Source organism: Lagopus muta, chromosome 4 (assembly GCF_023343835.1).
Source record: "Lagopus muta isolate bLagMut1 chromosome 4, bLagMut1 primary, whole genome shotgun sequence".
NCBI lineage: Eukaryota > Metazoa > Chordata > Aves > Galliformes > Phasianidae > Lagopus > Lagopus muta.
Genome location: NC_064436.1, coordinates 43694449 through 43766537, shown reverse-complemented (window position 1 = coordinate 43766537; position 72089 = coordinate 43694449). Strand labels below are relative to the sequence as shown.

Genomic DNA, 72089 nt, shown 5'->3' with positions numbered 1-72089 from the left:
CCTGGACCTGTACTTTTACACACCTTCTATTAAGCTGCAACTCCATCCTAAGTAAAAAAATTAGCGTTCTCCATTGATATCATATGAAATCAAAACTTAATAGGAGGAAGACAGAAGCATCAAAATTCTATCCCCTTTTTCAGTCACACATTTAGCACAAAGTTCTACTTTTCACTTTGGATTGTTTCCCAAGCAGTCTTCCTTTCTTCCACAATACATACAGAGCAATAATTCTTCAGAAAGTAGAACGGCGTTAGCCTGCAACCATAACAGCTCACAGAGCAACTCTATTAGCAGCACAGCATACACTGTAAATTGTAATTAAACAACAAACTGCATACAACCATGTTATTCCTCCCTATGAAAAATGAAAACAGACTCTAGCGTGGATTCTAAAAAATAAATGGAGGTTAGTGTATAGTCTGCAAAATTAAAAATAAGTAGCAAATAAAATGTATAGTTTAAAAAGTAATAAAAATAGAACTACATCAGTGTTTGAGAACTGCATCAGTGTTTGAGAACTACATCAGTGTTTGCTTTACTTTAAATTAAATTTGTGCATTTTTAGTTAAAAAGCACATGGAATAGTCTAATTAATAATGTAAAGTTAAGATGAACATTTGCAGATAGCATTGGAAGTGCATGAGACTTTCACCTCTCTTTTCACCAGAGAAAATAACAGAATAGTAAACTTTTAAAGGGGTTAAAAGGAGGTGCACATCAGCATCAAGAAATAATATACACTATCTGTTTTTATCATATAGAGCTTTAAAGGGAAAAGAACAATCTCCTGGCACAGAAATCTATAATAGGTAAATGCAAACAAAAAGATTCTCCAGTTTTCAAGTAGCAGTACTCACACAAACATCTTGGCCCCTCGCTCCAAAAAGCCAAAATCAGTGTATATTCATATACACTCAGTTGAAGAGCCTACCATTTCAATAAGAACACTGTCTATTATGTCAATTATTAACTTGGGCCAGTGGAAATAGATCAAATAGCAGCAATTTCAAGTTCCTCATCAAAAGCTAAATCATAACACAAGCAGTAGCAATACAGCACTGGACAATATCTGGATTACACCCACTAAATGAGACATTGGTCCAGTTAGATAGTGAAAGAAATATATGTGTCATGAGAAACACTGGAAATATAAACCACTCTGTAACCCATTCAGTACACTGTTCATAAAGTGTTACCTGAAGTCAGCGATTATGATTTCAGCTCTACTTTCCCTTGCTGTATTGTTGAGATGGCTCTGCTAACGCCAACAGATTTTTTTTGTACTGATGTGGATATACTTCATAATGAGTGACGTACAGTCTTAGCATGACAAGAGCTGGCACTTAAATGCTGAAAACACCTCAAAGTTGTATAATAAATACATATATAATGAACATTTTATACCTCACTGAATGTTCTATATCTTGCCTGCCGATTTGCATTACTAGTTTTTAACAGTAGTTTTTTTTTTAATTATCTTCTAAGGACTTGCTTTACTTGTAACATACGCTTGAAAAGCATAGAAACTGATTTCTCAGAGAATACTGAATAGGCATGAGAAACATTTTCCTTTTCCAAGATGATTAACTAAACAAAAAATCAGAGGAAAATTGTTGCTTTCGCTGCACTAGCATTCAAATGAGCAATTACCTTTTTTTATTTTTAATTTGTATAGCAATATCTGCTTCTGAGGTTGACTGACATGAAGATGTATCTAGAGCTCAGTAGCTAAAAGAAAACAGTATTATACATCTAGCTCCCCTCTGTTTTACTGACAGAAGTACGTTTAAATGAACAATTAATTGTTCAGGATTTCAGTGCAGCCGGTAAAATCAGTGCAGATCATTCACTTCTGAACATATTGTAAGAAAGGTCAATAAATTTTATTCCTGCTCTATTATCAGACTAACAAGTTGAAACATGAGAACAAAATATCAAGATTAGAAATAGGTTTATCTATTTTCATTTTCAGATTGGAATTCCATAGACAAACATATTTCAGAATATGTCAATCCAACAAAACCCCTTCAGTCTACATATCATGGGCTGGTGAAAAATACTCCCATTCTTTGTCTGTAATTATAATATTTATCTAACTTCACAGAATATTATGCTTTCAATAATTGTTGGGGTTTTTTTTAATTATTTGTATACATCTCTATTGCAATCAGACATTATGTCACTTTTACTTTTTCTTAGACTATCAATTAAGTGGCAAAAATTCCTTCATACATTCCAATCACCTCCAGTGAAAAGTCAAATATTTACCGAAAAGCTGTCCTCATTTCTCTTGAACCCACATTCTATCAATCATACTGCAGACTACAGAGAATCCCTAAATATCAAGCAACAAGAAATTTCAGGTGTTCAATTAACCACCAGATGGAGCCCACATAGTCACAAAATGCAGTAAGAGCATATGGCCATTAACCGCGAAAAATGAGTACAAATTGTGTACAACAGTTACAGAATACATATATAGCCAAGGCTGTAAATCAAGCCAGACTCCACGTGTAAGCAGACTTTCTGAGGATTTAAATTACGGTCACCATATGCTTTTAAGGACAAGATTTTTTCAAAAAACAATAGCAAATAACTGGCTTCATCTGTATGATTCTCTTTGCAGTGTAGGATTTTGTAAGACACAGAAATAATCAAAATGCCAGCCACCAATTCTGGAACAGACTATTCTTTCTGCGTTTAATTGCAGTGATCAACACTTTATGTATTTGGTAGGCATCTTTTAAAAAGGAAAACTATTTAAATGCTTAGATGAGGTTTAAGTTCCAGTGTTTATCCATAAAGAATACAAAATACTTTGTAATCATGCTATTCTGGGAAGGACAGGCTGAAACTAAGAGGAGGAGGAGAAAATTCAGGTGTTACGAAGCTGGGCTTGCTGCTGCTGCAACCACCCAAGAGAGAGGTGAAGGACGGGGAATGACAGCAGCCCGCAAATGGGAATAAAATCTCCCTAAGGGGTCCTTTAGCCAGTAAGTTTGAAAACAAACATTAGGCAGTAAATCAGTTAATAGTTGGTGATAGCTCCTTTAAAAACCTGAGATAAGAGTGAACACAGCAATGCTTCCATAAAGGTAGGAAGAATACATTGAAAAACTTCTGCACAGTAGATTGAATCCCAGTTCATTTACTGATAATTCAGTTTCCAGTGGAAAAATCTGGCAACAGCACACCCTAGACACACAGTAGATCAAGTTTCAGCACATCACTTCATTCACTTCCCAAAATGCTCAGTAACTGGATATTAGATTAGTGAGAGAAAAAAGAAAATCAGAAAGAAAGAAAAGGTATGGCCAGGTTCTGCCTTTTGTTCCTCTATAGTCCTCTGAGAATGAAAGAGGTTATATAGAAAGGGCAGAGTTGAATTAATTCTGAGTTTGAGTTTTTTTTCCTTCTCATACAAGCTTCAAATATTCTGCTTCTACCAACCTCTCTACAATATACTTTTTCATATCTATGAATGCAAAAAATGCTACTGTGTCGGGCTTCTGTAGTCACACTGCCAAACAGTTTAAATCTCAACACAAAATTGGGGGGGGGGGGGAGGAAGGTGATTATTTTTCATATTTTTATCACAAATGCAATATAATTTCATTTCATTTTTCTCCTTGGCCCCTAACACCACTGAGAGAGTGAATACTGCTGTGTAATCTACAAGGCTAAACTGAGACCCCACCCTGCAAAAAGCTAAATTTAACTTTTTCCTTGAATTTTCTTTGATATACAGTTTATGGCTTCACTTATCATGAATTGGAGAACAGCCACAGTTCCTAGGGTTCTGGGGGGCTTTTTTTTTTTTTTTTTTTTTTTTTGGAGGGGAGGCATGCTAGGTATATTTTAAAAGCTCATTATGTTACTTTTACTAAAATATTAATAGTTTTATTTTTATGCCCTGTAAGGAATGCTGCTAGGACTCAAAGAAGTTGGAAATGGAAATATATGCTTTAATGGCATTTGGTAATAAGTATGGGAAAGAAGAAAAATGCAAACAATCTTACAAAAAGTAAAAATCTCCACAGTTATCTGTTACAGCTAAGAGAACTCTAAACTTTTAGGCAATTATTTAGAAGTGCATATCATAACTATCATTGCTGGGAATTACACAAAGTTCCAACTCCTCCTCTGGTCATATAGTTATAAACATTATATAAATTTGGACTACAGAAAACATTTGTGTGAGAATTTATTTTATGCTGTCATTTCTTCCTGATCTTTTTTTCTATGACAATATAGCTGAGTAAAACTACTCGCAGATCTTTTCCTCTTAATTCATAACTCTCTCCATATACTGTTAACAAGATTGTGACTTTGGACAGATTTTACAGCCAAATAACATTAAAGTGTGGCAAATAGTGTCTTTCAATACACACTGTCTGATTTGTAAAATTGGATTTTAAGTAATAAGCCATCTGTTGTTCTCCATTCTAATTGTGGCACTAATTATGTATTTTTAATTGTGATCCTAATTTAGATCACAATATTACCAAGAAATTAAGGACACTATTTGTTTTCATCATTTCACTGAGATATTTTGAATTTTTTATCTGTTCTAGTGCAGAAACAAAGCTCAGATTCTGCTTTTTTATGTAATAAGGACACATGGCAGAGGAAAAGCAAAACAGTGGCTATAAACTTGAGTCATCCTTGGCCTCCATTTCTAGAAAGTGACTTTCCAGTGTTTGTCCTGGTTTGCAAGCCCTTGTGCTTATAAAGTCTCAAACAGCTACTTGTCCACAAAACACAGCCAAAGTTATTTATAGATATTCCAGACTCCTTGCCATGCCAGCATAGATGCTAAGCTATGAAATGTCCAGTGATGTCTTCATATCCTCACAAGTTAAGAAAACTTATGTAATGGAAAGGAGGGAGTCATTCTGTCCCATCTTTCTTTCATGGTAGTCAGAGCAAATCAAACAATACAGTTGGCCACAAATGGAAAGTTTCTTTACAGAAACAATCTGCAATCCCTTCTGCTTAGAAAACATCACAGTTGTCCCCATTCAGTGTAAATCCTCACGTCAGGAGCACAACCCAGACTGATCTAAAGCTAAACAGGTAGAAGCCCACAGCCTGCTCTTACCAGACCACCATAACCTCTGTACAGTTGTACATTATGCTAAGGCCAGAGTCAGAATATCTAAAAATAAAAATTAAAAAGTGGGCAGATTTAAGGGCAGAGTATTGCTGCACGCTCTGTCCTAGCAGTCGTGAAAGTTACCTCATCCCAAAAAGAGGATGTTCTAGCTAGGATATATCCACTTACTAAAACTCTTCTTTTAGCCTTCTTTGCTATACCATTGCTCCTATAACACCATTACAAAAATTGAAGGCATTAGAGCATAACACCTTATAAAACAAAAATATCTAGCAATTTAAAACTGTTCTAATTGCATGACAGTATCAAGGATGTGTACTCTGTGCTTAGACAATTTGAATAAGGCCCTCAATAACATGCCTTCACTTTGTAGGTCACATTCAACTGAAGTACTCTATTCTGATCTAATATTTCGACAATGAAATCAAGATAAATTTTAGCAAAAGGAAAACTTGTTTGACCTTTTATTTAGGCCATTCCAAAAAAGAAAAGAAAAAAATCAGGAAAAGAAATGAGAATGACAGCATAGAGCTTACTGCAATCGAAAGCTGCTCCCAACTGAAGTCAGAGCAGAGAAATACAAAAGCATAAGATTTGCAGATTAATATTCTTAACCTCTTCCTCCATAAGCACACTATTCTGCATTCTTTAATCAATTCTGAGAGCAAGAATTTCAATTTTCAGAAAAACAAACATTTTATTTGAATATCAGCAGATTAAGAAAATACTTATATCTATTAAGAAATTAAACATTCCCATGAGAACTGCAGATAATAAAAGGAGATCATGTTCAAACAGATTCAAATAAATAGAGAGCTGTTCTTTTTTCCCAGCTGGATAAGATAGCTCAGCTAAATTACATATCATGGCTCTGCAAAACTCTCTGAAAATTATTTCTACTGAGAAAGATTATTCTATTTGATCATGTGAAATAGCCTGAGCCAATCAGACAACACAAAAAAATTACGAAGCAACTTTCACATAAAATGCCAGTTTCACCTTTCAGGCTGAACTCTAGTTTAACCATTAAAGTTATAATTTCCTCATCCTGAGAGGTATTTGAGATAAGCCTAGGAAAACTCAGAAGGTATCTGAGATACCACTCTGGAGTAACCACTGGTAAATGTAAAATTTGAATGGCAGCTCTGCTGGCTTGAGCTTAAAATAGAGCCTGAACAGCAGTGTAAGAGATGATGGACAGTGGGGAGAGAGGAAATCAGGCTCCATGAGATGGACTGAGGAAATTTTCCCTCCACTCAGTTCTTTTTAAACAAAGCTAAATTTGGTTAAAATTCAAACACAAAGCTCTGATTATATGAACATTTGGAACAATTAAAATAATTATTAACTTTCTTGCCTTTTTATATATTTACAGACAAAATAACAAATAAAGGTTTTTTGTTTCTATTTTTAACTTCTTCCCTTGTAGGGCTGAAGAAGAAAAAAGTGACAACTATTTTTAGCTCCTTGTTTGTTAAGTTCCTGTTACAGAATTTGGAAAATTACAGAGGTACAATGTATATGTTGAAGTAAGGAACACAAAATTCTACCGATAGCATACTGCAATTTTAAGAAATAAATAGCAGTGGGAAACAACAATAGAACTGATCCCAGCAAAAGAATAAAACAAATATTAAATCTGCACTATTGACTACATCTCTAAAACCTTTTTCACACAGACTAGCTCACAGAGTGATGCAGCCAGTCTTTATACTTCCTAGGAGATCTAGAGAAAGGAAAGCAGGGTATGGTGACTTCAAATTTCACATTTGATTTGACCAAATCACAGTTATGGGACATCAATACTCCTACAAGTGCTGAAAATACAAAGATTTAAGCTACTCTGTATAGATCCTTGAGAAATAGTCTGATGATGGAGGCCATGGAAGTCACTAGACAGAAAGCAGTTTTGCAGTGGTTTGTTAAAAACCAGTGTAGAGTCTCATCTCCTTACAGTATAACTTTTCATTAATTAAGGACAAAATGCTTTGTGCTTTGTCTACATTACTCAAACTACTGGGTAAACATCTCTTTCTCATTACAGACCCTACATACCATTTTAGCTGTCCACCTCTGCAAAGAAACATGCAGTAGTACTTTTGGCAAGCCAACAAGAACAAAAGTAGTGACACAAAGCTGAAAATATTGATGCAATTTCTATCTCACTTCCAACATTCCAATTCCACTGGATTAAGGGATAAAGACAGCTACACATCTGTCCCCAGCATATCCCAAAGTGCCACTTGCCTGCTGAAAGTATCACTGAGAGGTAGTTCCTTCCAGTTCTCAGCATCAGACAAGACAGCATTCCCAACTTGCACCCCAAAGAGAGCCTGCAAGCTGGGTTTGCACTGAAGTCTCCACAGGGCTTCTGACAAAAGTAAACATGCAAGGCAGTGATTTCACCACCAACAAATCCAGAACATGGTCTCCAGGGGTCGGGGGGAGGTCTCCATGGAGTCATTTAGAGTTGCTGCCCAAAGCTGTGACCATTCTGGCCATTTCTGCTGCATGCAAACATTACAGCCATTAATTCCTGTCCCCTTTAGCATTTAAGCTAATATCCTGTGACATGAAATACTCAGTTCCGAGACAGTATGAGTCCTTCAGATAAACACTGAGTTTTCTAACAGTCCTCAAAGCAAATCCTTCTCTCTTGAGGAGAATATTATACTGTTTGAAGTACTGGAAAAAGTCAGGAATGTATCTGTTAACTTTGTTAGCTTTGTTAACTGATGAAACGTGAAAAATACTGCAGTGCTGGGTAATGTCACAAACAATACAGTTTATATCTTGAGGATGCACACTGCTGAATTTCAAATCACAGAGTTTTTCTTTCACTATGCACTTTGTATCTGTCTACATTTTTTATGCAGTTGGGTGACAATATATATATATATATTTATTCAGTGATTAAGTGGCTGTTGTGTTTATTAAATATATTATATTTAATGTAATGCATTTATCTCAGTTCTGGAAGCGGAAGCATTTCCTAATACTGAAGAAGCAAATTGTGTTCATAATTGCATGCTAAGATTTCTAAATTATAAATTAACATAAACTACAAATGGTCAGCTAATACAAAGCCACTGAATAAAATCACTGTAGTTGACAAATATTGTCCAAAGAGATCATAAAAGGTATCATTTTTGCATCCCTTTTTCAGAATGAATTTTTGATACAGTTTCACACGTATGAATGGAGCTTTTCAAAACTCAGAATTATTGTTCAGCATAGATTTGGAAAATAAGAAGCACTCTACTAGTATTTGGCATGCACTGATGAGTTAGTGCTTATTACTGAATGATTATCTGGGGAACATCAATACCTCAAAGTTTTTAAATAACTAGGCATAAATGGATCCAGTCAGATAATTGAAAATGCAAGAGTTCATCCTTCTCAGTGAGTCTGCTCTTATTTCCTTTTCTCTCTTTCTGTTTTTCTGTATGTAGAAACAACAGGCACTGTTTTCTGTCAGAGATACTTTTCTGCTCCACTGCAGCCAGGCAAGCATCAGTGGACTCTTGCACTGAAGGGGCAAATGCCAAGATACCATACCCTCTGGTGAGGCCACCAGCATCTCCAGCTGCTGGAATGATGCTTCGTCAGGAATCCTGCACCACACTACCAGAGGCTGCAGTAGGCTGATCACAGACTGGAAAAGAAGTATAAAGCTCTGAATAAAGCTTGGTTTCTATTGTAAGAAAACAAGTGTCACAAGCTATTACATAAAGTCAGCTACAAAACATAGGAGACAAAAAGCGTAGCAGGAAAAATATTTCAAAAACACATCAGCAGCAAGCAGGAAATTAAATGAGAAGGGAATGTAATTGATAGACAGCACCAAGAATGTGAAAGCTTCATTTACTAATCAGTATCAACCTCAACCAAATATCTGTTAAAAACTGGATTTACTAACAAACAGTATCAGTGGTGGGCAAGAATCAGGTTATAATAGGGACAGAATTAGCTAGCAATTCTCCACTAGCATCACCACAAATTGCTGATGAAATCCAACTTATAAGTCAGTCTCAGTTTTACTTTTGAGAACAAGTAGAAGGTAATACAGGTCCAGAAGACTGGAAATGTACTTGGGCTATCCTTAAAAAGCAGCCAAGATGGGTAAGAGCAAGAATCTTCTGGCTCAGTTAAATATCATTGGATATATTGGAAAAACATTGTTAAAAAAACACTAACAATAATTTGAAAGCACACAGGAGGAATAGACTGATGGGCAACAGCAAAGATAGAAGCTATTCAACTGATCTAATTTCTTTCTGCGGGAGAACTAGAGGATTTGATAAAGGGGTAGACACAGCAGGAAGGAAGTATTTTGGCTTCATACAGGTTTTTGGCATTTTTTAATGTAACTTTCCCAGAGAACAAGAGTATAACAGTTGGAATGAAAGCATTCTCCAGAAAGTTACCACTCTTTCTCTATCCAATTGAAAGAGCAGACAAAGATTTTGCAAGAGTCTGTCTTGCTTCTAGTGCTGTTTCACATGTATGTTACTGACTTGGCCGGAAGAATATCTGCATTAAATTTGCAGGCTGAAAGAAACATCAGGTATATCAGATAGCATTATTAGGATTCAAACCAGTCAATACACATGGAGAAGGTACTTTGGAAATGCAATTTACTAAGAACAAAGGCAAAATTCCACACCACACTCCATGCAAGCAAGTACAGCGAATCACAATGTGATCACAAATCATGAACACTTGGCTGTTGTAAAAATACACACATTCAGAAGCATAATTTTAAAGTGTGAATTAACTCTTCTGCTATCTAGCTGAAGGCTTACAAGCATAGACTAGCATAGCTTCCAGTCTGGACACAGGAAATATGAATCAAGTTGAAGTAGAACAAACAAGCAGAAGGAATTATCAGCAGCACAGAATACATAATCTGTAGGAGCAGAATGAAAGAATTTGGAAACGTTAGAGAAGATTATGGTCTCTTAGAAACAAAATCTAGGTAGTTATTTTCAAATATGTAGAATTCAGAAAAAGTGCAGCAATTCTGCCATTAAGCTGTAGGAAGAATGGTTTAGTTGGATATCTAAAGATCTTTAATAGTACAAAACAGCCTTTGAGCAGTAAGAATGTCAGAAGAGGTTATACTGCATCACTGTGCAGTTTTCTTGTTTAGAGGAAGTTGGACATCTATCTGACGTAAGTACAGTCCATCCTGAATTTTTGGTAAGGTCTCTATGTTTTTCAACCTGTTTTTTGTAAAACACCTGCATGATTTCTTTCACAACATCAGGAAATCAAAAGATTTTAAGGAATCTTGCCTGGGAAAAAATTCAGTATGCAAAATCAGTTCACTTACAGTGGCATATTTGACTAAGCGCTTTTCCCTGTCAACAGGATTTTGAAAAAGAGCTTGCTCTTCCTGAGAAGGTGGAAGCAGCAAAAACACACACCTAAGTTGTCTACATGCTGAACTCTAAATAAGCACTTTCTAGTTACAAGAAACTAAGAACAAAAGCAAACAAACGTTTTAAAAACATGACTTCACAAAGATGTCTATTAAAATGATTTAAAATATCATAAACATAAAACATTTCTGTCATTATAATTTAAGTTTCTGGAAGCCAGTGAACTCTCAGTTCTGTGACCAGTACTGTATATACTGTACTGAACCCCTTATCAATGCGATTGACACCATTAACTAATACTTGTAAGGCTCAACTGCTCACACATGCTTGCAATACCAGGTAACAGTTTGGACTCAAGACAGTAGCCTTTGTGGTGGCTCATTGATTCTTCTAGTAACACTATGTCATTGTTTTTCTTCAAATGAAGCAGACTTTTTCTCTCTTGATGCATCGGAAATCACAGATAAGGCACTTTTTCAACAATAAGCTAAAACAACAACAGCTCCTTCCCAAGATAGAGATAATTTGCTTCTTAAGTGCTATTTTATTGACAAAATTATGAAGAAAAAAGATAGACACGGAAGAAGCCTTCTTAAAATGACTGCTTGCAAAATACCAGATAAAAGATGCTTCTAGTTCATTTTGCAACTCTTGGTATCCCCAAATCATCACAACTGTTTTTGAAGCTGATAATTTTCCACTATGGATATTGCTTATGGAGTTAGAAAATTTGCTTTGAAACTATCTTGGCTGAGACGCTGATATATTGTTTGCTTGTCAAAAAGCTTGAAGAGTTAGACAATACCATTAGACATGGTATTGAAATGATGGATGGATGATCCTTACCTGCTGAGTGTTGTTCACTATAGGCATTTTAGTAATGCTTCCTGTTCCTTTCAGGTCTAACAAATTGCCTCCACAGTCTGCACTCACCTAAAATAAACAAATAAATCTTCCCCCAAAAAACAGGGAAAAAACAACAAAAAACTGAACACCACAGTAGAAAATTCACGTACAAAGGTATATTACATATGGCTTTGCTAGTAGATATTTCTATTTTACTTTAGTTCAGATTCACCTCTAGAATATGAGGCACATTCGTTTTTAAGGACTTGATAAACCTTTAAATACTTCGACACTTTATGCCTGATCATTGCTAATTTTAGCCTTACCATTTTGTCTGTTTATATGTTCCTGTTCATTTCTTTTTCTTGACATGAGCAATATACACTTTATAGTTTTAATTCAGTCTTGGAGTATGACATATTTTATTGTCCTAATTTCTTAACCTTTGATATTGTTTTCTCTCTCTTAAAAACTGTATTTCAGTGTCTGCATGTCTTTATGTGTGGAAATTGAATTTCTATGGCATTTCATCTTTTTTTCAGTACTGTTTCTTATATTTGGAAGAGCAGGGAATAAAAACTAACACTCAAATTTAAAAAGATATCTATCACTAAAGAAAAACGTTGCACTATTATCTTTAACTGGGACATAACGAATCTTCAGCTACATCTACAGCTATGAAGGACTAAATAACAAAATCAATAGAAGCAAGATACACTAACTCAGTGTATTCACTCCTTTTCAGGTTCATTGTTTGAACATTTGGAAAGATGGGCAGAAGAGTCAAGGCTTGTGCAAGAAATAAGTCTCATCATGCCCATTTCTCCTGTTAGTTCTTCTTTCTCTTTAAAGCAGATTTCAATATACTGAGAGACAATAATCTGAGACAAAATTTTGGAGAGAGTCTAGAATACTGTACCAAATTTTGAAGGGAAATCCTGAACTGGACACTATTCTGAAGCTAAAAGATTCTGAAGCTAAAAGAAAGGTAAATTTTAACATTCCTACCAGAAATCATGCATCTGGTTTGACAGAAGCCATGAGACAATCCCTCTTTTCTCTAATTCACTCATCTCTTCCATTACCATCGTAATGTTTCTTTTGGTAAGGAATGAGTGGTCAACTGAGTTACAGCCAGCTAATCAAATTACTCACATCTACTTCATTAACTCACAAGCCTATAACAGCTATTTTACAAGTGTTATATGTATAATGAAACTCTGCCTCCTAAGTAACACTACACCCTTATTTAAACCAGCTAGTTGCCTCTGTGTAATAGTACTATTTCTCAATCTAATAAATAATTTTCTCTGTTATTCATCAGTTACCTAAGGGCTGCAATGTACATTACAATATTGCAGGCAGAAAATATTGAGTAAAAAAGTAAAAAAGTTACAAGTACAATAAAAGAGAAGAAAAATACTAATTCACTCTGCTGAAATAATAGCCCATTCAAATTATTCTGCCTTTAGCACAGAAATAAAGACTAAGACCCCTCCTTCACATAGCAGAAGTTCACTGCAAGTTCATTGGCAACATTCGAGATTGTCAAAAGTCTTGTCTGAGGCTGTTTTGCCTTGTATTGACCTAAAGACTTGACTTTCTCTACAGGAACGAGAATTTGTAGTGCAAAATAGTTTCACTTAGAGGTGTGCCTAGAACACTGTAATATTTCTTCTATTACTGTGCAAGTTGCAGCATACTTGTTCTTATGTAATTGAAAATATATGTTGACTTTGTGCAAATAATCAGAAAATATTTAGAGAAAAATGCTCCTTGTACTAATCCTAAGCATTCTCTTTGGCAGTTACCATAGAAAAAAGAAACCTAAAGGACAAAAGTGTTTATATCCTACCGATCTTATTACATCTCACCAAGCTGATAGTTACCACCAGCATGTATCAAGCTCATCAAAGATAGCTCCTTCACTTCCTTGTGTTACCCTCCCTTCCTACATGTTTCTGTGCAATCTAAAATTAAGACAGCAGGCATTTCAAAGCCAATGTTGTATTGTTTGTTTGCTTAATTGCATTAGTACATATTTTAATGCACATGATGGTAACAGCTCACACATGACTCTTCCACATTTCATGCTGGCTACATTTACACAGAGTGGAAGTAAGCAACAGAAAACTCAGACCTCTGTCTTGATTTCATTCTGAGATCATGGGACCTCAGAAAACCAGAAAAGCTATAATCACTTTATTCTATATTACTCCTTTTTCATTTTATCCTCTTTGGATCGAGGCTGAACTCCAATTTTTAATAAGGAAATTAGGAGAAAATATATTTTTAAAGGTTCTATTAAATATTTAATTGGACTATGCACACCTGTTCCCTGCTCTAGAAGGTATGAACTCCACAGAGAGAGCTGAGGGCATCAGGAACAAGATCAATGTTAATTAGAGCAAGATATAAAATCTTCTTTGAAAGTATAAGACACACACAATAAGGAATTCAATGCACAATTTTAAGAGACTGGCGTAGATAACTTGAGTCAGTGGAATTGAGACCACTATTGTTAGTATTTCCATGAGTAACAGACACATCTATTCTGAGGTACAGCACCATCAGATACTAACTAGTGTGCAAGATTAAGAAACTCTTCTATTTGTAGCATACTGCTATAAGAAACCGAGTAGTTGTGCACTTACCATTGGTGATTATTTTAAGAACCTATTTATTATAAGTATGTATAATTATACGATAATTATTGTGGTATTCCAGGACAGCAGCTATTTCTTTGAAAAAGTTTGGAGTAAAGTAGTGAAAATAACTGGGAGTTTGTACAGTTATGAGAATTTACACTTGGTAGATGAGGAGTGATGCTGGGATGTGGGGCCATTTCTTTTGACATCTATTTTCTATACTTCGTTAGCTAAATACAGTTTTTCTTTGCTGTATTAGGGTCAGTATGCTAAGCCAACATAAGATTGCACAGAGCCACCCAGTGACAACTGCAACATTTTGACTTTGAATAATTGTTCCACTGATTTGAATAATTGTTCCACTGATTGGGCACCAAGGAACTACAGAAGAATTGCGATAGTAGATCTGTCATACCTTGTAAGTCTATCTACTAACAGGCTTCAGACAGTAGGACTCTTCAGAGAACTGTGTCTAAATCAACATTGAAGCACTTTTGTAGGTAGCAAAAAGCAAATTATATTGAGAAGCATATGATGGAAGGAACATTATTGAAGCTGATCTTTGAAATCTTCTGCCCGGATTCACCATCATTCAGCAGCACAAACAATTACCATCTGAGTTTACATATTCTCTGAGGGTTTGAGTTTCTTGGTTTGGGGTATTTTATGACCTATCCAAGCATTAGTTCAGTTAAAAGGAGATAAGCATTTTCATTCAGAGTTTGAAAAATGATGGCAGAGAGGGGGTGATTAGTGGGGTTCTAATTTATCCTGAATGAAGTCATAATTTCAAGTACAAATTCAACCATTTAAGCTGCAACCCCATCAGTGTGATATACTGTTAGTAGAGCTGATAACAGGATTTATAAGAGTGCTGCAGATCACCTCTGTGGTATAAATAAAAAGAGATTCAAAAAGGATACGTAGTTCTCATGCTTGATATTTTAAATACTATAGTATGCTCCAGACTATGTTGCTGCTTTAGGGCATTCAGATTACTTATCAACGTCTCTTGCGGAAAAGATGGTTAAGTTTTATCCATTACTTAAGTGTCCAGAGCACTTAAGCACCAATTACCAAAAGAATGCATTTTTATTCATTGTTAAATCATCATCATATTGTGTACAACACTATTGACTAAAAAAAAAAAACAAACTGAAATTTTAAATTAACATTCTAATTCCATAATGTGATTTGCTACAAATTTTACAGTTAAATTATTATAATTATCTATTACAGAATATATCTTGTATTTTTAATACGCAAATGAAAAATGCTAAGGTTATTCTGATAATATTTTTAATGAATAAATCTTTATATCTTTATCCTCCATGAGAAGCATCAGTTCATAGGCTTTCATTCTGCCTGTAATCTAATATCTAATAGTTTGTGTTTATCATTACAAGAACTGGCAAGTCAAAATGACTTCACCTAAAAGACTTGTTGTAAGCTTTCTGATGGCAACTTGAGGGAGAGAAGGCCAAAGATTCAGAGTGAAAAATTACATTAGAGTTTAAATATTGTGAACAGAGTCTTCATTACCCGGCAGCTACAAACCAATTCAAACCAGACTGCCTAGAGATAGCCAGTGGACTTCTTAATTAAAATCTTATTGATGTACTAAATCTACAGAAATAGTCAAACATAACTCAAATTTGGAAAGAGAAATATGTTTTTATATGCAAAAGAAAAATTTAGAAAAATTATTTGGTGGCTATAACTTGATGCAAATATTTTTGTCAATTGGTTTCTATTATCTGCATCAAAAAGCAAAGAGATGCAGTGCCTGTACATTCTTGCTGTTGTTTTGAATTGATCAAGCAAAAAATACAGAAATGCAAAATAAATATGTTTCTCTGAACAAATTAATTCAAGGAGTGTAAGTTCAGTTGGATTCAGTTAGATTATCTATCTGTCTAGATAACTGATATCTTAGTGCTGGATCCATATTTATCAGTAAAAAATGTTTCCCTATAATTGTCTTAGGCAATCAACAAATTACATTACTCAAAAAAGCTATGCAAACCTACCACTGTTGAAATAAAATAAGACTGACAAATGAGCAACTCACCATTTACAAACATTGACCATTATCAATATTTGTACCAATACTTTAGATTTTGTTTTCACTACTAACCAGGAAAATAGAAGAACAAGGTATGAAATTTGTCCATCTTTCAATAGTTATTTTAAAAAACTTGTCCCAAAATAGTACAATAATAGGAAACACTGAAAACACAAGCAGCCCACATAGAGTTCACAAAATTATTTTTTTTAACTGATGACAGAGATACTTCAAATACTCTGTCCGAGTAGCAGAGCACCAATAAAAAGTCCCTATTACAAAGCCTACAGAAATTGTAATCCAGCAGACTAGAAGAAAAGAACAATCTTCTACTTAAAATAGGTAGGGATGCAGTGGATGCTACATCAACCAGTCTTTGAAGGATTCACAATAATACTCAGCAATGCTTCATTGCTGCATAAAATGTATTTGGACATAACCTTACAGTGAATTGTACTGCACTGTTTCAAAAACAGTTAAGGAGAAGTCAAGTATATTTCTTCTTTCATATTAGGGTTCATGAAGCCTTCACAGATTATTACTTTCAACAATTTAACAGTTATGCCCTTTTAAAAAAGAAAAAAGAAAAAAAAAGAAAAAAAAAACAGAACTAATGTGTTGCTTCAAAGATATTCACTCATTTAAATTTGTAGCTGCTATATTCACTGCCAAATAATTTTCAAATTTTTTAAAGAAATCTTTCAGAGTTCACTAATGAGACTAGAAAAATAATTTTCTTAGAAATTTTTCTGCTCAGTAGTGTATTCTGAAAGTTCATGATATCCAAAATGATGAAGCATACAATATGATAGGCGAGATGTGTAATCAGAGGTTGACTTTGACCTGCAGATTTTGTCTTAATGACATTCAATCATCACAAACACAGTAGCACTATATTATCCAAATACTCTAAGAGCAAACTAATTACTATCAATTTCCTACATCATCTCATGATAAGAATGATAAAACAGTTACATGAAATCCATACACATTTGTTAGAGCAGTGGCTGACATTCAGAAAAAGATATTAGCAAACATAAGGGGAGACATTATTGCTCTCTATAACTACCTGAAGGGTGGTTGTAGCGAGCTGGAGGTCGTCCTCTTCTCTCATTTAACTAATGAAAGAACTAGAGGGAATGGCTTCAAGCTGCACCAGCGGAGATTTAGGCTCGACGTTAGCAAATACTACTTTTCTGACAGAGTAACCAGCCACTGGAATGGGCTGCCCAGGGAGGTGATGGAGTCACCAATCTGGAGGTGTTCAGGAAACCTTTGGATTTTGTGTTGAGGATTTAGTGAGTACTATTGGTGATAGGTAGATGGTTGGACAGGATGATCTTGTAGGTCTTTTCCAACCTTGGTGATTCTGTGATTTTTAAATAAACAGACACCTCATTAGCCCAGTATATATTTAAGATTTCAGTATAAACTGGGAAATCATCAACAGAAGCAATTAAGGCCAGCTGCTCTTTCCAATACTTCTCCAATTGTTACAATGATCACATAGACAGAAATAAGTGCGAAAAAAAAACAAACAATGGAATATTCTACCTCAGTTCCACAACAAGTTTTTTATTTTTCTATCACGTACAATGACGTAAAAAGGTGATACTGACATTGATAGGACAATGATTTTTCTAAATTAAAAAAAAAAAAATTCTTGATAAATATATGTATATTTGAGGACCTCCAAGTGGGTTATAGAGATGAGTAAAACACAAGCACAGACTATTACAAGGAAAGGAAATTTTGAGAGATCAGACTCAGGAAAGTATATGAGGAAAAAAACACTGCATCACAAGAACATAAAAGAAAGTAGATAAGATTGACATAACAATAGTATAGAAAACCAGACTGACAAATTTGTTTGTGTAAATCATTACTGGAGAGAAATATCAAATAATATCACTTAAAATTTCCTGAGCATGAAAGGCTAGAGAAGGGCTGGAAGAAATCATAGGTGGTCGCATCAACATTTTCACGACTGCTTAAAAACAGAGAAAACAATCATTTAAAAAGCTGTAGAAAGGACATATGATAAACAATAAGAACAAAAATGATGATAACTGCTTTATACTTAGTGTATATTTAAAAACAAAAAAAAAAGAACAAAGAAAAAAAAGCAGATAAAACTCATCCCAGAGAGTGCTTGACCCTGAACTGATTAAATTGATGATAAAAATTGCAAATTTCTCATGCTTGGTTCTTCAGGAGGAAAAAAAAAAAAAAAAAGTACTACTCTTCCCAACGTTTGAAGATTTATTAAGATTCAGCTAAGGTTTTAGGTTGAACATACATAACTGAGATCCCAAGAAGTTGGAGCATTACCTGAAAGTAGGTATAGCTTAATGAGGAAAAGTCATTTTTAACCTTACTATGCATACTTGGTTTGGAAAGTGATATGTTTTGTATTCGTTAAGAATTTCAAAGCAAAGTTGTTGTACCAAAAGCAGAGTGATGCTTTAAATTCTGTTTCTTTGTGATTACTAATCCAATGCAAAAACTCCAGAAACTGACTCAAAAAAAAACCCAACATTAATGCTTGAATCATGAGAACAACTTTTCTATATTTTGAGAACAGCCTTTCACATAACTTGAGCAGATATAAGCTGAGGGATGGAGGCTAGCATAATTGTAAGCCCAAGAATAGAATGTGGAGGAAGCCAGTGCTTGTTGTCGGATGCAGATAAGAAAGTAGAATAGATGTCCTACTGCTGAAAGTAAGATGGCAAAACAGCTCATAACATCAGTGGGAATCAGCTTAGGCTACCTTCCCTTAGAACATTGGAAATTTACAGCAAGAATGACTTTATCCTTCATCCCACATCCCCCAGAGATGCTAATTATCTCTGGGAATTCCTGCCCATGTCCTCGGAATGTAATGAATATGCATACACTATACCTTTAAATGCTTGACATTGCTCACTGACACGTCAAGTTACTTCACCAGTTTTCTTAGCTTCATCCTGACGAAAAGCTGATGATCAGAATCACAAAAAAAAAAAAAAAAAAAAAAAAAAAAAATTTCCAGCAGAGTGGACAGAGAGGTCAGAAACTGTTCTGAAACAGATTAAGAAATTTAGGAAAATTGTTTTGAAAAAATCAGAAATAGACAGTTTGTCCAAAGAGTTTTGAGATAAATTGTGGTAGGAATTAGTTCAGCACATTTTGCTCTGCTGTTGTAATTTATGTGCCTTCTTCACTATGTATTCGGTATAGTACATGTCTTAAAATGTATGGGATCCACGAAAATCTTCCTATTAGTCCCATGAATAACATTTAGTAAAAGTTTTTTTAATTTATGTATATAAAATTCTCAATTTATTTTTCTCACACTGATGTAGCAATTTCTAACTGACGAGTTTATTTAAATGATGCTCAAATGAGTGTTCCAGTTTCATTGTTTTCTATGAATCAAAGAAAAAAATAAAAATCTAAAGTTTTTCTCCACATCTTAATAGAAGGAATTAAAATAGTTTGAGAAACAGGACAAATCTGAAGTTTGACTATACTCAAAAATTAAATGGATCTCTTATCTCTTTGATTTCTTTATTTCCCACACAACAAAAGTTATAACATGGATGAGTATACAAGCTATACAAGATTCATTTTTTAAGACAATGGAAGTAGCATTGCATAAAAATACAGACAGATTGTCTCATGCATTGTCTCGCTCCAATTTATAGGAGGGAGAGGAGATTGTTTTAACATCTATATACCCAGTGTAAGATCATGAAACAACAGTTCAAATGTTGGTCTGACCAGTTTATTACAAATCTTAATTAGGGAGATGGGGAAGGGGAAGACGGACACTATAATGAACTAGGGTAATGGGGAAGAGAAGGACGGTGATAGAAAAGATAGGAAAGAAGAAGCAAGGAGTCTTTGTTGGAAGCGAGAGAGAGATAGCCACCACCACGGATCCAGCGTGGTTCATAGTTCAGCCATTGATCTTCAGTAGTGGTGGCATTGTTGTTCTGTTGACGAGGCCAACAGCAACAGTGACCATGGCGATGATGGCCCCTTTTCAATGCTTTCAAAGTGGTTGAGTCAGCTGTCTTTGGAGTGACAGCTCAAATCCAAAGTGGTTGAGTCAGCTCTCCTTGGAGTGGCAGCTTCTGGCTCTGGGATCTCAGCAGAAACTCCTTTGTTCCTGTCTTCCAGGCCTTGCCAGCAGATAAGAGGGAGCAGAGATGCCAATCTGTATCTTGTTTTTCACAGGGCACGAATGTATCATTCCCCAGTTTTCCCATACCAAGCTGGAGCTGTTTTGTCACAGGCCAGACCTTCCACCAGTAAACACTCCTGAGCACTCTCTCCCGAAGGCAAGCAGCTCTGGAGGAAGGTGCTTTCAAATGTTCACAAAGTGATGTTGATTGCCACACGGTAGCACCCATCACTTGCCTCCTCAACAAATCAGTCACAGTCTTATCACACGAAATACCTCAGGAAGCAAGCTTTGAGCCAAGTAACAAAGAAGGATTCTCACATACGTCATTTTACAAAGATACTTCAACTTAGAAAGATCATAATGGGAGACAAATAGAAAGAAAGGTTGGGTATTTTTCATATCTTTCATCTTAAGCAGCTGCATTCTTTCTGCTTTCCCTAATTTTATAAAAGAACCAAAGATGAAATATTCCTACAAGTCCCTGTGAATGATTTGCCTTCCTCTCACAGCCAGCCTGCTAGTCCTATCACAGACTGCTAGTAATTTGTGTGCAAAACAGAGATGTACATTTCTGTAAATGATTTCCTTAACAGTCCTTTGCTGCCTGATTTGCCTAATACTTCTGCTTTCATCCCCATGTCTCTGCAGTCTTTTCTGTACAACCTGACATACGTCAAAATAGAGGCTCCAGCTTTCTATGCATTTCAGTGGTGCATGCCCTGGGAATTGATAGATGGAGGTAGTATTTGTTTTGTGAAATTACTTTCAGAAAGACTAGACTCAGTAAAGCAAGTTCTTCCAACACACACAGATGATGTGGAAATCTGTTCTCAAGAAAGGCTTACCTACTGAGCATTCAGTTTGTTCTACTGTTGAAAATCCTTCCAAAAAAGAGAAAATCCCTAGAAAGTACTAAATTTTTCAGTGTGTGCTGAGACTTCCTAGATTTATTTTTTAATTTGCACAGCACAGATTTGTAAAAAGTAGTTTTTAAGAGTCAAAATGGGAGGAAGATCATAATAGCAGCTTTTTAAAATTATTCATATTATATTCTGTAAAGACAGTAGGACAGACAAATAATAAAATGAAAAAAAAAAAACAAACAGATAATTGACTAATACTTTCAGGCTTTTTTTAAATAAAAGGCATTCAGATAATCAGGTTTTTTATCCTCAGTAGCTCACTTTAAGTCAACTTAATATACTTATCTAGTATGCAGTTTCATTCATGTTACCAAGTGAAGTATTGTTCATCTCATTGATGTTCTATACTGAACCATATATTTTTGGAAAATATTTATTCTGTAAATCAGGGTAAAAGTTTTCCTAAGGTATTATAGAAAAATCTGCATATCTACAGCCTGTATTTGTTTTTCCCATTTTAGTAGTTTTTAATTCTGTCTTCTTGGAATGTCATAGAAGATGAAAAAAGAGACATAAAGAATGGAAATCAAGTCAGCAGAGTGCTATACACTGTAGTATGCAGTTTAAATTTTTGTAATCTGCAGTGCCTCTGCAGAAAACCCACATCTCCAGGAGTAGCAAAGCCTCCGTCCTTAGGTTTTAATGAAACACAAGACTTCAAAGGGGGTATCTGGATGACTTGTCTGTGATCTATAGAAAGATACAGTAGATTATCTTTTTCATCTCCAATACTGCTTTCTTATTAAAACTGTGCATATGCTAGAAGCTGGCAGAAATAGTTTATGTCCTTTGAGACCAATAAAACCTGGCTGAGATATTCAGCCTGGCAGCGACAACAGACAGAAAAGGAACTGAATATATAATAACTAAATAAAGTCAAGATAGTTTCAGGTTCCTAAAGCTTAATAAGATTCACTTCTGAATCCTGAGGTTATTGCCTTCAACAAACTTAAAGTTAAGACTCTAAAGAGGATTTGAAAGGTTTTGTTAGCCCACAGAAAGACAGTTATGGGGGAGGGGGAGGGAATGGGTCAGAACAACAAAGTATTGTGTAAGCAGTTCAAATAAATTATCAGTAGTTAAGTAACCTCTCTCCTGGTTGAAGAGCTATACCCAAACAGGATTCCAAATCTCCTTTCTAATATATTCGTGAATAATATTCCTTAATAGTGCAGGTAGTTGCAGTGAGTTTATATAACAAAATATGGGAATTGGTATTGAAATCTAAGGGAGAATATTTTTTTTTTTTTTAAACACCAGCTACTAACATGATCGGGAGTTGGCTCAGATCATCTGTTGATACTACCCCTTCTTAGACTTTCACATCTCTCCCCACAGTCACGCTTTGATTTTACATAATGAATTTTGTTATCAGACTTTGTTTCTTCTGCGTTTTATAGGGACTTCATCTTTCATAGACCAATATTCCCTTTGAAAGTGGCTGGTATAATGTTGATGCTGATTCAAGCTAAACATTGTACATACAAACTAAGTATTTGGATGTGTACTGAAAATACCATATAAGGTAAAATAAATAAAAATCATTTCAGCTATTTCAGTGAGTTGTGAAAGATGGTTTTCTGAATCTTTTTTTTTTCCTTCTTTTTCCATTGGCTCAAAGCTCACTTTGTGATGCCTTTTTGGTGATAAGACTGACAACTGTGAATTATATGGGGGGGGTGAGTGGTGGGTGTCAACATGCCACAGTACTTCTGCTTATGATTGTAAAGATGAGCAGAAGCAGGACAAGCAGTCTTTTTCAGAGGCGAAGCTTGAAGAAGCTGACCACTGCAAAAGGTTGTCAATGCTTGCACATGGCAATGAACACACCACTCCCTGCTGGTTATCTGATGGGCCAGGTTTGTCATGCTAACAGAGACAAAAGGAGGGAAAAAAGAAACTGAGAAGCAGGATAGAGGGGAGATTAGGATTGAGCTCCACAGTTATGAAATAGTGTCTGAATAATAAAAAAATAAAATAACATAAAAACCACTTGTTCTCAGACCTACTGCTCTTGTTTGAAAAGAAAATTAGTTCTGTTCAGTTTCAACATTTCCTTTCCTTTGCAACATTTTATGCACTTGCTTGATAATAAATTCCCACAAGATCCAATCACAAATTCATTGTAGTAACTCCAATAAATTCTGAATTCACAATGAACTTAAGCACATATAATCCAAACTAATCATAACTCACAAATACGAGAAATATTAAATATATATAATGTAAATAATCTCATTCAAAGAATCATAGTGTCAGAAGGGACCTCTGGAGATCATCTAGTCCAACTCCTTGCTAAAGCAGGCTCCCTACAGTAGGTTACACAGGAAAGTATCTAGGCAGGTTTTGAATAGCTCCAGTAAATAGTTTTAACTTTTATAACATTTCTAGGTATCCTGTTCCAGTGCACTGTCACCTTCAAGGAAAGGAATATTTTCCTTGTTTTTGTACAGAACTGCCTGTGTTCCAGTTTGTGCCCATTGCTCCTAGCACGGTTCTGTCACTGAGCACCATTTAAAAGAGCCTGGCCCCACTTCCTTAGACTAACCCCAACTCCCATCCATTAGATATTTATAAGTATCAACAAAATTCTCCCTCAGTCTTGGTGAGTCCATGCTAACTACTCCTGATAACCTTTTCTTCCACTTTTTTTGAGATGATAGCCAGAATAAACTTCATCACTTTCCCAGGGCTGTCTGGCCTGTAGTTTCATAGCTCCTCCTTTTCAAAGACTGCAGTGACAGTGGCTTTCCCTTCAGCTCTCAGGCACCTCTCCCATTTTCCATTACCTTTCAAAGAGATTAGAGAATAGGCATGGTAGTCACTTCTGCCAGCTCCCTCAGTGTTTGTGGGTGCACCCCATCAGAGCCCACAGATCTGTGACTAGGCAAACTTGATGCACAATATCTGGACAGATGCTCCATGACTGGGGGGAAGTTTTCCTTTCCTCGGACTCTCTCTCAAGTTGTATAAGCCTGGAATCCCTCTCAAAATTACAGATTTGACAGAGTACCTTTTATCAATTCCTTAGAAAAGACAATATAAAGTAAAACAAATCTTCGAATTAGAAGGTCTGAGCAACTAATGAAGGGCATCATAAGTTATTGCTAATTCCTAGAGGTGCATTATTTCATATTCATTTATGAGTCATTTTACGTAAGTGAATGTGAGTGAAATATCTCCAGTGCGGGGAAAAAAAAAGGTAAATTTCTGCTAGTGAAGAATAGAGCATCTTTTAAATTACATCATTGTCTGCTCAAGGACATGTGGGAACCAGCACAGGGACAGACAGAAATATAATACTGCTTATACTTAGTGAACTTTAAAGAACCCAATTCCATTTTTTATTGTAATTTTTTCAGTCACCCACATAAACCAAGAATATACTGAGTTGAATTAACTACAATGATTATTGTAATTTTTTACATACAGAACTAAAATGAAAGAAAGTTGTGAAGTATTGTGACAACAGCCATGCTGATTTTAGGGAAGAAAAAAATAAATGTAAGTGGACTGAGAAATGACTTCCAGGACATAAAGTAATAACAGGCTGAGTAGTATCCTTTTCATTCATTCCCTCTTCTTGTTTGTTTTTATTAAAATGCTGCTATACAACTGCTATATCCTATTCTGTGTGCAAAGATTTACTGAACTGTGTATGATTTTTGTGCATACACGGACACAAACATATGCTTCCATTTAAAACAGACTATTGCAGAAAACAGGTTGATTCTTTATCTCTTGTAGTATAGATGCAATAAATTGATTGTTTATAGCTCATCATTCATCTACTTTGAAAAGCGGGAAAAGATTTTTTTGGTGATGTTTTCTGGTGATGGTATTAGACCCAAAAATCTAACAATGCATATCATTTCTCTACCTGTTCTGAAACAGAAGTCCTTCTTCCCCACTCTGGATCAATGACAGTATTTTAAATCAAATTTTCAATTGCTTCAGAAAGCGCTATTTGAAGAAAATTTGCTAAACAAAGACTTTTCTTAATCAAGTGCTTTTGCAAATTAATCTATACTGCCTTTTTCCCCAAATAGTTGCAAAGTGGGCTTTCATCACTAATTTTCCATCATTTGAAATCTACTAAGTTAGTGAATTCAGGCTAAAGAAAGGTCAGACAATGACTCACTGCTTTTGATCTGAAAATGTTCCTTTTTGACATATTCTGTAACAGTTAACAGCTTTTTGACATAAGTGATCATGGTATGAAGAATTGATGTCAATGTTTCTAGAGGCTTAGGATTCATTTGTCAGTAGTCTGCAGTTTCAATGAATATATTATCCAGTGATTACTGTATTCAGTTCACAGTTCTGCAAAACAATGTTGCAACATTGCATTGCTTTGTTTCATTGCCTCTTTTATGTACTGTGCAATCCTTGCTTATTTTATTTGTTTTTTTTTTTAAATGAGGTGTAAGAGACTATAAACAACCCCTGTACAGAGCTCCCAGTTCTGAGTAGCTCTAAGATCAGCTCTGATACCAAATAATCTGCAGAAAATCCATAAATGACAAGGAAGTACACAGAAGATGCATTCTATGATTCTATGAAGGACAACATAGCTGTGGGGTTAAAGTCCCCCATCTTCACTGCTCGCTTTAAAAAGTAGATAAAGTCTGCAAAGGCACAAAATGGTGCCTATATTTGTCACTGCATAATCAATGAGTATACAGATTTATAATTCACAAGCACATAGAAAAGTTAAGCTTGTCTTTAGAGAGTATAGCTAGAAAGATTATCACGTTGGAAAGGGAGAATTGGAAATGAATAAAAAAGCTTACCTGTGACCTGAGCTCACATAAAAAGACTCCAGGAAGAGCAACCTGCAGAGAAATCCTTCCTCACTGGCAGTCAGCCCTTAAATGGAGCCTAGGAGAGGTGCAGCCAGGCTCCACCCCTTCTGGTCACACTGCTGAATTGCCTTCACCTGTGCTCCTGCGGCTGATTCATTGCTTGCCTCAGGTGATCAATCAGAGGCTCAGTCCATGACTCAGTAGTTCCCATACAGTCACCTTTTATTATGAAGCTTCAGCTCTCAAGTCAATTTTTCTGTACATATTGGAACAGCCAATGACAAATTTGGCCTATTTTCAGATCCAGCATCACACTTCTACAAAGCAACCTGCAGGTACCACCTGCCTTTCAACTTAAGACTCCCAGCAGAAGTGAGTTAGTAGAATGATGTCTGTGTGTATTGTAAGTTAGCCTCCCTTTATCTACACTTACTCAATAGCCCTGAAATAGAGGTACTGAAGTAAAAGAAAGATAACCCTGACTTTTAAGGCCTTACCTCAACATCATTGCCAATTTCGCAGATGAGTGTGCTTTGAAAAACAATAAATCAAAAACTACTTTCATGCCCATCTGTAGTACTTGCAATATAAAAATTGCCATGGTAAAATACCTCCCACCATAATAATATCAGAGAAAAACACCAGAAAACAGATCAGTTACCCTATCTTAAGAGCTGAACTTGGCAGACCAGTGTGATATTAATCTCTAATGCCATTTTTAAAGTTCTAAAACATCCTAATGTGAATTGTTGCTGGAAGAAAACCCTTAAATAATAGGGAGGCTTACACCTGTAAAAGCAAACAGTCCCCTCTGACAGCATACAAATTCCTTCCAGAGGGGAAGGACTTTACTTTTGAAATGCGCTTAATCCCAGTTATGAAGGATCGTTATCTTTCAGAGAACTATCAGTTCAAAGAAAGAAAAGGGTATGAAGAAAAAAAGAAAACCAGGCACAGGTCTATTACTTCTTTAAGATGGAAAAACAGTTATTTCATTAAATTTGTGGGTGCTTATGGGTTGTGATACTGCAGGAAAAAAAAGCTAGGAAGAAGCAAATTTATTACTTCTACCACATAGAGAAAAATATCTATTATCAGTTATTATTATCTATTATCAGTTCCTGTGCTCTATTCAGTAATACAGTACTTAATTTGTATGCTTTCTGCTTTAGCACTTAAAAAACTCACATCAGTCTATTGCATTTTTCTTTTTTCTCATGAGAAGTTTCAACAACAGAACTTTCTCCGTTTTCTTGGTCTGAGTTCAATGCTAACAATTCAATCATCTGTTGGTATTGTGAAAGAACATTTGATGTAAGAAGTGTTGCAGTTCCTTTTACATATTATTTTATACATCCTCTACTTTAAACTTTTTTCAAAAAAGGCAAAGAGAACCTTTCAGAGATTATACAAACTGTAAAGACATTAAAACTCAGGAGGTGTACATTTAATTCCTAAGTCACCGTGGGAGCTTTTGTTGTGATTATGACCTACTGAACCTTCGGGCTTTTTCTTCTTTCTTTACAACCATACTCCTCGCAATTTACCTCCAAATTTCTAATTTCTAACCACACTCTACAAGCTTCTGCTCAGATTCTCATCTATTTTTTCCTTAAAACTTCCCCTGACTGTTGCCTGAACATTATGTCTTTATCGCTCATTCTTATCCTTTCTCTTTCTTTCGTGCACAATCACATGTTTATTTTTCTGCCTTAATGTTTTCCTTCTCACACACCCAAGTCATTCCTTTTGAGTCAGTCTCTTTTCTCTTGCCATCTGCAGCAAGCCCCTTTGGCATGTCTTGGGTATCAACACACTTCAGAGAAACAAAAAAAATCATAAAGTAGTCTGCATTTTGAAGGATATTTGCAATATTATATAACTGGTATTTTTAGTAAATTGACACAAAATTAAAAACAATCATAAGCTGCATTTTATAAACTTTGCAGAACAAAGATACTGACACATATTTTAAGACTAAGAATTAGTGGCCAGACTTACTTCTAAATTTTAGAGGTTAGGCTTAAAGAAAATGAAGATCTAATTACACACCTAGGTAATAACCTCAAAAGAAACATAATTCAATGCAAGACGAACAATGTTTCAGGAAAATTCTTTCCTATCTCATCATTAATATAAAGTCATATTATTGCAAGTATAAGTAGATATACATAATTTTTCACTTGATTTTTAGACAGACCAGATCTATTCTTTAGCTTGAGGGTCTATCATATTCTTTGTATGTATATCAGACATTAAGCTTTATTTTTTTCCTCTCATGATCTATTCTAGCTAAGAGGAAAATTTTATTTTCTCTGCCATCTCCTACCCATTCCTATTTCCATTTGATTTCCCATCAGCACTACTCTTGATCTTGCATATACTCCAAGTCCTATAATATCAAGATTTATCTTACAAAGTCTTTCCAATGGGGAAAAAAAAAACAAAAACAAACAAACAAACAAACATATACACATCAAATACATAGAGAAAAATATAGAAACCCGTAAAACAACAGGATAAAATCTCAACCTGCACAAGCCTACATGAGCATATACCCCACTGATTTTGTCAAGAGGATATATTTAATGAAAATCCTATTAGGATATAAGAGGTAAGACTGCACACAAGGCAGAATGCAAATGAAATATTTAGAAAACGTCCCTTCCAACCTCTCAGACCTTACCTCATCAGGTGCACCTGGCACCACCATCACCCCTAAACCTTAATCCAGCACTGATAGAATTTTGTTCAAAACAGCAAACAACATACATAGCACAAGCACAATGCACTGTTCAAAAACTAGTGATGGCAGCTGAAAACTGGTTTTGTTTTCCTCAGATCCATTCTGAGATGTTCTTATGTATAAGGCTCCACAGCACAGCGGGTTTGGGATTTGGATTTTTTGTTGAGGGACACGGTTTAGTGAGTACTATTGGTAATAGGTGGATGGTTGGACTGGATGATCTTAAAGGTCTTTTCCAACCTTGGTGATTCTCTGACTCTGTGATTCAGCTAAGACTTCACTTAAAAAAAACAAAAACAAACAAACGAAAAAAAAACCAACGTGAAAGACAGGATGTGCCATATGAACAACAGCAGAAATTCTTTACTGTGCAGATGACAGAGCACTGGCAAAGATTTCCTAGACAGACTGTGGAGTGTCTTCTTTGGAGATCTCCCAAAGCCACCCGCACATGGGTCTGATCAACCTGCTCTGTGTAATCTAAGTTAGTAGATGACTTCCAGAGATCTCTTCAACTTCAGCCTTTTTGTGACTGATACTCTCTGCAACACTTAAATATATTTCTGATCCTTTTTGATATAAAATGAAAAAGTATATTTTAATTATAATTTTAATTAATTGCAACTCTAATGCCTTTCATCGAGATTTTTATCCAAAAAACTTTAAAAATAGAGTGCATTTTCTTCCTCCGATCCCAAGCTGCATGCCAAAATAACCCATAAAAACAATCTCTGAAAATAAACAAATCATTCAGAAGCAGATTTAACAGTATTAACAACTCCATAACTTAGTCGAAAAGTAGCACTGCAAAAGACTAGATCCAAATACTTTGAGCAAATGATTTTCCAAATAGAAAACCGCTTTATATAAACAGATAATTTGCCAAGGAGTTAAATCAATAACAAACAAGAAATACCAATAAACCACATTTGAACATACAGAAAAGATATATTACATTGTCTCAAGTATGTGATACAAAACTACTAATACATAATTTCTCTCACTGTCCTTGTAGAAGGAGGACAGCTCTGAAATTTTCTTGTATTGGTATTTATATGTACCCACAAATTATAGTAAGAGATTAGAGATCAGCTGTGTAAGCTAATAATCCTTATAGTTGTGCGTAAAATTCATGAAGAAATAAAAAGATTTACATAGGAAAATTAACACTAAAGGACACAGAAAAAGTAAAAGAAAACTAACTCTATCTAGCTGTTCAATGCTGCAGTTCTTAAGGAAATAATTCAAAGTTCAAAAGACAAAATCATACAGATATTAAATATATGTTAGGCTAGGAAAACAACTTTGAGTATAAACAGAGGAAATATAATAGTGTTCTAACTCCCTCTGCTGGACTAGATGCATTGTGTTTATTAATAATACCAATGGTAAAGCATTTCATTTTACAGGATTATTGGTCAGATTGGGCAATTTCTTTCAATGAATTATTAGTTTTTCTGTAAAAGTATTCATGGAAATCTTTTTCTCATGGAATTCTTAAGTCAAACAAACAACAAAAAAACAAAAAGCATCTGTTCAAAGCTTATAGCAAAAAAGCAACGTGAAATTTTCTCCAGAATAGTTCAAGAATTGGTAACACCAGTCCCTGACTGCTGTTTGTACTCTTTCCCATCGAACATATGGGGGTTTTTTGCAACTTGCATTTGCTAATCTGGCAATCAAACTGTGCAAGGACAGACAGTGAAGATGCAAATTACCTTCAGAGGAGATAACAATCTGAAAGGAGTTCTATGATACTTTGTCAACTCTGCTCTTCACTTTAATCCAGACTCACTTTCCTGTGGGTACTTCAAGAATACAGGAAGAGCACAGGTGGAGAAATACCAAAAAAAAAAAAAAAATTAAATAGAGATTTGAAATAATAGTCCAAATCTTAAATCTCTAAGTGTCAAAGAAGCCTTAACTTTCAGTAACAGAGAGCTGGTTACTATTAAACCTCTACTGCCTAAGCAAGAAATCACACACAACCGCATCTAAGCAGAGCAAACTTCAGGAAAAAAAAAACATTTTTGGCAAGTATAACATGGTGTCTTGAATGTTTATTCTCTTCTAGTTTTTATTAAGTTTAAATTCTAAACTAAATTAAAAAAAAATTGAAGGGAAAAATAAGTAAATAATTTAACTGATGCACGGGCCAGAGAACAGACTGGTATGCTAGTGTCATGGCTTTATGATTTTTGGTTTTCAGTATTCCACATCATAACATCATGTAGTGCACTTGGAGTTAAGGTGTTAATGCTCCAATTTCAGGTACCTATCCCTCTAGGTTACTGAAGTCATGGGATTCCCTTCCCTTCCCCTGACTCGGTCTCAGGAACTCTCTCTCTATCTTATTTATTAGTCTCAATTTCAATTTGATTTTATTATATTGTGTAATCTTGCATTCTGATATCATAGTTAGTAAAATAAGTTTTCCTCCATAGACCATTGCCGCTGTTTTTTTTCCTTTCTTCCTATTTTGCGGGATCAGGGGGAGATGCGGGGGTTGGAGCAGGGCAGGGCCCTACTGCCCCCGTCACAGGCGTGGATTGATCTAGTTAACTCCATGACAGCTAGCCAGCAAAAAAGAAAAAGAAAATTTAAAAAAACAAACAAACAATTTTTTTGTCAACTTACAATCTTTCGTAAGGTGAAATCAGATATCTACCAGAAACCAGCAGTGTTACAAAAAGAGTTGAATCATAATTACATTTACATCAGGACTCTGGAACAGATAGCACATTGCCCCTTTTATCACAAGCACAGCCATACATGAAAAGATACAACATTCCTGTCATTCAGGTGTTATTAAGAACATTAATTGTTCAGATGATGTCTTAGAGGGATAGATCTGTATGTATGACAGTGTAATTATGAAATTAAGCCTAAAGGATGTAGATGCTGTCGAAAAGGAAATTATGAGTTCAAGTATATTGAGAGTTTTCTGTCATCTTTGTAAAATTCAGATTAAAGAGGAAAAGAGAAAATAGTAGACAGGTTTAAATAGCAGAAATAAATCACAACAAATAAGAAAGTTACTTTAATTGTACGAAAATCTGCCCACTGACCAGCCTAATATATTTTTCAAAAAATAAAATCATCTGAATTTTAATAAATATGGTCCAGTGATGTTTTAAATATGGGTTTAATTGCTTCACATACATACACTGACTTCAGTTTCACAGCTTCCTCAGAACAACAGAATGCTGACTGTCTGGGCATCATGCTCACAGTAGCCAAAAGCTGGCCACTGCCTAGTGAAAAATCTACCAAGCTAACCGCTGATATTTTTTCCTGAAATGTTTCATCTGGGCAATACTGTCAGGTAGAAATGGAATTTGCACAAGTATTTTCTTGTTGATTTTCTTCACCTCTCCCCACCCACCCCTTGCCCCCCACATTTATGAAATGGTGTGGAACATCAAGAAGAAAGCTGAGGATACAGAATTAACCATAGCAAATTAGTTGCATTAAAGCAGAATTATAGATTTCTTGTTCATTTTTACATTCCAGATTTTTCCTAGAGCTGTGCAGCGCCCAGAAATACTTCCTGCCACAGAAATCTTTCCAGATGTCCTCTCACATTTTGTCCTAATGCATTTTAACCGTTTAGAAAGTAGTAAACTGAATCAAAAGGCTGTTACATCAGAACATTTTACTGACAACAAAAAGGAAATCATTTCATCATCTCTCTATACTCATAAAAGGGCTGAAATTGTCATAATCCATCTTCATCAAAGGAATATTTCTTTCCTTTTCATTCTTCTTTACTCATACTTTTTGTGGTGACATTCCCATCAGCTCTAAGCAGTGAAGAAAAAAAATCTTATCTGTTTCATAAGTAACAATCTACTCTCTGTGGAAGGATACTTGACCATGAAAGTCTTATCCGTAAAAGAGTAAAACAATTAAGAATATGGTAAACTATTAGGAAATGAACTTCTGCCAGAAGCTGAAGCCTGACATTTACAGACAGAGCTTCACTGTGCAACGAAATCTTGTTCAGGCCTCAGAAATTTGATGTCCAAATCTCTTTGGTTTCTTCACATGATTTATTGCTGTGTTGCAAAGTACAACTGGCTGGATGCAAACAACACCAAAGACCTAATTAAAATGCTCCTGCAGACCCAAGAGAATGAGCAACTGATCTCCTTTTGGTAATACAGCTACAGAAAACAGCATGCAAGTCCAAAGCTACACAAGGCATGGTGGGTCCAAGCTGAACAACATCACTAAAGACTCTTTATTAGCATCACAGAGTTATCTAGATCAATCTGTACCCGTGAAATGGGGCAGGAGGCCGGTAGGACCCCCGGCCCAAAAATGGGAAGGAAAAAGGGGAAGGGTAGAGAGATACAAGATGGCCCAAAAACAGAGCAGCAGCAACAATCTAAGGAGGAAACTAAATTTAAATATGATATTGGAATGCAAAATAACAGTACAGTACAATATAATTGGAATTGAGGCAAATAAATCAAGTACAATGAGAGAGAGCATCCGAAACTGAAAGCCTTACTTTGAAATGAGGGCATAACAGCTGGGGAGAACACTCACACAGGCAGCGAGAAAGAGATCTGTGAGTTCTTCCTGTGACTTATCTTCCTCTCTGAACATGAAGTTTGTTGGGATATGTAGTTCTTTTTTGTCTTCTGAGGACCAGGTATCCGGAAGGTTGCCATTCCATGGAATTGGAGTATTAACTCTTTAATTCCCCATGCTTTACACGATGTTATGATGTGGAATACTGATAACAAAATTATAAAACCAGGACAATTCGCTTCACATATATTTTTTTTCTCTTCATTATTATTTCCTCTTCCTTTTCTGTCTTAATAAAATGTCTTAATCTCAGTCACTGAATTTCACCTTTTTTTCAGATTCTACTTGTTATCCCTCTGAGGAGTGAGTCAACAACTGCATGGTGCTTCACTGCCTGCTGAGTTAAACCACAATGATCAACTTTCATAAGCATGACTATAATAACACGTAAAATACAGTAATAATTCCATAAAAGCTATGCAAGTGTCAGAACTGTACAAGGTTAAAAACTATTTGTCTTAAATATGAATGGTTGCCTTAATACAGTCCATTTTATTATTTTCCATCTTAGCATTAGTAAAGAGCCAGAATAAGATATAAGCAAACTCATGCCAGTAGCTATTTTCATTACAAAAGCTGTTCCTATGAACCTCCTAAAATTTGGGCTATTTGCTGCAGTAGTATGAAAAATATAGCTGTGTGACCCATTGAAGCATCTGATGTTGGTTTATTCTTCGGCCAGTGAACAGAGCCACCAAACATTTGTCACTGTCACTGCTATATTTTATTTAAGACTAAGAGAGCAAAGGAACAGACTATGAAGGTTGTCTCTGAACTTTCTATGCCAAACACAAGCAGCATAAACTAGCCATACAAAGCAGAAGAGCAAACAAATCTTTGACTGTGCAGCATAGACTAGAAGACAAGGGAAGTGAAAACTATTGAGGGGTACAGTTATTTGAAATTCCAGATTAAATCCTAATACTACTGGCTAGCTCCAAAAGTAAGACTTTCTACAACATCCTTCTCTCCAAATTGGAAAGATAATAATTCAATGGTGGATTGCTTGACGTACAAAGAACTGGCTGCCGGATCAAATCCAGAGAATGGTGGTCAATGATTCAATGTTTGGATGGAGAACAGTGACAGGTGGTGTCCCCCGGGGTCAGTGCCAGGACTGATATACTAAAATCTTCATCAATTACACTGGCAGTGGAGTAAAGAGCACCCAGGCAAGTTTGTGAATGACACCAAGCTGTAGCTGTGGGGTGCAGATGACACAACCGAAGGATAGGATGCTAACAAGAGGGACCTAGACAGGCTTGAACAGTGGGTCCAGGAGAACTTCATGAGGTTTCAACAAACCCAAGAGCGGGGCATTACAGCAACCCCCACTACCTATACAAGCTGGGAGACAAAAGGATTTGGCACAGCCCTGCCAAAAAGGACTTGGGAGTGCTGGTGGATGGCCAGACATGTGCCAGCAATGTGTTCTTGCACCAACTGTATCATTGGCTGCATTAAAAGTAGCATGACCAGCAGGTCAAGGGAGGTGAACCTGCCCCTCTACTCTGCACTCCTGAGGCCTCACCTGGAGTACTGTATTCAGATGTGAAGTTTTCAGTACAATAGAGAAATGGACTTATTGGAGTGCATCCAGAGGAGGGCCACATTGAATCAAAGGAATAAAAATGAAGATGTCCTTCTCAAAAACTGTGAAAGAAGGCGTAACAGACCAGAGAGAAACAATATAGGCCTATCAGTGGCAAGAAATAGCACAAAAATCTGAATTCTATCGCTCAGAACAGATGGAGCATGCAGCCATCCACAAAACAGAACATAATCCTACTCAAATATAGTAAGCAAATCTTCCAACTCCAGTCATGGATCAATGGAAAACTAAATGGAATTCAGAAGGTCAAAAAGTTAGTGAGTTTGTAACATTTGGAAAGAAAATGATTTCCTGGCACCAGCTGAAAGAATTATAAACTCTAGGAAAAAAAACCAAGTTTGTTAGCATGCACCCAGAACATTGCCTAGAACACACTGATTTTAGTCAGGATTTAGTTAGATTAGTTGGATTTTCTTTTACATATAAACATTGAAATATTAAGAGATTATTTGAAGAAATTAAGAAAAAAAATAAGAGAAAAACAAACCCTGAACAAAGTAGATTAGGCTACCGAACTGTGTGCTAGCATATTGATCAACATCTACAGCTCTCTGTGCAAGACTGTTACATTTTGTATCACTGGGTATGTTTGATTTGGCTTTTGGGGGTTTTTGTTTTGTTTTGTTGGGTTACTTTTTTTTTTAATCACAATATTAAAGAGGATGACAGAAACATGACTCATGGTAAGAGTCTTTGGATCAAATGAATTTTTTTTATATACCTTAGGAAGATATGCCAAACTTCCTGTCTCTGTTGGTTTTGATCTCCACTGAATCTAGCAAGTTCCACTGTTGCATTCAAAGATTTTTCAAATGCTCTTGTATATTAGATGCATATTTCAATGCTTCCAACAGCAAGAGAAAAATTCTTCACATCTTCTTTCTGCAGAAATACCACAATTACTGTAGGAAAGAGAGCTTTGTTGTAATCATGGATGTTATTTTGGCTGTTATTATCTGACCTTACTGTCAAACAGTAAATAAAGCAACTGCTCTTTTTGTAGAAAGATGTGGTAATTATTGCAAAGCCCTTTCCAGTAATGCTAACATGAATAATGGCAAAGGTAGTAAAAACCTAACTGAAAGCAATTACAACAAATAGAACTTTTTGTTAATTTATTGATGTCTCTGTAAGACAACAGCACTATGACTTATATAATTACAAAATAGCACTCATTTCTGGAAATATTCTTAAATGTAAGTCTTACAAGCTAAAAGTACAACAAACACTTTCCAACTCATTATCATTCACTTACTGTTATTCAAATAGTACTTGCTTCCTATAGACAAGGATGACGTAGTGGCAAAGACCATTATTTCCAGTCATATCTCCAAAGACAGACGTTTACTATTTTTATTTTGACTTATCTGCAAGAGCATAAGTGTCTTTAAGTATTAAGGAAATAGTTGATCTTGTTGAGCGAAGACAACAGGTATTCAGTAAAGATAAAAGACTTAAGTTTTGAAGGAAGGTTTTGGGCAGAGAAGCCAGTGGTAGAAGACCTTTTTCTCTAAAGCGCCAGAATTGCTTGAGGTTATTCATCACTTCTGCTTGATCCATGAATTGTCAAAGATCCTGTTCATTCCCATCTCAGAGAACTACAAAATATCTTTTGTCCTACCCTTGTTAATCAAACACTGTGCAGCAGTTTATTTACTAAAATTTCAGATGGCAGACAAACTACTCACATAAACTATTCAGTCAGTACATTTACAGACAGACATCTGCTAAGCGTAATAACAGTAATTATTATCAACGTAAATTCTATCAGCTATCTACAAACACAAATGCCTAAAATTTAAGGCTACCTCATTAACAAAATGAATAGCTGTCTAAAAGGTCTTTAAATACTTTACTACAGCCAGTGGTTACAATTTAGTACATAACAGGTTTTTCACCTTTCACACAAATGTTGTCATCTTGCATTTCAGAATGCCAATATAAACCTTCTATTACTACTAGAGACAGTTATAAATCAGAACTCTTTTTTCTGGGGTTTAAAGGCAAGCTTTATGTGTCTTTCTCAATTTACACCATCTAAATGACTTGCTTAAATGTTTAGAGGGAAAAAAACTCTAAATCAGGTTTCACTTCTTTATTATGATTCATTTCATTACACACACAAATCCTTCACATGACCTAACAAATGATTCACAATAAACATTCAATTATTCAAAATTTTAGTACTATTTTCTTCATCTACAAAACATACTGTTTACTTCCTGAAAATATATTTCATGTTTAGAACAGAATATTCTGCTTACCCACTTAATACTTCACATATCTTTAACATTCATTGCTTTGGTAAAGCTGGGAGTTCTCAAAAACCTAAAACTACTCAATCGGGGAGTACAGGAGCTGATCTCTTCACTCTGGTGACAGTAACACGACCTGAGGGAGTAGCATGGAACTGCACTGGGGAGGGTCTTACTGGATGTTAGGAAAAGGTTTGGAACAGAGGACAGTGGGGCCCTGGAGTAGGCTCCCCAGGGAAGTAAGTAGTCACTGTACTGAGCTTGCCAGAGTTCAAGAAGCATTAGACAACACTGAGTCATATGATCTGATTTTCAGGTGGTTCTGTGTGTAGCCAGGAGTTGGACTCAATGATCCTTATGAGTTCCTGTCAACTTGGGATATTCTATGACTGGAAATGAAAAACATCCTACAATACTTTTGTCTTCATTACTTCAGCTGCATCACAAAGCAAGATCTACTTCACAGTAAGCATGAAGACCATTATACAAAATGGCAAGTAAAACAGCTTAGACATCCTTTGGCTGCACAATGAAGCTAAAAATTCCCATAGCAATCACAAGACTTATAATGGTTGTAGTTGCTATAAACACTCAGTGATTTAGGAGAGCTGCCTAAAAATATTGTCTAACTTACAGAGGGGATTTGAATGCCTGCCTTCACCCCAAGCAAACATCCAGACCACTGAACTGTTTGAAGTGGGAATGAAAAAAAGATCATCATTATCATCTCCAAGTTTGTCTTTTAAAGTGCATTAAGAGCATTCAAACCTAAAAAAGAGCTCTGTAAATTAAAGCAGCTAAGATTCCTAGGATTAAAAACAAAAATCCTTGTCTATTTCAAAAGATCAAAAAAAAATTTAAATATGGCTTTTCAATAAATTCCTCAATAAATTATCAGCTACAAAACATTACTTTTCAGCACACAGTACTTACCTATACATTTACACAAGTGACATACAAGAGCCTGAATATAATACTCATAAAGATCTGCAAAAACAGAGGAGAGCCACTGTCGCTGGAATGCACCACCTCACTGTGCTCACATCACTGTTTGGTCTCCTTAAGTGTACAACAAGCATCAGTGAATGTCAATAGGTGCAATTTTTTTCTGCATAGAAAAATTCAGTTACATATCTTTGCTTCATTTGCACTTCCATGTCAGACACCGTTTTGTCAGGCTGCCCCTCAGCTGCCATCTGTCAGACAGCAATGTAATGGAATGCAATACTGGTAAGGAAAGGTCAGCCTCTACTGCCATACCACCAACATCCACCTTTGACACCACAGGCCATGATAATGAAATAGGAGGCATTACTTTTGGAGCAACCGTAGTACATTTCAGAAACAAGAAAAACAGGCAAGCATCAAATAAAGACTAAGGCTACTCAAAGTGGAAAAAGGAACAGAAATAAATGGATTTTTTTAATAAGGCCAAAGATGAATTTTGAGCTTTATTCTTGAGTAACTGATACTGGAAAATATTATACTGTATTTGGACTCCAATATACAAGGTGCATCAGACCCTTAATTAGCATGGTCTGTTAGTGGCAAAAACAAAAGTCCACTGTTTTATTACACAGAGCAGACATTTGCTGCAGCACTGTGCGTGGCTGCAACATGCTCTCACACAGTTTGCTTTTTCATATTCAGATACTATTTATCTGTCCTTCGAAGATTATTTAATTCATCATCCCACATTCACAGTTTTACCAACACTTCAGCAAAGCATGTTCTCTCAGTTGATCTATGTGTTGTTGCTGTATCAGTGCATTTTTTACGCATAATCCATTTCTTAGGGACAAGAGAATGTTGTACTTTTTTTTTTGTATTAATCTCCAAGACCATTGTAAGCCTATCCAACTGCATCCTAAGCAGTTTTTACATACCTCGAAGACAACTATAAATTTGTCATGGTGTTAATACCACTGCATTTCTTTAACTGACTTGTTCCAGAAAGTGAGAAGAATGTTGCAACACTAGTGAATAGCTCCAGAACTTACAATTACTTTATGCATATCTGTGGTCTAGCTATTATTTAGAATTCAGTTCTTCTTTTTGATGCCCAAGCTTAACTCTAATTAAGCATTAAACTGAGGCTTAAGATGATCACTTTCTTAGGTTACCCAACAAGTGACAAGTATGTGAGTGTCACAGTTCTTTACTATAGAAACAAAAAAGTTAATATAATCTTCCAAATTTTCTCCAAATTCTAACTTGCGTGAAAGAATGCATGAATGTATGTGCACACGCACAAACAAAAAAACATCTTAAGATTCCAAAAAAAGATTATTTTTGTGTTCTTAATTTAACACTTCATGTACCAATCAGGAAAGCAATTATGAAATAATTTCATCCACTCCACAATTTCCCAGAGACAGAATCAAGTACATCCGAACTCCCCAGACTTTGTCAGGAGATCAGAGCACATACTTAGAAATTGAATCAAACAGACAACTTAAGAATCGTGCATTAAAATAATTTGCACACTGACTTTGCACAGTCACTCAGACTTCTACTACTTCTGGCATATACGAAAGAAGTTAAAGTGCATAAAAGCAAAAATTTAAGATTGAGGGAATTCTCAGTCAAGTAGGAAAGTTTCTCCAAACATTTTAGGTAGACATATTTCAAGCCTGAAGATTTGTCTGAAGTCCTAGCACTTTACAACAAACTCTACCTCATCCCTACATTTATTTATTTATTCTTTAAACACACACATCTCTGTCCTCATCTCAGTTTTTCATATCCCAAATCAAACAAATAGGCAGAGAAGTTATTGGAACAAAAAGGGAACCTCCCTCTCAAGTAAAACTGCAAGAAAAAACGTATACTACACATTTGTTGCACTCTGTTACACAGCACACGTTAGCTGTATGGGTTGTAACTTAGAAGTCTTCAACAGCATTATGACTAGTCAGTGCACTCAAACTGAGATTAAAAAAAAAAAAAAAAAGCATGCATATGCCTCCACTTCACTAAGACAAAGAAACCAATAAAGAGCACAGCCAGCTGAGACAGAGCCAGTCAAGATAATAGTAGTGTATTGGTAGGTAAGATTTTTCTTTAGTTCAGGATCTTTCTCTGTAGAAGTAAGTACCAAAGAAATTCTCACAAGCAAGGCTTAAACTGCTTGAAATACCACCTTATCTATCAGTTATCAAACACTAGGAAGGGAACCTGGGGCAATTTGAGAACAAACTCAAGAACAATCTTCTCATGTTTCTGTACAGACAATTTCTACAAGGATTAGTCTTCATTAGTAACTATCAGAAAAAAAAAAAAAAAAAAACAGGAAGAATCCACATCTAAACTACATTTCACCTTAAGGAACCAACTTGTAGTCATGCTGCTTCTCATACTATTTTCTCCCTCAAAAAGCTAATCTCTCAGCTCAGATGATCCAACGTGTTTCCCTTGAACTCAGGCCATGACAGTAAGAAAAAGACAGTAAAATTTAAGTTGCTCCACTGAAAGGATTTTACTTCTCTGATCAGTGATTGAGAAGTGACTCTTCACAAAGACAGCATTTATGAAAGTAAATGAGAGACATTTAGGACTGGAAAGACATAAAAAAGCGTCATCTTACCACAGGCTTCTTAACATTCTGGAAGGAAATGGATAGTTTCAATGACAGATTGAAAGTAGTGAGAGTGAGATCAAAGTTATCTTTTACCAAAAGAAGGAACTGCAGAGAGAACAAGGCTCTGCAGTGTACAGGGCAATGGGACCAAGTCAGGCAGCTCACATGTGAATTAAATGAACAAAGGTGTGATCTAATTAAGCCTACTCCCTTTTTTTTTTTCCATTCTTTCTCTATAGTCAGAGTAAAAAATTAGCCATTCTTTTGCTTGCTTTGAAAATAAAGCTAGGAACGTACAGTAGTTTGTGAAGTTTGGTAGTAAGCAGTTTACTAGATTTATACACGTGCCAAGATCACTTTAGGCTAGTAATCTGCACATTTGCTGGCTCATGGAATTTGCGGTTGCACAGCTACTCTTCCTATCTTGTAATGGGATCTGCACAGCAGACTCTTCTGCAAAGCATCTAAAAAAAAAAGTTAATTTCTATGTAAGCAGATCTTTTTACTGGAATAGGCCTCATAGTCATAAACTGAAAAGTAAAAAGCATCTGTAAGTAAAGGACATTGGACATTCACAGAAAAATATACAGAAAAGGAGGAGAAACAAAATTTAACTGTTTCATTAAATATACTTCTGGCTACATTTAATGATTTACAGTTTCACAAAACTGTCATCAGATTCATGGAGTAACACCCTCCTAGAAATTACTTGCGAGTTTTGCCTGAAAAACCAGAAGATATTTATTTTAGGAAAAACAGAAACAAACAAACAAACTTCATTATGTGTTTAAAATTCATCTAAAATGGAGAACAGTTTGTTTCTTCAAAGAGCTGGAAAACAAATCAGCTCCAAATTATTAGTGCCAGCATTCACACACTAACATTATTAGGGATACCACTGCCAAACATTTTACATATTTCATAAAATTCATATGACAAATGAAACACACCAGATGAAATTACACTAGATTAAGGATCACAGCTGACAGTTATTTACTTAAACATTTTTCAAAAGAGCAAGACTTTAATGACCTCTCAGCAAGTACTTAATGGTTTGGTGGCACACAGTATCAACCATTACAAATGTTTAGGAAAGTTATTGCACAGCAAAATTTTTAAAGATGGCTATAATAATAGAAGCACAGATGTCACAGGGAAGAATACTGTAGATTCATACAAACACCAGAAAAAAATAGAAAATATATTAAAATAATCAAGGCTTAAAAGCTGTGTTACTAAAAGGCATCGCTTGGACTTACATGAGTGCAAAACAAAATTGATTTTTGGGTATCTCTGTTCTCTTTGTTTGTTACTAGTGAAGAAGAAAGAAAAATAAGTGGAAAACTGTGCCATTTCCCTAATAAAAGGAGAAAAAAAGAGATGTCTTTCTGAGATTCAGTACCAGAAAGGGTCTTGAACAGATCAATTAATTCAACAGAACAGAACCAATGCACACTATGAAACTAAAGATAATTCAAAGGTCTGCTGGAGTCAGTGTAAAAACTTTAGCATGGAAGACACAAATCTATTTTCTGGAGGACAAGTCACTGTTTAGTTTGATGTTGATGTTACTAACATGAATGGTCTTGACCATGTGACTTATTGTTATGTATTGTTCCCCCGTCTCTTCCTCAAACGGGTGCACTTTTACACTGAGTAGACACTAAATAAAATAGACTACCTTGCACAGACTAGACCTACAACAACTCTGAAATATTTTAATGCATATTTTATTTCCATCTGATTTCCAGCAATAATTCATTACTAACATGGAAAATCTCCATATCCCACTACTGATTGCAACATGCTGGCATTTACTGGAAACTCTTTTAGCATATCTGAAAAGTTGCTGGTGCCTTCCTGCAACAGCAACAGAGGATCACATCCACTGCTGCAGATTTTTATGAGTGGAGCATGCAGAGTCTTGTTCATCACTAGTGAAAATGCATAACTAATAACGGTGACCATGTTGAAAAATCGTTTTTTTTTTTTTTTTTTTTTTTTTTTTAAAGCTGAGAATTTATCAAATAATATTACTGTGCTCCTTGAATCTGTCATCATTTCTGGGGAAATAAATAGGAGGCATTACTTCTGGGTCAAGGTAGGTGCTTTGAGTGCAACCTTACTGAGATGCCTCTTGCTCCTTGCTTCCTAATGTTATGCATTTTTCATAAGAAGAAGTATTTTTAAATGACCACCCACCAGCCAAAACCATTTATCATCTTTTTATGAAAACGTTGCCTTTAAAAATTAAGTTAAAAGATTATAACTATTTTACAGTGAAGCCCTAAGAACAGTTAGCGTCTTCCTAAAGAAGAATATACAGATATATTTATTAAACACCTGACAGGCATTTTCTCAGAGATTTTTCTCTGCACAAGGGTAGTAATTAGATATCACTTTTAAAAAGTATTTTAAATACAAATATATATTCCAGTAGATTAACCTTAATATACTTCATTCTGATGCAAAAACCATAATGAGTATCTAGAGGTTCATAATTTGCTCCGACGCATAAAATTGTGAAAGTAGTATGTCACAAATATGATTTCATAAAGAAAAAGAGCAGCTGCCATAGTTAGGATCTTGGCAAATGACATATAAAGAAAGAATTTATCCTAGTTATGTATCATCCGCACTCTTATCTTTATATACATGTGCACATGGAAAATCTTACTTTCATCCATTACTAAGAGGGAATATTAATCCATGAGAGCTGGGAATTTTCAACTTACTTATCAGTTTTATCAACCCAAAATAAATTCATCTTTAATTGGTAAAGCTTTTAAGTGTTTCAACTTACCTCATTTTCTGAAGCTCTAAGCTATCAGTGCTGCCATTTGTAAGAGTTACTTGTAATCTGCAAGCCTACTAAATAAATAGATATTTTATAATAACTTGTGAATCTATACAGAATCGGATACAAAATGTGGAAAATTCTCAATTTCTTTCATTTTGAGACAGACAGAAAAGCCCACATGAAAGAAGATCAAATTGCATTACTAGATTAAAATTTACTTGAATACTTGTTTATCTGGAATTTATTCATAAATGTTGAGATATTTTATATTAGCAGAATATTATAATTTCATTCAAGTTTTTATGTGAGGGTATTCTGTATTACCACAAAGATAAATCCCCAAAATAGAGTTTTAAGTAATATTTGGCTTTATTATTAAAGCTGACTGGCAATAAATGATGATGTGTAGGAAATTTACATTAAGGATCACAGAATCACAGAATTGTAGGGGTTGGAAGAGACCCTCAGAGATCAAGTCCAACCCCCTGCAAAGCAGACTCCCTACAGCAGGCTGTGCAGGTAGGCATCCAGGGTGGCCTTGAATATCTCCAGAGAAGGAGACTCCACATCCGTGGGCAGCCTGTTCCAATGCTCTGTCACCTTCACCGTAAATTTATTTCACATATTGGTGCAAAACTTCCTACGCTCCAGTTTATGGCTATTTGCCCTTGACCTGTCCCCACAGTCCACTGGAAAGAGGATGGCCATGTCCCTTTCTCTCCTATATTTTAAATATTTATAAACATTAATAGGATGCCCTCTCAGCCTTCTTTTCTCAAGGCTGAACAGACACAAGTCACCCAGCCTTTCTTCACAGGAGAGATGCTCCAGGCCCTTTATCTCTGTGACCCTCTGCTAGATTTTTTCCAGGAAATCCCTGTCTTTTTTGTATGGAAGTGCCCAGAAGTGGATACAGTACTCCAGTGAGGCCTGACTAGGGCAGAGTAGAGGGAGATGATCACTTCCTTTGACCTGCTGGCCACACTTCTTTTAATGCACCCCAGAATCTACTAAAAGATCTACTGAAAAAATTAATAACATTGACAAAGTTCCTAAAAAGCACACTTGGTTTCTCTTAAAACATCTATCTACCAAAAATAAATAAATAAATAATATTTAGAAAGAAATGGCTTCTTCCGATAGCTTTTAAACTGCTCCAAATCAGAAGCTATCAGGACAAGATAATCTCTCTGGTTTTACACAGTCTACCAGATGTTAGATAAAGTAGGTGCAAATTACATGCTGAATTATGAGTTCAGGATCTCCACTTGGTTCACATGATTTCATTAGAAAAAATAAAAAGGTAAATGCAAAGATCAGTCTAGTTATGTGTGTAGGAACACAAAAACCTGCCCTATATGCAAAAAAAAGAGGTGCTGTCTCTTTTCCCTGTGTTGACAACCTTTGACTCAGCTCCCACAGCACTGTACCACAAAGGGATACTCTTTGCTTTCCACCATTATTCTTTATACTCAATAATTATGCAAAGTTTGACAGAAAAATAAACAAATAAATAAAAGGGGTCTCTTGTTACAAAACACAGAGTATTAGAAAATTTGCAAGCTATCTCTGAATCATGACCCAAGACACCAATGGGGCCCTATGAAAAAGATACAAGATAACATTCCAAGAGATTAATCAGCTTCAGAAATATGAAAAAAAAAAAAAACCACCACAGACAACTCAGTGGTACAGAAGTGAACAAGCCTGGGCCAGGACCTTGTTGCAATACTTAGACACAACAAACTGCTACATCCATTTGCTATCAAGACTTTCATAAAAATCACAGTACCTACCAGCAATAGCCTAATCAGTATCATCGTCTCCAAAGTGGAATGGATCTGCTGCTTCCTTGCAACACTGAATCACTGAAAAAAAAAAAATTTTTTTAGATATCTGCTGTTGGGTTGATGCCAAAAGGCATAGAATTGCATAGTGAGAACATGCTTCAATTAAAAATATGCTAAAGGAAAGTAAAACATCTTTATCCACTACAAACATACAGGTACTTCAGACAAAATGGAAAAATGTATTAAAAAAATCTTTTAAGCTACAGTCTCTTTAATCTTCTTCCTGCTCAAACTGTGAATATAAAATGAAGCAAATTATTCATCCATGATTCTCTGTATCAGATTTGTTACTTCTTTTTTTCTCATATTGTTTTTCCTTTATCCTTTTTACCAGAATTTTGATGAGTGACTTCTACAAGGGAAAACACATACAAAGGCATTAGGGAGGGAATAGAGTAAGAAGTAAATTAGGAAAAAGGGGTGGCAGCTAGACATCCCAAGCATGATCAGGGCTCAGTTGTACATTTTGTAAACATAAAATAAGGGGTAGCCTTGAAAACTGTGTATTGCATAAAGACAAATAGATTAAAGGTGACAGAAAACAAATATTGCCATAGTATTACAAATAAGAAATAAACATGAAGTCACACCAGAATACTGCATTGAAGTTAAAATACAACCCTGAATCCCCAGAGTCTGTCCCAGTGGTTCCACATAAAATAGAATATTCAAATAAACACCAGGAGAAATACGTTTTTTGTTCAGTGGAAAGAAATCTCTTTTTAGGATTTGACAGTTTTGTTTAAATATGTTTGTATTATCATGCAGCTCACAGATTGGCATGGCATCTTTTATGAAGAATACACTTTTACAAAACAGTATATTTTGCCAGAGGTGGCATAAAATTCTCTCCTCGATCACAGGCAAGGCAAATTTTAAGTAATACAGTCCACACTGACTCTTCAGAAATATGTCAATGTTGAGATCATTTAACAAAAACCACAAAAACATAAATACATGCCTTAAATTAGATGTATATGATTAGATATTGATCATGTAGCCTTCATGTACATAATGCATTCTCCCATTTTCATTTAAATAACCCTACACCAGCATCAGATAATCAGCATACCTTCAGTAAATGTTTCGTCTCTTCCCTCAATCACAGCATTTTCTGAGGCTAACTCCACATTTTTTTTTCACAAAGCAATGCAATGTAAATATTACAGATGGCATAGGATTGCTTTCCCTTCTTCTTTAAGAGCTCTTTATCTTCTTTGTATTTCTCTATTCCAGTAGCCTAATCATTTTTCAGCAGAAATTGGGATGACTGGATTATCCGGTAAAACAATATGAAAAATAAATCCATGTAAGTGACTTAGGAGTGTAAGAACTGCTGGGCCACAAGAATTATGCTAATAAGAATGATATTAAAAATGTAACATTTTCATGGTCTGATTACTTATGTCAAATGTGGCATCCCACTTTACATATAGCTCAACATCCCACATTACATACAGCTCAATATCTGAAATGCACTGATTAGACAATTAGTGTGAGTAAGTGACAGTCTTCAACACAAGTGTGTACTCAGTAACTCCAATTAGCAAAAATCAAGTGTGTAGCAGCTGGGTATCTTGTAGATGAGAGAGAATGTGCATTCTTTGGTGCTGATGGCAGACTAGAGTTCATTACGTACACAAACCAGCACCAAAAATATCTCAAGTTTCTACTGTTTTGATAAAAACAGAAAAAGTATGGCACATACATATATATATACATATGTATGTATGTAAGAATGGAAATAATGATTACATGCATGTTGATACTAATGTCTTTGAGGCATAGATTTATATGGTTATTTTGATGTAAGTTAAGTCTTTCCTTCTACATCAAAACACAAAGTGTTGTATCACATTTCAGTATAACAACACAGAGGAATGTGAGGATTAACAGTAGATTTATCACAGTGATTCGTAAAGAATTCTGTCCTCCTTACTCCATGCCAGTTTTTACTAGTGCTTTACTGCTATTTAGTGCCTGATTCTCTCCAATGCCTCCTAAGTCAGGAAATGGTTCACACACAGCAGCTAGAAGTGCTGGCATGCCACCTTCCCAGCAACTCCTCCTCTAGAGACCCAACATTTCTTGCATTCAGCACACAGGTACAGCCCAGCAGGAGAGGATGCTTCTCTTCTTTGTGGACATCAGAGTTCCCTCTCTCTCAGTGACTGAATTTACTTCAGGAAATATGAACTGTTATTTGCTGCAGACTTTCTCCAAAAAGCTTTTTTTTTTTAGCCCTTCAGTTAACAATGTGTTGTTATAAGACTTATGAGCATCATCAACACAAACAGAAGAAACAAAAATTCCAAGGAAAGTAACTTATCATAAAGTAAATAATCTTCCATTAAATCACAATTTCCTGCTAGAAATAAAATATTAATTAAAAAAAAGAACAAACAAAAAAAAAACCAGTTGAAAGCCAGAACATTGTGTATCAAAATATACAGAAAAAAATATATTCCAATTAGTAGACTATCTTTTGAAAACTGAAGAGCTGTTACAATAATCCTAATAAGGAGAAATAGCATTCTTTTTTGCACTTTACGAAATGTCAAAATGTGAGTATAAATTTTCATCTTATTAGGAAACTGTTCCATATAATATAACATCCTCTCAAAGTTAATTCTTGGTCTGTATCTCACACAGTATGAGGTACGAAAAGGACACTGAGTTTTCAGATTAGATTGTCAATGGCTAAGAATCAATATGAAAATTAGAAAGTCTATTTGCTTAACCAATCCACATTCTTTTTCCTGTTTTCAAGACAACCAATGCTCTAAATTGGATTTTGTTTAAATTAGGTCTATAAAATTGGATTTTAAGGAAACCTGAAAAGACAAAACTTAATTGGCTTAGGCATCTTTTCAGATGCATAAAACCACATCACTATTTCCTGAAATAAGAAATGTTAGACGCACAGTTTTGTATTGTGCTATCACTTAAAGTGTAAGCTAATTGAATAACGTGACGCATTTAACAATTACTGCATTTTAAGCTGACAGCAGTACAAACTAAACAATATTTCAACATTCATAATAAGTAGATTCACAGTTCATAGCATTTTTCCAGTGTTCTAAATCAGAAAGGTTAAAATAGCCCAAAATCAATCATAATTCATGAAACTAGTGAGAAACTAGGGAGCGCCCTATTAAAGCCAGCAGAAAAGTAAAGTATAACACTAAGACACAAAGAGCAATGCAGTCCTAGCAAAAGCAAAGACAAAAACAAAAAGAGGTTCTTCATCTGTCTATAGCATCTTAGGAAGACCCAAGAGATCACTGAAGAAGAATGACTGAGAACTCCAGAGTAACATGAAATAAAACCATTAAAGTGGTAATATATAAACAACAGAAAATAAAAGCAAAGAGAATACACTGGTTCCTGAATATTTCTTAATTATGCATCTAGTGATTTCATCTAAATGGTCCTGACACTGTAGAATAGCAGAGTTTATGAAGTTCTCAAACCACGTAAATTGAAAGATAATGTTTTTACTACTGCTTGCTGGATGTAATTGGTACCTGAAGGCAAAACGGCCATACTGTGATTCTGGGTTGAAATAGAAAATTCGTCTTTGTCTCACTCTCTTGCCTTTGATGAGTCACTCCAAGGATGTCACTGATGAGGTACATAAAATAGAGTCTATCAAACTCATCTTTGTCCTTCACAGATTTGTCATCAACACAAATATAAAACTGAAAATCATAATACTATACAAATTTGATTATTAATAATAATATTTCAAAATCATAAAGATAACCTGTAAACTTCTTGCAGATGTTTGAGTCTTTCTACAAATATTCTATTCATGGAGACTCCCTTCTTTCCATGCAAGGTGTCATCTCCCTGCTCAATATACATTCAGTACATTAAGCGGACCTAAACACACAATATTATAACTGTGATTAGTGTTCTAAATAAACATTCACCAGAAAAATATGGTACATAAAACAGCTAAGAAAGGTATACGTATAACTGGAATTCCTCAGCTGTTCATTATGTGGTGAAAATATGGAGGATGGTACAAGGGGGAGGTTTCTTACCTGACTGTAGAAAACAGCACAATGTGATTAATACCGAATACTTTCAATAGTAATACCCATATGCAAATATATTAAAAGTAGGATCCTAGCTCCTAGCTCACTTGATCTCCCAGTCATTCTTTTATTCTTTTTTCCTCTAAAGTAGAGCTTTGTGAAAAATTTTGGGATCTCCAAAAGCTCCAATTGTACATTTGGACACCCTCAAGCAAAAACTTTTCATACTCCCATGTGTCCAAGTTAGTCAGTAATGTTTTTCTGGTTGATATAATTTTGTACATAAAACAGAGCAGGTATGACATGACCTCTCCAGTGAAAAACAGACAACAAACGCTCACCAGACACAGCCACTAACTGATGGTTAGACTATGCTAAACATCAGGTCTCCTCATAAACAATACAGAGCAAGCACTCAAATTTAGTTCTGCCTTCAAAAAGATGAACACTAAAATTTTATTATTTCAAGGCACATATTTTTTTCCCATAGCTTATTTTTGAGTCACATTTTCTAATTTCAACACTTTCCTTTTTTTTTTGTGTGTGTGTGTGTGTGTGTGTGTGTGTGTGTGTGTGTGTGTATCTAAATTTATTACTTCTCTTAAAGAGTCTAGTAGCTAAATGTTCTTGAAAGTTAAACACAATCATACAATATACAGTAAGCTCTAATGCCTATGATTTCCAAAAAATGCCTACTGGGTGTCTGAGTTAAAGACTCATTCCCCTTCTATTCCTTGCAGAATGTCCATGTAGCAAGAATGGCTTAAATTCTTTTCCCAAGTAGCGTATTCAAGAAAATCATAGATTCGTAGAACAGTTTGGGTTGGAAGGGACTTTAAAGATCACAGAAACACGGGAGTTGGAAAGGAACTTCAGAGATCATTGAGTCCAAACTCCCTGCTAAAGCAGATTCCCAATAGGTTGCACAGGTAGGCATCCAGACAAGTCTTGAATACCTCTATAGAAGGAGTCTCCACAACCCCAATGGGCAACTTTTTTAGTGCTCCATCACCCTTACTGTAAAGAAGTTCTTCAACATGTTAGAAGAAGAGCCCAGCCTCATCCATTTGCCTCCTACCTCCCTTTAGGTGTTTATAAACATCTCATCTCAGGCTGAACAGACTCAGATTACTCACCCTTTCCTCATATGGGAGATGTTCCAGGCCCTTTATTGTCTTTGCGGTCCTCTGCTGGACAGCATTTAGGAGAACCCTGTCTTTTCTGAACTGGGGGGCCCAGAATTGAATACAGTAGTCTAAACATGGCCTCACCAGGGCAGAGTGGAGGGACCTTCCTCAATCACCTGTACCCTTGGACCAGGGCAGGAATACCTTCCACTATACAGGTTGCCCAAACCCCCAACCAACCTGGGCTTGAACACCTTCAGAGGTGGGGCATCCATAACTTCTCTGAGCAACATGTTCCAGTGCCTCACTACCATCTGAGAAAAAAAAACTTCCTCCTAACTTCAAATCTAAATATCTTCTCTTTTATTTTAAAATTCTTCCCCTTTGTCCAAGTAGTTATGTACAGCATTACACAGCTACTTAGTCTCTCTCACAATTATTCTCAAAGATGTATTTTTTATTCACATTAGGCAAAGAAATGATTACATTATTATAAAACATAATACAATCTAATACATTGGAAATATGTTTAAATATGTTTCTCATAATGTATATAATTTTTTCTGATGCACATTTAGCATAATTACAGCAGAAACTACTCTGAATGACAAAGCATATTAATTAAGGAATGAAATAAAAACATTAATCAAGAATCCTTAATGAGGAGGAGGAAGGAAAGAAATTACTTAGCCTTTACATTACCCTGTGGGGTCTCAGTTTGCAGTCAAAGAAAAGACATGTTAAGAACAGATGACAAAATTAGTTTTCCTAGCTCTGGCCATGTGGTACCAGAAGTGTTCTTGTAGATGCTAATTGCTGGCTTATAGTAATAACTATCTGAGGTAGTAGAATAGAGGTTTTTAATTCAGAATATGCAGCCTGCTTTTTGCTATATTATCTCTTTGTACAATACTCTGTTTGATATTGTAAATCCATGTTTTAAAAAGTAAAATTGTCTTTCTTAACACCTATCTTACAATAAAGCTAGCTTCTGAGTGCTCTTACAGCCAACAAAGGATTTCATCTTTACAGAACTCATCACCAGAGTATAATTCCTCAGGGATCCGGAAACCAACTGGCTCCTGACAGCCGCACAAGCTGACTTCAGGATTGGCAGCATAGGGGTCTTTGAGAGCAGTGCCAGTGCAGAGGGCAGGGGAGCTGGGGCTGTTGAACAGAAGGTCCTATGGGAGTCCTCAGGTCAGAAGAGAAGCTGCAGAAACTGGGGAAGCCAGTGACTGCATGCACAGAATACCACTCTCTCCTGAACTCATAAAGGCTTTAGTGCTTGTATCTCTACCAGAATAAACCCTTAACATCCAAGCACAGCAAGAATTCTACTTAACTACCAAAGACAGTTTGTGGGGAGTTATTTCAAATGAACCTCAGCTGGTTATAGATTATACTCTCTTAGTATTAAGAGATCAAAACCCAGCTGAGCAATTCCTGGTTTTCTTTCATTTTTTTAACATATACACTGCAAATGAATCCTCCTGCTTTGTTCTCTTCCTGATCCTCCAGGTGCAATTTACCTGCAATTAACCTATCAATTCTACTTACAGATGACATTTACCAATATAGGCAAAGCTTGACAGAAAAGTCTATAAGCATTTTGCTATTTAAAATATTACAAAATATTTTAAACATATGAAGAAATATGTATCTTAATGGCACACTTGACTTTTAAGCCTGTTGTTCAGCTATGCTTTCTCCATTTTCTGAAAAAGATTTGCATGGATTTATGGTAATAATACTTAATCCAAGTTAAGGCATAGAAATACTGATGAGCAGCTGACATAGTTTGCTTTCTGAGTATCACTGCTTGGTTCAAGATGCTCACAAAATTGATGGATATCCTTCCAGTTTGACAAGTCAGGAACTGGGAGAACTGTTTACCTCAATGCTCAAAATCACTTCTGGGCAAAGAGTGTTCTTTATAAACTATACACTCGCTGTGACTGTAAGGGCTGAGGTCCCAGTGTTTGTAGCACTATTTTACTTCCAAATCATATACTGCAAATAAATGTAATGTATAAATACTGGCAGACTGAATATAGAGTAATTTAGAAGTAGAAAATAATGAAAGTCCGTATAATACTGAAAATGAGGGACTGTGTAGCAGATGTGACAGACAAGAGGCTATGAAAAATATTATTTTCTACTGCCTAGTGGCTGAAATGCATGTGCATATGAGAATAACATCTCTTCAGATTCTCAGACTACTCCTATCATACAAGCCCTAAAAAGGAGCACTTTAGAGTAAATATTTCATCTACTCAGAAGTCAAAATAACATCTTTAAAGCCTTTTCTTAAACAAATTCAAAAATTATATACTAATGGGCTCATAGAATTATCATTTGAAGAAGCATAGAGAAAACATACATGCTATGTTCTTTAAAACCTCGCACAATGGAAGAAAGCTAAAAAAAAGAGCTTATGAGTTTGAACTGAGCTTATATTTAGAAATCACAGAATCACAGTGTGAAAGAGATTGGAAAGTGCCCCTGAAAGATACTTTATCCAATGGGTAAATGAGGCATCTGATAATAGCAGTATGGTGCTCAATACTAACAAATCTTATATTCTTCCATTTAAAATTATTCAAATCCTTTCTAACTACTTAAAACATATTAAAGATCATAACAGAGAGGAGCTATTCATATCACATAAATGTAGCCATATAAGTGGCTAGTGTCATTAAAATGAGTACAAAGGCAAAGAGAAACATGTTTTTCTAGAAAGATGATTTAGAGCAGCAGTTTAACTTTGGTTCCTCAATTCATTCTCTTGTTCTCTGACAATAGAATAACTGTGGAAACTGGATTTCTAACTTAAGATCTAAACATTCAAAGGAAACACCAGGTAAGACAAATACCTCATTTTCCTAATTCCAAAATGAAGTAAGAATGTCATTTTTACCCATTACTTTTGTCAATACATTTTGGTAGAGCTATAATAAAAGAGTACTACTCAGAATAAGATAGCCATTCCAGTGGTTCAGTAATATTTGCATAAATAATCCAGAGAGAAGAATCACATGACTAAATCACAGAATCAGAGAAAAATCTAGGTTGAAAAGAGCCTTACTTGAACTAATAATCAGTTCTCTGAATACTTTTCTCCCTTGTTCACTCAGACAAAGAACACTTCTCTTTTCTCCTGGATGGTGAGTACTTTGCTAACTGCTCATTATAATCCTAAAGTAAGCACTGGCTGGGGATCATGTGTTCTCTATATAACCTCTGAGGCATCTGCCTGACTAAACCTTTATAAAGACTATTAAATACTTAGAATGTTAAATTAGTGAAATATACCTAGTGTAATAAAGTGTATTGAGAATGAACAAATACAACCTGCTTCTCGACCTGTAGAGGTAATTCTAGCCTTCTGAGTGATCAAGAAATCTGTAATAATATTCTCTAAGTATTTTCCTAATGTCATTACTTAGGACAGCTCTCAACCATAAAAATTTGAAAATAAATCATTATTTCTATATATGTCATGCAGACTTTAAGCCGTGTATGACCACAAAGTCAATAACAAAAAAATATTGAAGCAATGAGCTCTTTCTGGTATCACATAAACACTACTGAGACAAAGACTGGAAATTTACAACAAATATATTTATCATCCATCATGGTAACAGTGACTTAATTTTCCTTAGATGAGACAGCTATGAGCAGAGTGTTGTCACATCATGTGAGGTACATCTCTGAGATCAGAAAAAAATTGAAGACTTCAAGTGCATTTGATTAGAATGTGTGAGATACCAAGTGTGTAAGTTGTACAAAATATATGGATGTGACTACAAGATTCAACATCTTTTGCAGGGTTAATAGCATGTTACAATGGCAGGCTTGAAGAAGACTTTTTCTAAGGTTATTCATTTTTCATTACTATCTTTCTCTTTAAAAAGTGAAAGGTAAATTAAATCATGCTCTCATAAAAAGTTTATATAAATATTTAAGATGCCACTGATTCTGCTTTTGGGGGCTTGGCATGATAAAAACAGAAGTTACTAATTTTCACTTTTGAGTGGAATCTAATTAAATAATTAATCAAAATAAATAATAAAAGTAACAGCCATTATTCTGATATTAAATCTTGAGCATTTGTTCTGTTTTCATTGTTACACTGTATATGTTTGTATAATTTATTCATCCTTTTAGAAAATATTCAAGTTTCTTTTTAGAAAATATTAAAATTCAGATTCATTTAACTTCCCCTATTTAAGAATCACAGTATATTAAAATGAAAGATTATTACATTAACTACCTCTTTCATATTTAGTTTTAGGAAATAGCCTAGTAATTATGACTAATATTTTCACTGAAGATATGTTGCTATACACACTTTTACATTCATACTTCAAAAATCGCTTAGCTTTTCCATATATTTACTGTGAAATTAATAAGTATTACAAGGATGATAAATAGCAAGAATGACGTGAAAATTTTACTGACTCAACTGGATTACATGGATAACTGAACAAAGTAAGATATGTAAAATCATCAGCACCAAATACCAGATGATAAAGTTGGAAAAAAAAAAATTATATGTACTTATGGGTAAGATCACCTCTGAACCTTTTTCAGTTCTTCCTCTGAAAATCACCCAGCCTCATCAATTTGCATTAATGAATGAAGTAAAAATGAAGACACACTACTCCTATTTGCATCAACAACCTGTGAAGCAGAAGAGAATCCAACTGTATTGAAAGAGAACTTTGAAGTGTAAAAATATTTCCAAAACAGAAATGTTGCAGTGTCATATAAAAAGAATAGTACATATTCACAGTTAATATTCTACAGAAGTAATTCCATCCTTAGCACTATTTTCACTACCTTTTAGCATTGAAAAGATCCCTGTCAGGCTGAAATTTCTCATACTTATCCCCAGTCCAAAGGCTTATTTTAAAGTAAAAGAAGAAAATTTAAGTAACTAATTAAATTTTTGCAATATGGAAAAAGTTCTCATTTCTAATCTACTAAAACTGTTGCTACTACTCAGAAAAATTTTCCTTCCTGCACTGATGCGAACTCAGCTGCTGAACTAAGCTTTTCAGCATGAACTCTTGACTTTAGGTTAGTTTGTATACATACCAAGAGCCCTTTAAGTTACATAGTACGTGGTCAGTAAGTGTTATCCTGAAACAGATGCCAATGCCACTTCTAGTAACTGTTACCTGGCTGTTTTGCCTTGAAGTCAATTCAAGTGATACTTTCTGAGTGAGGGAAGAGAAAGGAAATACGGGGCTAAAGCAACTAACTGATTCAGGGTAAAGGAGAAATTTATCCTGTCCTTGTGGAGACACTGTATCTGAAACTGCCTTAAATGAAATGCTTAAGACAGACTATAAGCAGGAGATGGTTGTGGGCAAAAGATGACAAATCTAAGACAGCACTACTGAGAGCAAAGGACACAGCTAAGCAGGCAAATGCATAAGGTATGTCATCCAAAATGTGCAGACTTCTCATAACTGATTTTAAGAGGATCATGCAAGAAGAAAATGAGTGTGGACATGATATTCAAAATAGATGCAAGATTTTAAGAAAATTAAATCGTATGACTTTTTATTCTGCTCTTCATCTGGATTTTATATATTTGTAAATATATCATTTAAATATTATATCCACAATTGAATAATTAACTTTATAAACATTTTTGTTTAAACAGTACAAATTTTTCTCAGGCAGTTAAGTTGCTTATCCTTACCTTCCACAAATGTGGAAGGTAAAAACTTCATTAGTCGCTAGAAGAAATAATAACTTTGTTGTATTCTTTCTCACAAGAAATTCAAGAATGATGGGGCCTTTGCTGAAGAGCACAATATAGTTCTGGCCTTCAGGAACAAACCTAGAAGATGAGACTATGAAATAAATGTGAATAACAGCTCTGGAGGGGAGCTCCCCCCCGTCATCATCCCCCCCTCCCCCCGCAAAAAAAGTTGCTTACACTATTAGTAGTCTGATAGTTCCAGATGCAATCACCAGTTGAAACAAAAAAAGCTTTGTGGAACACTGGCATGAGAGACAAACTCTTGATAAGCTGGTACTGGCATCTTTTCTCTAGAGTTTGTTTATTCCAAAGTGCATAGAACAGTTATTAAGAGCCAGTACATTCCATTTTTATTCATATTCCACTGCATGTAAATTCACATATCTATACCAAAGTAAATTTGTAGACTGCATTTTTGCATCAGTGATAAGAATCTTTATATTTATAAAGCACAAGACTTCACCTAGACACTGATATGACAGAATGGTAATGAGCTCAGTTGATCTAGAGGAAATTGAAAGAAAATAGGGCTTAAAATTAATAATGCTAAAAAATCAACTAAAAGCTTAAAGAGGGTAAACATAGTTTAACTATAAAGAAGAAACTCTTTGCTGTGATGGTGGTGAGCTGCTGAAATAAGTTGCCCAGAGAAGTTTTGTCCTATCTCTGGAAGTGTTCAAGGCCAGGTTGGTTAGAGTTTTCAGGCAACCTGATCTCGTGTTCCTGTCTATGGCAGAGGAGTTGGAAGTAGATTATCTTTAAAGTCCCTTCTGATCCAAATCATTCGGTGATTCTATGATAATAAATCATCAAGAATGTTGTGATTATCCAGCATATGACCATGTCACTCAGTTAAGATATCTGGGAGGATTAATGGTTACTACACTATATAACGTGACAAAAAAAATAAAACAAGGTTGTTCAGTAAGAATGATGATACTTTTCCTTAAACACAATTTGCAGCTCTAAACAGTGCTAAACCCATATGCAGTTTTACAGGGTCATTAAAAGGTGTGCTATTTCATGGAAACACACTTTTCAAATACCTATTACAAAAACAAGCAAACAAAAAAGCTCTCTAAATAAGTACTGAGATGAATTTTGAAGCTATTAAGGAGGAGTGTAAGAGAATGGGTGTGAGTTCTACTCCTGGAAATGGAACATAATCCTGGTATTTGCAATGCGTGCCACATGCTTAATGCCTCTTGTAAATTCTGTCTCACGCTGTACAGGTTTGTGGCTAATCAAAAGCAAAAATTAACACTGAAAAATATCTAGAACTTTTGAATATGTGCTATAGGCAAGTGAATAGTCAATAGAAAAGGGGAAAATGTTAGGAGGGCACCCTGGAATTTCTGAGACTACAGCTAAGGAATAAAGAAGGAATGCACTTAATATTCAACAGAAAGAATTACTGGTCATTATTTGTGCAGCTTTTTTATGTCTTCAAGATGCTAGAAACTCCATGTTAGTAACAAAGTAAAAACAAGCACCTCTGGTAGAATGTTAGGTGGCTTAACAGGCCTTTATCTTATATCTCCACAAATGATACTGTTTTCTGTAACACGGACAGCACAGCAATGACCGGGGTTGGCAGAGGAAATAAATGATAACAAACTTATACCTTCTTTTCCCTAGCCTGAGTTTTTCTAGTTATATCAATACGCATCGGGTGCTTATTAGAAAGTTTTCTACTAACTACTACTTACAGATGACGATGCAGAAGTGGTTAGCACAACATGATTTCTGGCCTTACAAGTATACCACAGAAAATTTTGGCTTTCATTCACACTAAAAAAAAAAAAATGTGCTGCTTCCAATGCACATGGAGTCCCCAGATATCAAAGATCAAAGACTCATTAAAATATGTTAAATTGCAGCCATAGAATAAGCTATTAGAATGCTATTTGTGCATGCACAGCACCGGAAAATGAAGAACACTTCTTTAATGTATCATCACTGATTTTCATTCAGCAAACTCAGCATTTATAAAGCAAAAGAACTTCACATTACTAAATATCATTGTAGTCCTACCAGGTCTCCCTAAAGGGTAAAAAACACACTCAGGGTCACTTGCTTTCATTCTTTTTCTTTTAATGAACTTTTACTTAACTTCACTATCATGAAATACAAAACAATGAAAGTATAGGAATTGATTTCCAGTTCTTTTCTCATAGAAAGGGTTCTTCCTAAACTAGACTTATTCAGGCAAGAACCTCGCTAGATTGTCTGTTATTTTTTCTTAATTAGAACAAACTATTCATTTCTTATTTACAGTAAGTTATTTTTGCATAATGGAAGTTCTGCTGACCAACATTTCGAGTTGATAGAATGTCAAATTAATGTAAGGACTGTAATAGTATTCCATTTTAAATTAAAATGCTTTATTTTTTTCACTCTATGAAAAAGAAACAACTATACAGATTTCAAAGTGCACATATAGGAGAATATACACCTACCGATCTCTTCATTTCCATTGGCTCTCAAGACAAACATACCAAAGGCCTGTATAATCAATGGATATTAAGATGCTATAATCACAAAAAAGAAATAACAAGAGAGTTGGGCAAAGATAACAAGAGAGAATAAATGGAAGGCTTACCTTTATGCTAGGCTCACCCACAAAAAACACCCAAAAAGGGAATCTCCAGAAGAGACCCTTCCCCACTTGTAGCCAGCTCTTAAATAGGTCTAGGAGGGATGGAACCAGGCTCCACCCCTTCCAGCAGCACAGCTAAATTGCCTTCACCTGTGCTTCTCTGGCTGACTCATGGCTCACCACAGGTGATCAATCAGAGGTTCAGGCCGTGACTCAGCAGTTCCCATACAAGGCCACTACATTTTTTTTGTTTGTTTGTTTTTATATATATAAAATTAAAAACGCAACAAAAAAAATTGAAGCTAACTTCAGCAGCTTCACCAAGTTGTGTTTAGGATGGCTTGATAAAAATGGAATAGTTAGAATCCAAGCTTTGACTGCTGTTGAATGTTCACATCAAAAGTACTTTCTTCAGCTGGGCTCTTTCAGTTTTATACATCATCATTGCACATCATCAAGGCAAATTAGGCTCTTGGTTAAGCTTGAAAGTGTGCAGTAACCTTTGCTAAGTTATTTAGAATTTAAAATAAATGGGCAACCTTGAGTAGCAGGTGAAGCAAAAGATAGGAAAATTGTTATGATATACCTGAATAATCCCACCTTGTGCGATATCATTAGATGGATTTGCATGTTTGCCATGCAAAGCCTGCAAATAAAAAGCAGCCACCGTCAGGCCAAGGCCTTAGAGTAAAAGCATTTTGGTTTCACTCCTGTTTCTCTTTATAGAGGAATGCTCCTGTTTGCCCAGTCCTCTAACACGGTGTTACAGCCACGAGTGCCTCCTGGCTTCTGCCTTTCCCCCTAAGTATTATCCATCCATCCTATCTTCTTGCTAGATCTGTTCTCACAGTATCTCTGGATACTCTGGATGTTGTTTTACCCAATAAATTCTTATGGATATGCTTCTATTTACTTTCAGTGACTTCATCTTATAAACACTGGTTTCTTATTTTAGTGAAAGATCACAGTGTAAGCTCCTTTCTTCACCTACACTTGAAAGCTCATTTTGGAGTGTATTCACGTATGCAAGGACAAGTGTTGAACATAGTGAATGATAGGAAGAACATCAAATACCATCCATTAAAAATAAAAGCCCCTAAAGTAATGACATAGATGAGCAGCATCTGAATGAACAGCATCTGAAATGAACACCATTTCTACTTGTTCATCTTATTCCCCAAAAAGCATTTAAGGAAATTAGCATCTATTAAAATATAAAGCTGGCAATATTAGTCTGCTTACTGGCTAATTAAGGTATTTTTATGATAAGACATACATTGTAATTTTTAACTATTCAGGATGATCTAAAATTCTTTATCTTCCTGAAAAACTACATCAACAAAGTGGTGGTTTTAAAACCAGAAATATTTGCAGATTATATACAAAAATGATTTGCAGAAAATGAGTTAGTCCATCAGAGTTCAGCCACTTTAGCATAAGAGATGCAACCCTAGTTCATTTGAAGTCTGTGATATTTAATTCTGCATTGGATCTTAAAAGTAGTCAATAAGGATAGAGTGGAAATTATTCATAGTTTACTTTTAAACCTTTTAGTATTCTTAAGATCTGCTTACTGTTATATAAAATCTGAAAGCCTGCAGATAGGGTTTTGTTCCATTTAAATGGACATCAGAACACCAGATGGAATGTGAAATGTGGAAAATTCAAGACTGAGTATGAATACAACAAAGACTCTGCATAGAATAATCTGTTTTTTTTTTTTTTATTTTTTATTTTTTTTACTGCTAAACATGATAGAAAAGACAAGAGCATCTCTGTGGTTTTCACTTAAAAAAAATATATATATCAACAATTAAAAATTAAAGCTAACAACAGGGATATTGAGCTTAGACCCTTGCAAATATAAGAAATCATGCAATATAAGAAATCATTTACAGCACTTTAAAATCAGGAACAATCAGACAAGCCACAAAATATATCCATCTCGGTCTACCAGAGCTTCCTCATACAGTTACCTTCAGTTGTGGGGAAGAAATTAGAATAAACAGAGCTCTTGTATTTGACTTGAGTATTAATTCTCCCTTGTATGCTAGCAGAAACAGTCAGAGATTTGGGAGATTTGTCTATTACATGCAAACCAAGAGGGTTGGGAGAGCAAAGAAGATTCCTGGCACAGCTATGGCAACAAAGCAAAGATTAACTCAGTAACAGGAAAAGGACATGGGAAATACAAGCTGGTGACACCCTACCACAGGCAAGTCTGACTCACGACCCAGCCCATACACCCTGCAGCCACCCCCTGCCCCACACCATCATGACAGTGGTTTATAGCACTGAGTGACCCAAACATCCCGCAGCAACAGCCAAACACTGGTGTGCTATTAGCACTGTCTGGATTGAAATCAGGTTATGGGGTGGGCACAGCATGGCGCTAACTCGAGTGATAGTAAATAAGTGTATGCATTTTGATACGTTGGCTAAACACAGTCTTGTGAACAGTGAAAAATACGCAGCTGTGCTTTCTGTTTTGATAAAGACATTTGAGACTAGGTTTCAAAAGTGCCGAAAAAATCATCAGTTTTTGGTTTATTTGCAACTCCATTTTCAGTCAATGTAAATACATTACCTTCATATTTTAAAAAGGAATGTGTGGAACTGTAATAAAAAATCTGACCACATCTCCCAGCTGGAGTTTTATCAGCCAAATTCTCTTTCCAAAGGGAAACACCTCACTTCACAGTCACACCTTATTCATATCATCGCTTTTTCACAGTATCTACATTGGCAAACAACTGTTCTCAAAGATAAAGTACAGGAAGAGTAAAAGTTCATCAAAAATCTCTCCTGAACACCTTCAGAGCTCACTAAGAATTGCAACTACTGCAACTGAACCTGCCTGATGCATTAGTTTCACAAAAACTAACTCATATTCTACTGGTTTTATGTTTTTGTTGTTCTCTTTTTTAAAACTTTCAGTAAAAGCCATTACAAATTAAAATAAGTTTTCTTTACTTATATATATAAGAACTATATGATACCTATTTTATGAGGGCTGAGTTACCCTAAGTAATGCCTCCACATCAGTATTCCATTACATTTTGTTACTGTGTGGCACATAGCAGCAGAGGGACAGTCTGACAAAATGGCTTTTCTTCATTGGTGGCAAAAATGCATAGCAAATGGTAGTGACTGTGCCAAAAAGTAGTGCTTTGCAGCTGAGAACTTGCTCTATCAAACACAATTGCTCTGCTCATTGTAACTGTTGCTTCCATGAAAAGAAATAGGAGGCATTACTTTCAGAGCAGCCTTTATACTTGTGGCCAGGAAAACCAAATGGTTGGACAGCAGTGCTAGCACTTAGCATTTCCAACCATGGTGCATAAATAAATTATAAAATACAAGCAACTCCTTACAAAACAGAAAATCCTGAGTTAAAAACTGAATACTGATATACTTCATACATCAAGAAAAAGCTTTTTTCATGCTTTTCTCCCTGTAACAATACTTCTGAGCTCGGAAGGCATTTTCTCTGTAGAGAGTTAGACATGAGTTGTCTCTGAATAATTCATTAATTTTGTTGTTGGTGGTTTTTGTTTTTGTTTTGTTTTTAATTATGCTTGTGAACATCTATTGCCCTGGAACACATAACGTTTATGTGACCATTAAAAGAAACAAACAAACACTGAAACTGAAGAAATGAGTGCCCCACACGCAGCTCTGCCAGAGCGCTGTGCCTGGTGGGGCCACCTGTGAGGCGGCTCTGCCCTGAGAAGATGGGCAGTACCTGCGAGGAGCCCGTGCACTCAGGTAACCCCGGCCGTGACCTTCAGGTGACCCCGCCCCGGTCGCCTTCAGCGAGAAAGGGCGCGAACGATGAGGCGGGAAGCAAAAGCGGCGGGAAGCAAAAACGGCGGGAAAAGCGAGCGGCGTTCCGGGCTCCTATTGGCTGGCGGGCGGCGGGAACACCTATATAAGACACCCGGGCGCAACAGGTGTGTGCCTCAGTGTGTGAGAAGAATTTACGGGCTCCGAGAGGAAGGCGGCAAACGGCATCTATGGACCGAGCTGCGGCGGAGCTGGTAGGAGGCAGAGATGGGCGGGATCTGACGGTGGGGATGCTCCGGAGGCCGGTGCCGAGCTCGCTCTGAGCTGTGCAAGTCGGAGGAGCCGGGGGCCGGGCCGGAGCCGGGCGGAGCCGGGCGGAGCCGGGGGCCGGGGGCCGGGCTAGAGCCGGGCGGAGCCGGGCGGAGCCGGGGGCCGGGCTAGAGCCGGGCGGAGCCGGGCGGAGCCGGGGGCCGGGCCGGAGCCGGGCGGAGCCGGGGGCCGGGCCGGAGCCGGGCGGAGCCGGGGGCCGGGCCGGAGCCGGGCGGAGCCGGGGGCCGGGCCGGAGCCGGGCGGAGCCGGGGGCCGGGCCGGAGCCGGGCGGAGCCGGGGGCCGGGCCGGAGCCGGGCGGAGCCGGGGGCCGGGCCGGAGCCGGGCGGAGCCGGGGGCCGGGCCGGAGCCGGGCGGAGCCGGGGGCCGGGCCGGAGCCGGGCGGAGCCGGGGGCCGGGCCGGAGCCGGGGGCCGTACTGCCTCGCGGTGCAAGATGCTACGTGACGACGGAAAGCAGTATTAATAAAGCAAATATATCTCGCTATTGTTGTAATAACATCTAGAAATAGTATCTCCACTTAAAAAAAAACAAAAAAAAACAACAAAAAAAAAAAACGGGTGATAGGAATTCTGGGAGGGCAAATGGAGTAAGGCATTTTCATCAAAAGGATGAAAAGCAACATTAGTGTACTAGTGTTTAAGAAGATGTGTAGGTAGAAGAAGATCTATACTAAGAATGGGGGGGATGCACATGGAAAACATAAGCCTTTGGTGTGAAATTATGTTTGTTGATAAAAAACAATCCACAACTGCTGATGTTAGAAGATGGCAAAAAAAAAAAAAAAAAAGCCTAAAGGTCAAATGAGTAAGAAAAGGAAAGGAGTGATGAGAAAGGGAAGAGAGAGAAACTGCACAAAGGCAACAGTATGTCACCATGAGCACAATAAAGTTACAGGAGACCTGAGAAGATATGATGGTTCACAAGAGTGACTGCAAGGAGACATAGCTGTAATGAGTGCTAAAGTTGTTACAAATAAAGCAACGTTTGGCGTCCCTGTAAGCAGGGAAGGTGACCCTTTGGTCGCTGCGTTTTGTGTGCCCAGCTCTATTTGCCCAGTCTGCCCGCCTCTGTGACCCTCCGCAGCACCGGCTGGAGCTCCGCAGCGCATCGGCCTGGGTGAGAATAGCTGCTCTCAGTGGTTTTGGCTGGGAGGAATTGGGTACGGGGGGGTGTAAGGGCTTCTGGGGCTGGGTGGTCGCGTGCCGAGCTCCCTCTGGATGTTGGGCTTCCTGTGTCTTTTGGGTGGTGGGGTTGTTGCTCCTCAGGTCTAATGGGGGCCCTTCATTTTTCAGGAGCTGCTGCAGAAGAAAGAAGAAGCAGTGAATGGGACTCTGGGAGGGAACAGCGAGCAAGAGGAGGAAGCAGAAGCCTGTGGATGGGGGAGAAGGAGAGAGGCTCTCTGGGCAAAAGCAACTCCCTGTTAGCGGGGGCACAGTCACATTTCAGTAGAGCGCTGCCGGCACCTTGGTGACCAGGCCGGTTCTGAGCTGGGCGACCTCCCTGTAAGCAGGGCTCGGGTCTTTGCTGTAGTTGGCCTTTTGCCTTGTTGCTCCTTTGGCTGCCTGGGGAGCGTGGCCCCCCGTAGAGAGGGCAAGAGCCACCTCCCCGCACCTGAGTGGGAAATGGAGCTCGCTGGACCCCAAGGCCACCCTGTAAGCAGGGTAGGTGCCGTTTCCCTGCCCCTGTTCCTCCGGCCCCGCGGCGTTGGTGCCTGCTGGTGGCCTGTCAAGGCGACAGCCCTGTACTCGGGGTACTTGTCTCAGCCTTCTGCCTTATCTGCGAAGCCCTTTGGCACGTTGAGGTCTGTAGCCTCCGTGCAGCTTGGAGACAGGTCACAGGCTCTTTCCTGTTGCTCGTGGGTGCGGGTTTATTCCCAGGGTTTAGCTGCGCTGCGTTGTCCTTCCCTTCTGGAAAGTTCCATCTGTGTGTGTGTGTTCCCCTTCCTTTCCTTGCATGTGTTTGTGTTGTGATAGTGTGATTGAGCTTTCCCTTTAGGCCTCCACAAAAATGGCTGCAGCTTAGCTTGGACTTCCCAAGGGGGAATGGAGGACTTGATGCGTGGCACAAGTGGGGTGTTCCCTCTTAGTCCCACGAGCACAGTGAGTGTCCTGTCACGTCCTTTATTCTTAGGAGAGATCAGAGCCACACGGTAGCTCTGTGGCCAAGGCCACCCTGTAAGCAGGGTAGGTGCCGTTTCCCTGCCCCTGTTCCTCCAGCCCCGCAGCGTTGCTGCCTGCTGGTGGCCTGTCAAGGCGACAGCCCTGTACATGGTAATTCTGTGCCCAAGGCCGCCCTGTAGCCAGGGCTTGGTCCTGTCCCTGCGTGGGCGGCGTGACGGCCCTGTACTCGGGGTGCGTGTCACAATCTGTGGAGCCCTGTGTTCCCGTAGCGGCCCGCCCCCCTGTAATCAGGTCTGGGGCAGCTGCTTTAGCCAGCCAGTTGGTGGGAATGACCCCTCCCTGTCCCGTCAGAGGGTGCAGGTTGAGGTGCTGCTTGTAGCTGGGGCGACCTCCCCGCTCGGCGGGTCGAGGTTGTTCGCTGGGTTTGCAAAGGCGTGGTGTTGTGGTGTTGTGCTGCAGCCGGGCGGGCCAGCCTGTAGCTCAGGCGTTGGTGGGAGCCGCGTGCTCCGTGGGGCTTCTTGGCGATGCTGAGGTGTTGGGCACCGTCCTGTAGACAGGGCTGTGTGTGCCCCGTGTGTTTGGTGAGCTGTGTTCTGAGAGAAGACCCCCTGTAGTCAGGCGGGTATGTGACCCTGGCCTTTCAGAGGCTCGGGCTGAGAGAGGTGAGGTTGGGCTTGCGCCCTCCCTGCAATTGGGGCTGGGATCAAGATCGTGGCCTTTGGCCGTGCCACCCCGCTGCCTGGCTGCTGAGTGTCGTTCCTGCTGCTGGGGGGGAAACCGAGCTCTGTGGCTCCGTGGGTGTCGTCGCCCCGCCTGTAATCAGGGTCTGGGTGCGTGAGCCTTTGAGCTCTGCTGGCAGCCTGTGTGGGGCAACCCCCCCTTTAGTGGGGTATGGGTCAAGGTGCCCCGGTGTGGGAGAGAAAGAGCCTCCCTCTGCCTGTGGAGCAAGGCTGCCCTGTAAGTCAGGGATTGGCAGTGCCTTGGAGTCCCAGGCCCTTTGCAATGGTGGCAGCATCAGGGGACCCCTGTAAGCAGGGAAGGTGACCCTTTGGTCGCTGCGTTTTGTGTGCCCAGCTCCATTTGCCCAGTCTGCCCGCCTCTGTGACCCTCCGCAGCACCGGCTGGAGCTCCGCAGCGCATCGGCCTGGGTGAGAATAGCTGCTCTCAGTGGTTTTGGCTGGGAGGAATTGGGTACGGGGGGGTGTAAGGGCTTCTGGGGCTGGGTGGTCGCGTGCCGAGCTCCCTCTGGATGTTGGGCTTCCTGTGTCTTTTGGGTGGTGGGGTTGTTGCTCCTCAGGTCTAATGGGGGCCCTTCATTTTTCAGGAGCTGCTGCAGAAGAAAGAAGAAGCAGCGAGTGGGACTCCGGGAGGCAACAGCGAGTGGGACTCCGGGAGGCAACAGCGAGCAAGAGGAGGAAGCAGAAGCCTGTGGATGGGGGAGAAGGAGAGAGGCTCTCTGGGCAAAAGCAACTCCCTGTTAGCGGGGGCACAGTCACATTTCAGTAGAGCGCTGCCAGCACCTTGGTGACCAGGCCGGTTCTGAGCTGGGCGACCTCCCTGTAAGCAGGGCTCGGGTCTTTGCTGTAGTTGGCCTTTTGCCTTGTTGCTCCTTTGGCTGCCTGGGGAGCGTGGCCCCCCGTAGAGAGGGCAAGAGCCACCTCCCCGCACCTGAGTGGGAAATGGAGCTCGCTGGACCCCAAGGCCACCCTGTAAGCAGGGTAGGTGCCGTTTCCCTGCCCCTGTTCCTCCAGCCCCGCAGCGTTGCTGCCTGCTGGTGGCCTGTCAAGGCGACAGCCCTGTACATGGTAATTCTGTGCCCAAGGCCGCCCTGTAGCCAGGGCTTGGTCCTGTCCCTGCGTGGGCGGCGTGACGGCCCTGTACTCGGGGTGCGTGTCACAATCTGTGGAGCCCTGTGTTCCCGTAGCGGCCCGCCCCCCTGTAATCAGGTCTGGGGCAGCTGCTTTAGCCAGCCAGTTGGTGGGAATGACCCCTCCCTGTCCCGTCAGAGGGTGCAGGTTGAGGTGCTGCTTGTAGCTGGGGCGACCTCCCCGCTCGGCGGGTCGAGGTTGTTCGCTGGGTTTGCAAAGGCGTGGTGTTGTGGTGTTGTGCTGCAGCCGGGCGGGCCAGCCTGTAGCTCAGGCGTTGGTGGGAGCCGCGTGCTCCGTGGGGCTTCTTGGCGATGCTGAGGTGTTGGGCACCGTCCTGTAGACAGGGCTGTGTGTGCCCCGTGTGTTTGGTGAGCTGTGTTCTGAGAGAAGACCCCCTGTAGTCAGGCGGGTATGTGACCCTGGCCTTTCAGAGGCTCGGGCTGAGAGAGGTGAGGTTGGGCTTGCGCCCTCCCTGCAATTGGGGCTGGGATCAAGATCGTGGCCTTTGGCCGTGCCACCCCGCTGCCTGGCTGCTGAGTGTCGTTCCTGCTGCTGGGGGGGAAACCGAGCTCTGTGGCTCCGTGGGTGTCGTCGCCCCGCCTGTAATCAGGGTCTGGGTGCGTGAGCCTTTGAGCTCTGCTGGCAGCCTGTGTGGGGCGACCCCCCCTTTAGTGGGGTATGGGTCAAGGTGCCCCGGTGTGGGAGAGAAAGAGCCTCCCTCTGCCTGTGGAGCAAGGCTGCCCTGTAAGTCAGGGATTGGCAGTGCCTTGGAGTCCCAGGCCCTTTGCAATGGTGGCAGCATCAGGGGACCCCTGTAAGCAGGGAAGGTGACCCTTTGGTCGCTGCGTTTTGTGTGCCCAGCTCCATTTGCCCAGTCTGCCCGCCTCTGTGACCCTCCGCAGCACCGGCTGGAGCTCCGCAGCGCATCGGCCTGGGTGAGAATAGCTGCTCTCAGTGGTTTTGGCTGGGAGGAATTGGGTACGGGGGGGTGTAAGGGCTTCTGGGGCTGGGTGGTCGCGTGCCGAGCTCCCTCTGGATGTTGGGCTTCCTGTGTCTTTTGGGTGGTGGGCTTGTTGCTCCTCAGGTCTAATGGGGGCCCTTCATTTTTCAGGAGCTGCTGCAGAAGAAAGAAGAAGCAGCGAGTGGGACTCCGGGAGGCAACAGCGAGTGGGACTCCGGGAGGCAACAGCGAGCAAGAGGAGGAAGCAGAAGCCTGTGGATGGGGGAGAAGGAGAGAGGCTCTCTGGGCAAAAGCAACTCCCTGTTAGCGGGGGCACAGTCACATTTCAGTAGAGCGCTGCCGGCACCTTGGTGACCAGGCCGGTTCTGAGCTGGGCGACCTCCCTGTAAGCAGGGCTCGGGTCTTTGCTGTAGTTGGCCTTTTGCCTTGTTGCTCCTTTGGCTGCCTGGGGAGCGTGGCCCCCCGTAGAGAGGGCAAGAGCCACCTCCCCGCACCTGAGTGGGAAATGGAGCTCGCTGGACCCCAAGGCCACCCTGTAAGCAGGGTAGGTGCCGTTTCCCTGCCCCTGTTCCTCCAGCCCCGCAGCGTTGGTGCCTGCTGGTGGCCTGCCAAGGTAACAGCCCTGTACATGGTAATTCTGTGGCCAAGGCCGCCCTGTAGCCAGGGCTTGGTCCTGTCCCTGCGTGGGCGGCGTGACGGCCCTGTACTCGGGGTGCGTGTCACAATCTGTGGAGCCCTGTGTCCCCGTAGCGGCCCGCCCCCCTGTAATCAGGTCTGGGGCAGCTGCTTTAGCCAGCCAGTTGGTGGGAATGACCCCTCCCTGTCCCGTCAGAGGGTGCAGGTTGAGGTGCTGCTTGTAGCTGGGGCGACCTCCCCGCTCGGCGGGTCGAGGTTGTTCGCTGGGTTTGCAAAGGCGTGGTGTTGTGGTGTTGTGCTGCAGCCGGGCGGGCCAGCCTGTAGCTCAGGCGTTGGTGGGAGCCGCGTGCTCCGTGGGGCTTCTTGGCGATGCTGAGGTGTTGGGCACCGTCCTGTAGACAGGGCTGTGTGTGCCCCGTGTGTTTGGTGAGCTGTGTTCTGAGAGAAGACCCCCTGTAGTCAGGCGGGTATGTGACCCTGGCCTTTCAGAGGCTCGGGCTGAGAGAGGTGAGGTTGGGCTTGCGCCCTCCCTGCAATTGGGGCTGGGATCAAGATCGTGGCCTTTGGCCGTGCCACCCCGCTGCCTGGCTGCTGAGTGTCGTTCCTGCTGCTGGGGGGGAAACCGAGCTCTGTGGCTCCGTGGGTGTCGTCGCCCCGCCTGTAATCAGGGTCTGGGTGCGTGAGCCTTTGAGCTCTGCTGGCAGCCTGTGTGGGGCGACCCCCCCTTTAGTGGGGTATGGGTCAAGGTGCCCCGGTGTGGGAGAGAAGGAGCCTCCCTCTGCCTGTGGAGCAAGGCTGCCCTGTAAGTCAGGGATTGGCAGTGCCTTGGAGTCCCAGGCCCTTTGCAATGGTGGCAGCATCAGGGGACCCCTGTAAGCAGGGAAGGTGACCCTTTGGTCGCTGCGTTTTGTGTGCCCAGCTCCATTTGCCCAGTCTGCCCGCCTCTGTGACCCTCCGCAGCACCGGCTGGAGCTCCGCAGCGCATCGGCCTGGGTGAGAATAGCTGCTCTCAGTGGTTTTGGCTGGGAGGAATTGGGTACGGGGGGGTGTAAGGGCTTCTGGGGCTGGGTGGTCGCGTGCCGAGCTCCCTCTGGATGTTGGGCTTCCTGTGTCTTTTGGGTGGTGGGGTTGTTGCTCCTCAGGTCTAATGGGGGCCCTTCATTTTTCAGGAGCTGCTGCAGAAGAAAGAAGAAGCAGCGAGTGGGACTCCGGGAGGCAACAGCGAGTGGGACTCCGGGAGGCAACAGCGAGCAAGAGGAGGAAGCAGAAGCCTGTGGATGGGGGAGAAGGAGAGAGGCTCTCTGGGCAAAAGCAACTCCCTGTTAGCGGGGGCACAGTCACATTTCAGTAGAGCGCTGCCGGCACCTTGGTGACCAGGCCGGTTCTGAGCTGGGCGACCTCCCTGTAAGCAGGGCTCGGGTCTTTGCTGTAGTTGGCCTTTTGCCTTGTTGCTCCTTTGGCTGCCTGGGGAGCGTGGCCCCCCCGTAGAGAGGGCAAGAGCCACCTCCCCGCACCTGAGTGGGAAATGGAGCTCGCTGGACCCCAAGGCCACCCTGTAAGCAGGGTAGGTGCCGTTTCCCTGCCCCTGTTCCTCCGGCCCCGCGGCGTTGGTGCCTGCTGGTGGCCTGTCAAGGCGACAGCCCTGTACTCGGGGTACTTGTCTCAGCCTTCTGCCTTATCTGCGAAGCCCTTTGGCACGTTGAGGTCTGTAGCCTCCGTGCAGCTTGGAGACAGGTCACAGGCTCTTTCCTGTTGCTCGTGGGTGCGGGTTTATTCCCAGGGTTTAGCTGCGCTGCGTTGTCCTTCCCTTCTGGAAAGTTCCATCTGTGTGTGTGTGTTCCCCTTCCTTTCCTTGCATGTGTTTGTGTTGTGATAGTGTGATTGAGCTTTCCCTTTAGGCCTCCACAAAAATGGCTGCAGCTTAGCTTGGACTTCCCAAGGGGGAATGGAGGACTTGATGCGTGGCACAAGTGGGGTGTTCCCTCTTAGTCCCACGAGCACAGTGAGTGTCCTGTCACGTCCTTTATTCTTAGGAGAGATCAGAGCCACACGGTAGCTCTGTGGCCAAGGCCACCCTGTAAGCAGGGTAGGTGCCGTTTCCCTGCCCCTGTTCCTCCAGCCCCGCAGCGTTGCTGCCTGCTGGTGGCCTGCCAAGGTAACAGCCCTGTACATGGTAATTCTGTGCCCAAGGCCGCCCTGTAGCCAGGGCTTGGTCCTGTCCCTGCGTGGGCGGCGTGACGGCCCTGTACTCGGGGTGCGTGTCACAATCTGTGGAGCCCTGTGTCCCCGTAGCGGCCCGCCCCCCTGTAATCAGGTCTGGGGCAGCTGCTTTAGCCAGCCAGTTGGTGGGAATGACCCCTCCCTGTCCCGTCAGAGGGTGCAGGTTGAGGTGCTGCTTGTAGCTGGGGCAACCTCCCCGCTCGGCGGGTCGAGGTTGTTCGCTGGGTTTGCAAAGGCGTGGTGTTGTGGTGTTGTGCTGCAGCCGGGCGGGCCAGCCTGTAGCTCAGGCGTTGGTGGGAGCCGCGTGCTCCGTGGGGCTTCTTGGCGATGCTGAGGTGTTGGGCACCGTCCTGTAGACAGGGCTGTGTGTGCCCCGTGTGTTTGGTGAGCTGTGTTCTGAGAGAAGACCCCCTGTAGTCAGGCGGGTATGTGACCCTGGCCTTTCAGAGGCTCGGGCTGAGAGAGGTGAGGTTGGGCTTGCGCCCTCCCTGCAATTGGGGCTGGGATCAAGATCGTGGCCTTTGGCCGTGCCACCCCGCTGCCTGGCTGCTGAGTGTCGTTCCTGCTGCTGGGGGGGAAACCGAGCTCTGTGGCTCCGTGGGTGTCGTCGCCCCGCCTGTAATCAGGGTCTGGGTGCGTGAGCCTTTGAGCTCTGCTGGCAGCCTGTGTGGGGCGACCCCCCCTTTAGTGGGGTATGGGTCAAGGTGCCCCGGTGTGGGAGAGAAGGAGCCTCCCTCTGCCTGTGGAGCAAGGCTGCCCTGTAAGTCAGGGATTGGCAGTGCCTTGGAGTCCCAGGCCCTTTGCAATGGTGGCAGCATCAGGGGACCCCTGTAAGCAGGGAAGGTGACCCTTTGGTCGCTGCGTTTTGTGTGCCCAGCTCCATTTGCCCAGTCTGCCCGCCTCTGTGACCCTCCGCAGCACCGGCTGGAGCTCCGCAGCGCATCGGCCTGGGTGAGAATAGCTGCTCTCAGTGGTTTTGGCTGGGAGGAATTGGGTACGGGGGGGTGTAAGGGCTTCTGGGGCTGGGTGGTCGCGTGCCGAGCTCCCTCTGGATGTTGGGCTTCCTGTGTCTTTTGGGTGGTGGGGTTGTTGCTCCTCAGGTCTAATGGGGGCCCTTCATTTTTCAGGAGCTGCTGCAGAAGAAAGAAGAAGCAGCGAGTGGGACTCCGGGAGGCAACAGCGAGTGGGACTCCGGGAGGCAACAGCGAGCAAGA

General features: G+C 38.9%; 1 long non-coding RNA gene across 1 annotated transcript; it reads right to left on the bottom strand.

Annotated features, from left to right (window-relative positions):
* Nucleotides 1-32930: 32930 nt before the first annotated feature.
* LOC125692162 (uncharacterized) lies at nucleotides 32931-58997 on the bottom strand. The gene is made up of 4 exons (XR_007376497.1): nucleotides 58958-58997; nucleotides 45353-45424; nucleotides 35643-35803; nucleotides 32931-33646 (listed from the first exon to the last, which is right to left on the bottom strand). It is a non-coding gene; the product is annotated as an uncharacterized LOC125692162 (long non-coding RNA).
* Between the last annotated feature and the right edge of the window lie 13092 nt (nucleotides 58998-72089).